This window comes from Halichoerus grypus, chromosome 5 (genome assembly GCF_964656455.1).
Source record: "Halichoerus grypus chromosome 5, mHalGry1.hap1.1, whole genome shotgun sequence".
Lineage (NCBI taxonomy): Eukaryota > Metazoa > Chordata > Mammalia > Carnivora > Phocidae > Halichoerus > Halichoerus grypus.
In genome coordinates, this window is record NC_135716.1 from 40,590,443 (window position 1) to 40,662,531 (window position 72,089).

The window sequence follows — 72,089 nt, forward strand, 5'->3', positions numbered from 1 at the left end:
CAGAGCAGAAGAATGGTGCTAGGAACATTTCTGAGTAAGTGTTAAGGTTCCCACATTATCCTCTTTGATTTCATAGAATTATAGTCTTCTGAAAATCATCAAGCACAATGTAGACATGTATCAACCGCAATATTTATTAAGTGCCCTCTGTGTGCAAAGGCCTCTGCTTTTTTTAAAGATTTATTTATTTATTTGGGGGGGGGGTCAAAGGGAGAGAGAATCCCAAGCAGACTCTGTGCTGAGCGTGCAGAACCCGATGTGGGGCTTGATCTCACAACCCTGAGATCACGACCTGAGCCGAAACCAAGAGTTGGATGATTAAACAACTGTGCCACCCAGGCACCCCAAGGCCTCTGCTTTTGTATGGAATTATAGTAGGTTGAATAGTGGTGCCCCCCAAATATGTTCAAGTCTTAACCCCACAACCTATGAACATGACCTTATTTTGAAAAAAGTTCCTTGCAGATATAATTACACTAAGGATCTCAAGATAGGATCATCCTGGACTCAGGGTGGCCCTACCTCCTACAAGAGATGTCCTTATAAGAGAAAGACAGAAGGAGATTTGAGGCACAGAGACACATGGGGCAAGGCCATGTGAAGACAGTGGCAAAGATTTGGACTTATGTTGCCACAAGCCAAGGAAAGCCTGGAGCTGCTAGAAATTAGAAGAAGTAAGGAAGGATTCTCTACTAGAATCTTCAGAGGGAGGACACAACCCTGCCAACACTTTCAGAGGGAGTTCAGACTTGGGGACTTCAGAATTGTGAGAGAATCCATCTCTCTCTGGTCATTTGTTATGGCAGCCACAGAAAATAATACAGCAACCTTCCCTATATTTCTCCATTATGCTGTAAGCCACTAAGAGGGTCCTGTTGGCTTATCACATTGCAGACAAAAGAGACATTGCCTTCCTGCTCCCTCCTATCCCTCCATGCTTCTGCTGGTGGTTCCTGTGTCAGCTTTCCTGTACTTGAAGGACTCATTAGTACACACTTCTCAGTGTAACTGCTTTCAATACAGACAGTGTACCCAACATGAAGATTAAAAATGTTTAGTAACTGGGATGGCCCAGGCCCTGCCCAGTCGGAACAGACGCTGGCTGCTGGGATGGAGCACAGTCCCGGAGGCCCCCGCCAGGCCAGGCATTACCCTTCCAGGGGCTGGATCATGGCTGCCAGATATTGGCAAGGGTCCTGATGGGAATTCTTACTGTGTTCTGGGAACTATGCTCAGTGGACCATCTCTTTGAAACCCCACCACCCACTAGATGGGTAGAGACTGAGGCCAAAGGAGGTTCAGTGATGTCCTTGAGGTGACAAGCAGGTGGGAGAGTGAGGGCCTGAGGCCAGGCAGGGTGGCTCTGAGCTCTGTTGCAGAGCACGTGAGGAAGTGCCTGGAGAGGGTCACTTCTCTCTGGAGTAGGGAATCCTTGGAAAGGAGTGTCATCCAGCCTGGGGCCCTCAGAAACACAAATTATTTATTTCAGAAAAATGGCATCATAGGGGATACTAGTTGACTCATCATTCAGTACCAGTTGGAGCCTCAGACCCAAGGAATGCATCAACCCCGAGGGAGAGCGGGCAGGGCTATGGGGTGCCCCTCCAGTGGCACCCCAGGTTGAGGGGAGTTCCAAGCTCATGATACAATCATGGCAGAGAGCTCAGAGTACATGGAGGCTGAGAGACTTCCAGGGGGTTGGGGATGACAGCCAGGACCCCAAAGGTGAGAATTTGGTAAGATTTCCTGAAGCCTGAGGTTTCCCCACACTTGCTTTTCTTTCCCGGCTGGCCTCCCTGAGCTGATCCGGTGAGGCCATGGTATGGAAAGTTCACACATGCTTCTGTGAGGGAGGGGCAGAGACTGGGTAAAACAAGCAAGCCTGTGTCTCTGGCCTTCAAGTGGAGAAGCGAATCCAGAGATAACAGGGGCGATGTTGCCTTGAAAGAGGGAAGAGCCCTCAGCAGCCTAGGGCCTGCAGAAGAGAAAAAGGAGAACCAGGGAGGCCTACCTCAGCCTCAGCCCTAGGCGTGGCCCCTGGGGCTTCACCACAGACAGGTGGAGGGGAAAGTGAGGGGGGCCTACTTAAAGCAAGAGTGTCTGGTACCATGGAATTTACCAGTGAATGACCTCCTGGCCTTTACTCCCTGACCCCACATATGCTAATAGCCATGTTTGGTGAAAGTCAGTGGCCTTTTCCAGTACTACACGTAGGTTTGCTTTACAGGAACTTTTAAATAAATCTAGTCCCAAGTGATTCATTATCCTATTACATTAGTTAGCTGTTGGCAGACCTGTCATATCATATACAAAAGCAGAGCTATTTTGGTGCTTGTACTTGTGAGTCATCTTGCCAACTTGCTGTATATATTTTCTATCTCTGTTCTATAATCACATTCTTTCATTCAGGGAATACAGGTGATAGTGATGTTTTTACCTTCTCCTACATTCTTTTTTTCTGAGATCAAAATAGCAACAACAACCCAAAAGGCAGATACGGTTTTCTTCAATACCCCATGGGGATTTCTAAAACTCACTTTGACACTGGTGCTTCCACTTAGATCTGAAATTGCAAATAAGCTACTATAAATGTTCTTCTGAAATTTGCAATAAGCGGAAATGTGTATCAAGAAAGCCTTGCATTTGCAGGGCCTATCAAATCGTGTGCTCATCTTACCAAATGACCAAGACTTCAAAAATCCCTTGTTAAGTTCCATAGATCTGCTTTGTCCATCATTGCTACTGAAGTCTAAAAAGTTCGTCTTGATACGTGTCAACCCCAAGCAGGCTGAAGGAGAGAGGGAAAAAGATATAGTAACTCAAGAAAAGATGGATTTGTATGGCCGAGAGGACCATAAATCACGTGTTTCATTTACTACACTCTTTCTGGAAGGTCTCCCTTGGCAACTTTTAAGTGTTCTGTCATCATTTTTTGGAGGCTTCTCTAGCTGTTCAGATGTGGTGAAAAGATGAGAGAATTATAATGTGAAGGTAAGGGAGGATCCAGCTCCTCTGATTGAAAAATGTTTCTCCATTTCCCCCTTTTATGTCGCCTTGCAACCCTCTCTCATTGACTCAGTCACACTGGCTTGAGCTGCTTTGCATATTCTCCAAGGGACACACACTTCCCCATTCATAGGACCACATCAGGAAGTTAGAAGCATAATTTTGACTCAACGGGAATTTTTCTGTCCGCATGTTTTCCATATACGAGCTGTCGGGCCTCGGATGAGGGTCTTTACGCTGCACCGAGTTTATTCTCAGGGGCATTCAACCCAATTGCTCAACAGATAGTTTGTTGTTGTTTGTTGTTTTTTAAGTAAACTCTACACCCAACATGGGACTCAAACTCCACCCCGAGATGGAGAGTTGCATGCTCTACCAACTGAGCCAGCCAGGTGCCCCTCAACAGATAGTTTTGAGAGAACCTTGGACCTCAGAGAGCTTCCCATGGTCATTTGTCAGGCAAATGCCCTAAAATTACTGATGTCTACAAGTCAACACTTAAGGAACGGCACGCCTCAACCGCTGATAATCTGGAATGTTCTCAATTTTTTAAATGTTTCCTAGAGGCTGCAGTTGGTAATTTGGTTCTTCAGCCATGACAACAGGGGCCCAGACCATGCTTTTTGTGGAGACTATTCTCAATACATCTTAGGCTCAGTTTAACCTTATTTTGAAGTGAAAATACATGTATTTTAGGGAACCAAAAGTGACTTAAGGTGGCTGGATCACAGTGTTGCTATTAATTAATAATAATTAGCCTTTTTGTTGAAATCAACTGAAAATCCAATTAGACTGATATAACAAAAGAAATTCATTGTCTCACCTAAAAGGCAAGCAGTTGTTCAGGCCAGAGATGATTCAGGCTATCTATAAGTCTTGATGGGTTAAGGGTCTCATTTCTTCCCTCTCTCTGTTTTGACCCCAACAGTGCTGGGGTCATAGGATTCTTTGTTCATGTCAGAAAGAAAGAGAACATCTTTTTCTTCAATTGTCAACTACAATTCCTGGGTTTACATTCCAGGAATGGGACCGATTACTGGGTCTGGGAGTATGGGGTAGCATGCTGGGCAAAAGCCAGCTCATCCTTGGAGCTGAGGGCGAGTTGATCCCACCTAAACTGTTTTGCTAAGAACAGGGTAGAAATGGTTATGCAAAAGAAAATTGAAATAATGTTTTACCAAAAGAAGAGTACATGGATACAAGGAGGGAAAAATAACCAACATCCTCTATTAAGTGTGTTGGGAGGAAAACTGTAAGCTATCCAGAAAGGGAGGCTGAGGAGTCATAGCGAAGGGCTGTTAAGGAGTCTGAACTTGACATCCTTTGAAGGGTTGTAATCAGCGATTATCACCCAACATCCACAGAAAGCTCTCCAGAGGTATTTAATATCTAACAACCTTTTTACAAATAAAGCTTTTTTTTGTGGAGTTCTAAGAGATTGATGTCTGGTTAGTGAGTAGATGGATGCCTATTATTTTCCCCTTTGTACTTTTTGTTAGGTTTAGAATATTTCACAATTAAAAAGTGAAAGTAATGTAAAGGCACAGTAGACATTACCAGTGCTTACCAATATATCCTTTTTTCTCCCTCCCATATACCCAAGAAACTACATTTCCTTGCTTGCCTTGTGCTGACCAATAGGCTGTAAGCAAAAATGATACCTGTCTCTTCTGGTCTGAGGCGGTGAAAAGTCCCATGCAAACACTGAGTTCTGCCTTCCCCTCTAGGGTGATAGTGATGGCCAGATGTTGAGATGGTAGAGCCACCAGAACAAAGAAGCCTGCATCCCTGAGTCACTGTAAGGATGTCAGCTGCCTTGGAAAGTGGTCACAGATTCCGGTTATTGATATCTGTGTGTCAAATCATTCCCAAACTTACTGGCTTAAAGCAACCATCTTCTATTATCTCTCATGGTTCTGTGTGTGCTAAGCGGGCTCAGTTAGGCAGTTCTCACTAGGGGTCTCTCATACTGTTGCAGACAGCTGTTGACTGCTGCTGCAGTCATCTGACCACTCACCTGAGCTGGGTGTCCAAAATGGCTAGAATTGAGGCTATCAACTGGGTACTCTGGCACTATCAAGCACAGCACCTGCATGTCTTGGGCTTCTTACTGCATGGCTCCTGGGTTCTGAGAAGAAGCATCCCAAGACCATGTGTTCCAAGAGACCCAGGAGGAATTAAAAGGCTTCTTACAACTTGTCCTTGGATGTCCCACACCATCATTGCTGCCATATTCTATTGGTCAAGGCAAGTCACCAAAGCCAGTCCAGGTTCAAAGCGAAGGAAATTAGATTCCTACACTTGATATAGGGAGTAGCATATGGTACAGGAAGGGGAAGTATTGATCGTGGCCATCTTTTATTATCTACTCTCTTTGACCTACAGTGGACTTTGGATGCACAAGAAATAATTTTATGTGATAAGCCATTGAAATTTTGGGGGTTGCTTGTTACCTTAGCATAGCCTCACTTAAGCTATCGAACAGAATGGGAATTACAGAAACTATGAAAAAGTCCAAAGAAAAATGACTATGATTATATATTTCATATATAAAATATATTTTCATATATTTCCTTTCACATATTTCCTTTTTTATGCATATTTTTATATAGTTATCATGCTATGTAGATAAGTTTAGTGTTTTTTCCCCACTTAGAATTATAATATAAATATATCCTTTTCCTATCCAGGAGTCTTAGTAAAGAGTTTAAATTACTGAATAATATTTCATTGACAAAGCACTCAACTGCTTCCAAATAGACATTTAGTCTTTTCCCACTTAAATTAATTCATATATAATACTGCCATAAATATCTTTGTGCATAAAGTGTTACATCTTTTTGATAGATTATATTCATTCATCTTTAGATCCCTGATTTTGAAAGGTTTTATCCTAATAAATTTCTTGAGATCATCCCTAACTGTGTCCTCTGTGGACAATGCCCCAATTTATATTTTCAGCCCAGATCTCTCCACTTACTCTAGACTTGACATCACTATTTGTGATCACTAATAGACATTTCAAACCAAATATGTCAAATTATTCTTGATTCTCCCCCCACTTCTCAAATCAGCTCCTTTCCCAGGCATTTTTCTCTCAGTAAATGAGGCCACGATCTGCTCAACTGCTCAAGCCTAAATGTGGGAGTCGCTCTTCATTCCTCCCATTCTTTTGCCTTCTTGCAGTCAGTTAGCAAGTCCTACCTGTTTTATCACCAAAGTATACCTATTTGTCCATTTCTTTCTTTCCAAAGCTGCCTACCTGGTCTAATCTATCATTGTCTTCCCCTGAGCTACTGCAATGTTTTGCTGAGAGGTCTTCCTGCTTCCATTTTTGTCTGCAATTCTGAGTTAAATTGTTAAAACTTTAGAGAGTGTCACTCTCCTGCCTCTAACGCTTCTGGTTCAGGCCAGAAGCCTCTGGCCTCTATCACACTTAGCTCTTAACACCTGCCCCTCCCCAACCACACTCATCTTTCTGGTCTGAGTTCACCAGACACTCTTTCTGCCTCAGGGCCTTTGCATATATTCCTTCTTATCCTAGAACACTTTTCCCTAACTCTTCCAGGAGTTGCCTCTTTCTCATTTTTCATTTCAATTGTCATCTTCTTAGAGAAGTTGTATGGACTATTCTATTTAAAATAGCCAGTCACTTTCCATTAAATACCCTGTGATAGCTCCAGAACTTTTATAGAAGAATAGTTTATAGGCAATAATCTGGTGGAGAGTGTGTGATGGTGGAAGGGGCTGGTGGGAACTTTCAGCTAGAACACTTGTCTTGAAGATGCATTTGCATAGCAACTTACATGAGACTGAGAGACTGTCAGTTGTCTTCTCAAAGACCAGTAATAGTGGTGGTGGGGTTGATGAATATTATGGGGATAAAATACCTCACACCCTAAACAGTCCTGGGTGATGTCACGGTACTTGCCATGTCTATTTCCTTTACTGCACTCATCACTGTCTGCAATTATCTTATCTGTGTTTTCTCCCCTTGCTAGAAGGTAGGCTCCTTGAAGACATACATACCCCATGCCACCCCCAACTCTAAGAACAATACCTAACTCAGAGCAGTCAATGGATATTTTTAAATAAGTTAATGAAATGCTTTATAAATAAATAGGACTGAGTCACTCTATCTTATGTTTCCATCCCAACTTTATCCCCAAGTAGATTTCCATGGATTATTTTGGTCTTCAAATCCATGATGTACATATTTATATTTCTATACATACACATGACACTCCATTTCTGGGAAAGTAGAAAGTGTCTCAGAACTCCTCATGCAGGAAGGCAGAGACTAGGAGAAAATAAAGTGAAGATATGCTAAAGATGATATGGAAGAAAAATGACGGGAAAAGGGTTCAGTACTTAGAGAACATGAGAAGAGGTATTATATGGCAGAAGAGGCCATTCGTACCTTTGCATTATCATTAAAAAGCTATTCCAGATCAAAATGTTCTTTCCAATGTTTAGGAGTTTTGACCCCAACTTTAGAAATAGTCCTCTGCCCCACGTCCTATAATCTCTGGCTGTGAGCCTACGTCTCTTGACTGTGTTCCCTATTTCTTGGCTGGTTTGCCTGCCTTGCCACTCAGTTTCATTTCCAAATTCGGGTTTCCTTATGTGTGAGTCATAGTGCAGTAAACAGTGATCATATGTGCTGAGACTCAAATGAGGTGGAACAGGACTACTGCTCTACAAAGAGTTTCTCCAGAGTGCTCTTGGTCCAGCCACCTGGCCCCTCTTCTAGAACCAGAGGCCCTGTTGTATCTGGCCATGCCTGCCTGGCTGGCACCCACCAGTTCCGGGAGCTGAGCTTGGGCTCAGAAGTGAAGAAACACGTGGGTGGGTTTGGGTGGAAGTCCTGGACTGAGATGGGTGTTGGGGGCTGCTCCATACAGAGCCAGAGGGACACTAGGTGAGGAGTGCGACTGGGTGGTTATAGCTAACGATGGCTTGTTTTCATGGGATTTGTTCTGCTTGTGAACATTCCCTGTTTGTTGTCAATCTAGAGTGTATAAAGGGTTACTAGAGAGATACAAATACGGAGGAAGGACCTTTGCAAGAACTGGCCAGAGATCTATAAATCAGGCATGTCAAGATTTAATAGGCTATTTCCTGCCTTTTCTCATAAGTGATAAAATTTATATTTTACTAATAATTTCAACAGCAACAACATTTACTACTACAACATGACCAGCACACCCACTGTTTATTGAATACCTACTATTTTCCAGGCACCTACTGTTTGCTATGAGCTTTGCTTATAGCAATCCTTATCATCCTAGGGCAGAGGGGATTCTTTTCCCGTTTTTACAGATTTTACTAATAAGAAAATTGAGCAGAGCAGAACAGTTAAGCCATTTACACGAGGTTATATAGCTAATTAAGTTGCAGAATCAGAATCTGAATGCAGCTCTATCTGGCTCCAAACTCTGAAAGTTTTTAGTTTTATTTGAAATGACTTTTTTAATGAAATCATGCTTCAATTTCTTCTCTTTACATATAAGTATGAATGACCTATTTATACTAGTACTCCTGAAAAGTATATTGCTTTTTAGAATAGATTCTCTTGATAATATTTGGATTTAAAGTTTCTGTTGAATTTTATTTAATCTGGCACCAAGTTTTAAAAATATGATACAGTATTCCAACTTTGCAGGTTCTGTACTTATTTTAAGGTAGTTTTATAGAAGGTGAACTTTTTCAATAACTGCTTGTGGAGGTTAATGTTTTGTCATTTACAGGGTTAATATCGAGGCATAAGGCATTTGTTGTATAATTCCACTCTACCGGCAGGGAAGGGAATGTGCAAATAATTTAGGAATTTTCTAGAGAAGAAAGCAACCATTGTACCTTTTTGTGTATGAGTACTTGAATATGATTTTTACTTCATTGAAAACTTACTGATGATTGTGCCTTCTGTTTTTTTAAATAAAACAATACATATTTATTATAGAAGATTGGTAAAACACAGAGAAGAAAAAGAATCATGCATAATCCTACCGAAGATAAAGAATTAATATTGTTGTATATTTCACATGTCTTTTTTATACAAAAGTTTACATGTAATTTACTACTCTACCTGGAATTTATTTCAGCACGGGGCGTTAAGCCTTATGTTTCTGGTAAGACAGAGATGAGCTTGAAACAAGTCCCTTGGTTTCCAAAATGACACATGGTGTCCCTGTTGGAAATACATAAACTTGGTTTGGAGTGAGGCAAATCCCTGATCAATTTATATCCACTGTTGGGAAAATTCACAAGATTCTTGATGTAGACTAGATTCATATGTTAAAACGCCCAAGATCAACATCAAATTTCTGCCCAGAAAATTTAATTTTTTTAAATATTAATAAGCTTCTTTGTTCAAATTTAAATGTCAGTTTTTGATTCTAAGGTAAGATAGCTTGACAGATGGTTAAAAGAGCAGTAGTCTGGGAAATACAATTTACAATAAATCTTTCAAGAAATGAATTAAAATTCCTTCCAGAAAGCTTCTCAACTCCCCAAGCTTAAATTCCAAACTTTCCAAGAGACATGTGCAATATTTTTTTTTCTTTTTGCATGGATTTTATTTTTTAGGGCAGTTTTAGGTTCAGAGCAAAAGTGGGGGGAAAGTACAGAGAGTTCCATAAAACTCCTACCCCCACACAAGCACACCCTCCCCCACTATCAGCATCCTGCACCAGAGTGGCACATTTATTACAGTCAATGAACCTACACTGACATGTCCTTATCACCCAAAGTCCACAGTATATGTTAAGGTTCAGTCCTGGTATGATACATTCTATGACTTTTGACAAATACACAGTGACTTGTATCCATCAGTATAGTATCGTACAGAAGAGTCATACACTAAAAATCCTATTTGTACCTCCCTTCCCCCTAAAGCCTGGCAACCACGGATCATTTTACCGTCTTGCAATATTTTTAAGAGAACTTTCGATGTCATTTAATCGGGAAACGTTTCTAAATGATCTTCTAAGAGCTGACTATAAGGCTCTCTGATAAAACAGCATAGAACTGTATTTCCAGGAGTCACAGGGCCTTCCTGCTTCAAAGCAAAAAGTGTGCAATGGTGCAATTTGGGGATGTGTAACTTGAATTATTCTCTTCACGTAATGAAGTTTTGTAAGGAATATAGTATCTGTTCCCATTTCATGCAGCCCAGGATCTGCAGTAGATGTGCTTGTGCCAAGCTGGTTGTAGGACACGGTGGCCAGGAAAGCTGCAAAGATCCCATATTTAAGTGTTTAGAAAGACCCCCTGTGTAGGAGAGATTATCCTCACATAGCCAGGGAGCATTTTGTCTCCTGCAGGAAGGATAAATTCACTTTTTGTTCCTTGGGGAATTAGGAAAAAAGGCATAAAATACGTTGTTTTTTAATCATGTGGCTGTCAGTCTGGACCTATTTTGAGACTGGATATTTAAGACACCTATCCTTGTTTGTTTTGAATTATTTAGTACAGTTTCTTTAGTGCTTTATTATATACATTTTTAAACTATTTTTTCTTGGGGGGGGGAATAATTTCAAACTTAGAGTTTGCACAAATAGAAATTATACCAAGAACACCCATATACGCTTTATCCAGATTCACTTACTAACATTTTACATCATTTGCCTTATCATATATATAGGTGGTTTCTTTCTTTCAGAGGTAATATTTCAATTATATGTTACATATGAAATGTTTTCTGAATCATTTGAGGGTATGTTATATACCTCATGGTCTTTCCCCCCCAAATACTTTTGTGTATATATCCTAAGAAGAGGAACATTCTCTTATATAACCAAGACAGTAAATTTAACTCTAATATAATACCTTTATCTACTTTTCAGTTCATATTCCAATTTTTTCAATTAGCCCAACAATGTCCTCTGCAGCGTTCTCCCTTTCCACTACAGAACCCGGTCTAGGGTCAGGTATTATATTTAGTTGTCATGTGTCTTTCTTTTGGGGTGGGTGGGGGGAAGGAGGGGCAGAGGGAGAGGGAAAGGGAGAACCTTAAGTAGCTTCCATCCCCAGCACAGAGCCTGACACGGGGCTCGATCCCACAACCCTGAGATCATGACCTGAGCCAAAATCAGGAGTCAGACACCCAACCAACTGAGCCACCCTGGTGTCCCCGTCGTGTCTCTTTTACCTCTTTTAGTCTGGAACATTTCCACTGCCCTTTTTAAGAATACAGACCTACCACCCCTTTTAAAAAACAGAATATTATGTTTTCAGGTTTGTCTGATATTTCCCCAGAAATCTAGGGAGACAGCCCTCTCTGATCTGAGCTGCCTGTTTGAAGCTCTACTGGAGAATAACAATTTCTCCTTTTCTTCTGCCTTTCGAATCTCAATAGGTGTCTCCACTGGCAGAATTTAACCAGGAACCATTCAGGGAAAAGTGTTCTGAAAATAGAATTCTGGGCTTTCTCCCACGGTGCAGAGGAGAATGTAGAGAGGGGTAGCAATGGTGCTAAGTTGACCACCGAAAAGCTGGGGAGAGAAGAGGACAATGAGCGCCCTGCCCTCATGGAGCTTACAGTCTCCGGGGAGATCTGTACGGGCCATGAGGGAAACACACAGGGCTGCGACCCAGAATAACAGGGGCACTCTCTCAGGGCACAGAGCCTGAAAGATGACGAGGAGCCAAGCTATGTGAAGGGTGGGGTGTGGTGGGCTTGACTGTCTAGGTAGAGAAGTGGCCAGGGCAGTGGGTCCCCTAGCAGAAGAGAGCTTGGTATATTTTAAAAACAACAGGAGGTCGACATGAATGGAATTCGGTGAAGAGGATGGCCGAGATTGGATTGTGCTGGGCTTTATAGGACCTGGTGATGAACTGGCATTTTGTTGTAAGTAAAATAGAAATGTTCCTACTCCGTGTGGCACCTTTGGGCAAATTAGAAAAAGGCATCCACTCCTTCAGGCATTTCTATCTTGCTGGAAAATTGTTGTAAAATAGTTTTAGTAGAACAAGGCACTTCTCTGAAATCCGCCAGAGGATATTTGTAATCAATACAAATTCACAATGCTCCAGTGCGAAAGGCACTCTCCCAAAGTTTTATTCTGCTACCACCTGCACAACGGTATATGGCAGCCTCTGTGGGGAGCCATGGAAGGCTTTCTGCAGGGGGAGTGGTACAATCCTGTGTTGTCCCTGTGTGGAGGCGACACGAGGAGAGGAGAGGATTTCAGATGAAGTGTTTTGGAGGTAGATCCTACGATTTTTTGGAAGCAAAGGGATTGGATGAAGGAACTAGGAAAGAGGATGAGACAGTGATGACTCACCAGGCTTGTGGGTGGGAGTGCAATTTCACTGAGACAGGCATAACCTGGAGAGGACCAGGGACTTCAGAAAGAAGAAATCGAGGAGTAAGTAAAATCCAGGTGTTTGCCAGCTCTCTTTGAATGCTCTGCTTTCAACTAAAAGTTCACCAAACTCTGTCTTTTCCAAAATAAATATCTTGAAAAACTTACCCATTAAAATCAAGGACAATAATAAGATCTTTGCCTTTCAGGTTTATCGAGTTGGGTTAAACTCAAATTTTGCCAATATTTTCAAGTTCCTCTAAGTTTTAGGCACTCTGCCACAGACTTTACACACCTTATCTTATTTCCTCTGCTCAGCAGTCCATGAGGTAGTTCCTATTTTTATCTTCATTTTACAGAGGAGATGGGAAGCTCAAAGAGAGATCTTATCACTCGATTTGAACATGGTGCCATGGTTACAGGTCTCAGGCAGGAGTTGATCCTATTGCCTTTGTCCCTTGTTTATTTCAGCTTTGTCAGTACTATCTAATAGTACTTTCTGCAACAATGGAAATATTTTATATCTGCACTGTGAGTAGTCATGTGGCTATTAAGTACTTGAAATGTGGTCAGTGTGACTGAGGAACTGAATTTTTAATAACTACATGTGGTTAGTGGCTACCATATTTGTTGGTACCGCTCTAAATTCAATGGAGTCCAAATTGGGTTGTGCACAGCCCAGGGAGGGGACAGAATATGCAGAGTAGAGAAAGAAAACCCACACAATGTTTTATTTTTATTTTTTAAAAGATTTTATTTATTTATTTGACAGAGAGAGAGAGACAGTGAGAGAGGGAACACAAGCAGGGGGAGTGGGAGAGGGAGAAGCAGGCCTCCCCCCCGAGCAGGGAGCCCAATGCGGGGCTCGATCCAGGACCCTGGGATCATGACCTGAGCCGAAGGCAGACGCTTAATGACTGAGCCACCCATGCGCCCCTCACACTGTTTTAAATAATTATTTCTGATTTTTTGTATGTTTTATAATGTACCTAATATATTAGTTATATAATAATAGATGTGTGTATATATATGCATACTATATATTATATATACTATTGTGTATGTAATTAATATATTTTATATACAATAATTTTTATCTAACCCTTACGTGGCACTTACCATGTACCAGGCACTATGCTTTACAAATATTAACTCATTTAATTTTCATAATGATACTGTGAGGTAGCTGCTTTCATTACAGTCCTTTTGGCTTCTAACTCCATGCATTTTAGGATAAGCTAAATAAGTATATTGGGAGGGGAGAGTGGACAAACATTTTTACTGATGGCTGAGTGACCAAAAATGTTTGGCGACAATTGCTGTAGACTAGTCATAGCAACTCCTAATCTCAAAATTTAAAGGGATTTTGGGTGATCAAACCCACCTTTTTTTTCCACTGACAAAATGTTGCTTTGCATGTAGAGAGGGAGGAGGCTGAATGAAGGTGCGGGTAGGGTGATGGTTGAAACCAGTGTCCTGGGGACATTTGTACTTGTCTACAGAGACAACTATAGCTAACACATGTGAAGATTTGTGCGATGGTGATACTGTAAGTTTCCCCATTTAAAAAAAGTTCATCCTTGCTAGTTTTGTTCTAGTTACTAATTTTTTTACAAAAAGATTTGTTTCTGAGACATTGAAATAGGGGAGGATGGGAGCCAAAGACCTGGAGGAGATAGAATTCCAGAGAGAAAGAATGCGGATCAGAAGCAAGACCTGCTCATGCTCCCTTGGTGGGTGCTCATTACGTGCAGCTTGGGTGCTGGCGGCTCTAATTCAAGAACTATCAAACAAAGGTTAAATATCCTTGAAATAATAGACCAATGGGAAAGATAAAATTTACCCAAATCTATTTTCCACTTACACACTTTTTGTGTGGAGTTTGCCATCCCCTTCCCCCATTCCTTGGCCATCTCCGACAACTTGCCATCTCTCCACGTACCCACCAGCGCGCTTACCCAACATTTGCGGTATGAAGAAGGGCAGGTTTAACCTTATATACTATTATTACCGTTTCCAAGTATGTGAACTAGGTAGATGAGGTTTTGCTGCGTCAGAGAAAAGTTCTGGTAAGACCAGAGTTCTAAGGCAGGCAATAAAGGCATGCACTTAAAGGGCTGTGCAGAGTCCGCAGGGTGTATGTGTTGCAACCGCAGCTCTTTCGGTTTCAAGAGGTAGGGGTTTCAGGGAAAGCGAATGAAAGGTGTGAGGGGCAGGAACGCTGCGCTAACTGGGAGTAGCAAACAGACGTCTGCCCGGACGCCTTTGGGCATCTAACATCCAAAAAGCCTTTCTTTCCCGTCCGCAGAAAGTTCTTGAGTTCCCTGGAGATGCCGGTTCGGTGGCAGGGGAAAGGCAACCCAACGTTCCTTCCACTCTTCCTAAAAACCTCGTACTGAGATGAACAATCCTTCCCAAAGGATTGCCAAGAGCCAGAAAACCAGGTAAGGCGGCCCACGTGCACCCAAGATTCCCGCGTGCGCGTCCGCACAGCGAGCGGAGAGACCAACCCTCCGTCCCGGCTGCCTAGGTGGGTGTGGCCTTCGCTGAGGCCCCTCCCCCTCGAGCACGTCGCGCGGGGCCGCCCGGGCGGGGCGAGGGAACGGGCAAGAAAGGGCGGGGAGTGAGCCTTGTGGGTGTGCTCGTGCCCGAGCGCTCGCGCCTGGCGTGTGGGCGGCGGCGCGCCCGTGCCCGCGCAGGGGAGAGGCCAACCCAGGCGGCCGTTGTGGGGTTCGACTGGAGGGGCGGGGGAGTCACCTGCGAGCGGCGGTGCCGCCCGCCCGCCCGCCCGCCGCGTCCGGATCGCGCCGGCTGCGCGGGGCCGCTGGCTGCACACGCCCCGGGAGGCTGGGGCGGTGGAGCGGGTAGAGTCCGCGCCCGGAGCCCGGGACGAGTAGGAGTCGGATCTTCGCCGCTGTCGCCGCCGCCCGCGCCCGGCTGGGTAGGTGAAGCCCGAGGTTGCTTGTCCGCCGTTCCCTGGCGGGCCGGGAGAGGAGAAGCGAAACTTTCCGGCGCTTCCCTCCGCTGTCCCCGGGCCGTCTGCGGCGCGGGGAGGTGTTGTCGTCGCGGGCGGCGGCCGACGCCATGTTGGGGTCTGTGAGAAACGGGGCGCTCCCGGCCGCTCCCCGCGCGCTGGGGCTGGCCCGCCGACGCCGGGGGCGAGTCGCGCCCGCCCGCAGGACACCGCCGCCTGCGCCCGTGGGCTCGGGGGCTGTCCCCAGGGTCCGCGGACCGGGGGACCGGGGACGGGCGGAGGCGCCAGGGGTGTCCCGAGGTCGGGCGAGAAGTTGCGAGGCGTGAGGATTGGGGTCCCGTTCGCGGCCAGTGCAGTCTCAGGGCCCCAACGTCTTTCTGTCCCAAAAGTTTGCGGGGTCTGGGCATTAGGGACGTTGTAAGTTGAACAGCATATTTTTATGTGACTTGGGGCAAAAAAAATGGCACCGCAGAGTTTGCTCTGATGGAAGCGTTGGCTCTAATACGTTTATTTAGAGTCTTTTAAAGTTGTATGGTCTTCGGCCGAATTTATTTTTCCTTTTTTAAAATTTTACCGAGGGCCGAGAGCTTGCTGCTCATGTTGCTTGAATTCCCTTGTGTGTTCCTGCATTATAGCAGTAACTCGTGAGTGTGCGGTGGAAATGGTAGTATTAAGGTTACAGATAACTAAGCCTTTTTGTAATTCAGACTCACAAAGTATGTAAGTTGATAAATACCTTCTTTGTTGTGTTTAGTACGTTACAGAAGAGACTTAATAAAGACAGACTTAGGAACTTTGATAGACTTAAAGGCATGTGTCTTAAGGTGAAGTAATCTGGACATTACGAAGTTTTTTTTCCTCCCTTTGGTGCGAGCCTGCCATGTTTGGAGCATTTACCTTTTTTCCTGTACTGTAGTAGCTCACGGGGTCCTCGGGTTAATTCAGTATTAACGAAGGCTTCTATTTTTAATCTCTTCGGGTCCTGACAGCACTGGAGGTGAATGGTATTAAGTTTCTCTACTTAACTGGAAAGCACATGCTATCGCCTCAAAAAATAAAACTGGTATACCAACCCAAGGCATCAAAAAGGATTCAGCCTCAATTACCCCAGTCAGTGAATGTAAATTGATGTGTTTTAATAAAGGCACCTTAGCTTTAAAATCCTGTTAAATGAACTGAAGGGGCTCTGAACCACAAATAGGATAAACCCTAAAACATGTCTTGGAGAATTTCTCTTCTTATCCTAGAGGTAAATAGAGCGTCTGCTCAGATTTGGCTGCTAATTTCCTTAGTTCTTAAATCCTTTTTGTTTTGTTTCATTGTCAAGTAAACACCATTATACACATTTGTTTTTCTGGATGAAGAGTTAACCTAGGAATGAGGTGACTTAACTAACTTCATAAATCTTGCAGCCAAACTGGTATTTAACTGAGGTCTTTATGATTCTGAAGCCTTCCTGTTTTTCCTATAGCATTAACTTCGTAGCATACGTAACACCTGTGGTGGAGCAATCTCTGTCCACCTTGTTTCCTCTGTCTTTGCTGCTCTTTCTGATTTTAGCTCCTCTGTGTACTTGTTTCCTAGAGAGCTGATTTACAAGGGTTTTTGTAGTGAAATTTTCACTTGAGCCTATACTTTAAAACCTTCTCTGTGCTGTTCTCCCTACCCCACCCCCTTTCTCTCCCCAAGAATAATTCACTTATCTCATTGCAGTCTAGTAAATACTACACTGATCTGTCATGGTACCTCCTTAACTACAGGCATTGCATGGAGTCTCATTTGCCGCTTCATCCCCAGTGTGCAGAGTACATAGCAGATGCTCAGGAAAGGTTTGAATGGATGAGGACACATCTGTTCCTTGTAAATATACTTCATGAATTTCTTATTAAATTGCCCTTTCCAGGGGCGCCTGGATGGCACAGTTGGTTAAGCATCCAACTCTTGGTTTTGGCTCAGGTCGTGATCTCAGGGTTGTGAGATGGAGTCCCATGTGGGGCTCGGCACTCAGAGCAGAGTGTGCTTGAGATTCCCTCCCCTTCGGCCCCTCCCTGCCCTGCTGGCTCAGGAGCTCTCGCACACGCTCTCTCTCTCTCTCAAATAAGATCTAGAAAATAAAATAAATTGCCCTTTCTGTGGGCATAGAAGTTAAATCTTCTCTAATACTTTTTTCTTTCTTTTTTTTGAGAATTTGTCTTGTAAACTCAAATTTTTTTTTTAAAGATTTTTTTTTTTAATTAATTTATTTGACAGAGAGAGACACAGCGAGAGAGGGGAACACAAGCAGGGGGAGTGGGAGAGGGAGAAGCAGGCTTCCCGCTGAGCAGGGAGCCCGATGTGGGGCTTGATCCCAGGACCCTGGGATCATGACCTGAGCTGAAGGCAGACGCTTAACGACTGAGCCACCCAGGCGCCCCTGTAAACTCAAATTTTGACCTGGGGATACAGAACTTGAATTTTTATGAAATTTCCAAGTAGATAATGGTATAATCAACAAAGAAACAGTGTGTCACCAAAAGAATAATAATCATAGTTTTAAAGTGTGATTGAATTTATTTGTACTAGATGGAAATAGAGGTAATTCCTTATGATAAATTTGAAGGTCATGTTTACACATTTAAGCTCTTTGATAGAGCAACTCTCATTTCTCTGTCAATTATTGTTTTGTCAGAATTATCTTAGGACTTTGGTTTAGAATGCCTTACTTAATGGAAAGCATATAAAAATTGCTTTTCTGTTGATAAGCTTATCTTTGAGAACAGCTTTGTGTGCCAGGTGCATGCTTAATAGCAGTGTTCTTGTTGGATTAATAAAGTATACTTCGCTGTGTCAGGTTGCAAACCTCTCTAGGTAAAGGTGTTTACTAATTCTGTAATGAAATTACTATAGAATTTGGAGTTAATTCCCTGCCCCCCCAAATAACTTTCCCTCCAATCCATAAATCACAAACTGGTGTGCCCTCATTACTGTAGAATTTGGGGTTAATTCCCTGCCCCCCCAAATAACTTTCCCTCCAATCCATAAATCACAAACTGGTGTGCCCAATTTGTGAGGTCCTAGGAAGGAAGAGAAGGCATTCAAGTAGCTGCTGTGCTAGAGAAAGCAGGTTGCAGTAGGGTGGACTGGAACAAACAAACCTGTATCCATAGCTCTGCTCGTTACTGGATTGTGACTCTAGAACAGATTGCTTCATTTCTCTAAGCTTCACAGGACTCATTTGTGAAATGGACACAAATATTTGCCTCAAAGTGTTGTGAGGATTTACTAAAATATGTTTGTGGAATTGCCTGGTGCATGATACTCAGTAAGTTATATTAGCAAATGAACGAAGTGGTTGTCATTTACATTGAATCATAGAATTTTAGAAGGAGACAACTTGGGCGTCCGGGTGGCTCAGTTGGTTAAGTGACTGCCTTCGGCTCATGTCATGATCCTGGAATCCCAGGATCGAGTCCCGCATCGAGCAGGGAGCCTGCTTCTCCCTCTGACCCTCCCCCCTCCTTGTGCTCTCCCTCTCTCTCATTCTCTCCCTCAAATTAAAAAAAAAAAAATCTTAAAAAAAAAGCAACTTTTAGAGGCACCTGGGTGGCACAGTTGGTTGAGCATTTGACTTTGGTTTTGGCTCAGGTCTGGTCTCCAGGTGGTGGGATTGAGCCCAAGTGGGGCTCCAAGCTCAGCATGGAGTCAGCTTGAGATTCTCTCTCCCTCTGCTCCTCCTGCTCATTTGTGCTCTCTTTCAAATAAATAAATCTTAAAAAAAAAAAAAAAAAAGGAAGTAGCTGTTAGAAATACGTAGTTTAGTTCTTAACCTTGGCCACACATTAGAATTCCCTGAGGAACTTCTTAAAAATACTGATGCCTGAATTCCACCCTAGAACCAAGTCAGAATTACTGGGTGTGGGGTCAAGGCATAGGTAGTTTTGTCTGTGTATGTGTGGGGTTTTTTTAAGCACCTATGATTTTAATGTGTAGTCAAGGTTGAGAATCATTGATATCCCATCTCCTTACTCTCTTAATTTTGTGGTTGAATAAAGTACAGAGAGAGGTTAAGTGCCCCCCAAATTCCTGTCAGACTACAAAGGATGTATCTGAGTCAGAGAAAAGTGAAGTATGTAGAGGTTAAAGTAACAGTTACATTCATTTCAGACCAGAAAGGTGGGCTACATTTGTAAATAACTACAATTGACTTACTCTAGTGACCTTTACTACCACTCTACATCAGCAACCTGCACGGATGACCAAGTTATTTAACCTTGTCATCATTTTGAACTACCTCAAGCCTTAAACTCACCAGAGGTGGTGATTCAAGAGCCCGTGTTTCTGTTTTCCATCATACCTGATGAACCAGCTTTTTGTCCTCATTGTCACCTCCCAGGCTGTTAATTTTCTACCTTCTTTCGGGTGCTGAACCTTGTAGTTCATATTCTGTGAACTCACTAGCACCTCATATTCCTCTCCTTGACCTTTGCTGTATATAACTGGTCAGTTCTCAACTTGTAAATACCGATTCCTTTTTCTGCCCAGCACTTCTGAAGAAAGTTACAGCTTTGGTGACTGTTGAATATTTGTTTTCCAGCTGCCTGTGTACTAGTTGCTTTCTAATCCTTTTCTCATCCCAAAGTTGACTCATTTTCTCTGTTGTGTTTTCAGTCTCAGATTGTTAACCCCAATTTTGAAACGCTTGATTCTTAGAGATGAACTTGCTTCCTTCTAAAATGATTAAGATTTTGTGATGTGAATTTTCTATTTTCTTCTTCGCATTAACTTTTTCATCTTTTTTTTTCTTTCCATTTTTGTAAGTGGAACTATACTTAATTCTTTATGCTTGTTTCATTTAAACAATAGTTGGGGGAATTTTTTAAAAACTTAGTTTTTTCATATTTTTATCAATTGTAATTTTGCATTTGTTTTTTACACTTATATTTTTCTACACGTTCTTTTTTACATCTTGTTACTTAAGCAGTAAGTGTTCTTTGTCTATGAGAGAATATGTGTTGGCGCCTGGGTGGCTGAGTCCATTAAGGTTAAGCATTTGCCTTTGGTTCAGGTCATGATCCCAGAGTCCTGGGATCGAGTCCACATCGGGCTCCCTGCTCAGCAGGGAGTCTGCTTCTCCCTCTGATCCTCTTCCCCCCCCCCCCCCCCGCCTTGTGCTCTCTTTCTCTCTCACTCTCCTTCTCTCTGAAATAAATAAATAAAATCTTAAAAAAGAATATGTGTTCATTATAAAATCATTAGGCAATGCAAAAATATTTTACCCTAGTACTTAGAGACAACCAGTACAAATTTTTGGTGTGTATCTTTCCAGACTTTAAAAAAAAAAAAAAAAGTTTATATTTGCTGTTTAGAAACCTTTATTTAATAAACTGCCTTAACAGTTTTCCACATTAAATATTAATCTCTGTTCTTTCTGTTGAAAAATCCATTATATGGATATGCCATAATTAACTAGTCTCCTATTGTTATTTCTGGCTTTTCAACATTATTAAGACAGAGCTACAGTGAACTTCTATATGTGAATAATTTTGTACAATGGTCTAAGTTTTTTTGCATATGTTCTTGGAAATAGAATTTTTGTGTAAACTTTCTAAAGTGCGTCTGTTGCCAAAAATGGCATTTAGAAAAGTTGTTCCAGTGTATTCTGTCAAGAATATGAGTGCCCATTTTCCCCACATTTTAGCGAGGTGAATAATACATCATTTTCATTTTTATTTCTTTTATTGGCACTGAGAACCAACATTATTTCATTTACTGGTCATTTTTATTTGTTGTTTTGGAAATTGCTGTTTGTATCTTACCCATTTTTCTTTGGGGATATTTTCCTTTTTTCTTTTGATTTAATTACATGGGCCCTTTTATATATTAAAAATGTTGACCCTTTGTCATATGTTACAAATATTTTTCTTTAACTTTAATGCTTTTTCCCTTCAATGTTGAAGTTTTAAAATTTTATGTGGTAAAATATCTTTTAAGACATTTGGCTTTTTCATGGTATATATAATCATTCCTCTCTATGGCTAGAAATTTACATTCTGTTTTTCACTACTAAAGTTAATGCCAGAGGGAAAACTTTATGCACAGCATATGTGCCCCCTCCCCCTGACCCCCACAAGAGTTTCTTTCTCAGGATAAATTTCTGTGGTTAAAAATTCCAGGGTCAAAGGGCAGTGCTTTCTGAAGCATTTTATTATTATACATTATCATTAGTCCTCAGTTTTTCCACATGTTTCACTGGTATTGTGACTTGTTGGCACAATAAGGTTTTTTAGTCTCTGAGACTTGTGAGACATGTGAAAGCATGTTGAAAAGGTGCTTTGTGCTCTGTTTTCTCCGCCTCTCTCCTCTCTTGCTTGTCTCTTGCTTTCTAAACGAGGTGTTCCCCAAAGTTCAGTCCTTTGACCTCTTCTGTCTTCAACAGCATCAACCAGCACCTCTACATGTGAATGACTACTCAATCTTTTTCAGTCCTGGAGCTCCCTGCTCATCCTAGCATTTGTGTTTGTCTGACAGATGTTTGTCTTGTGGATACCCTGAAGGTACTTCAAGATGAGTATGTCCTAAACTGATGTCTTCTCCCTCCTGAAGCAAACCTAGCATCTGCCAATGGCTTATGCTTAGACCTTTGAAGTCATCCTGCACTCACTTTTCACCCATATATTCAGTTGGTTTCTAGATCCTATCCTCTATACCTCAGTCTCTCTCTCTTCCCCCTTTTTATTTCTGCTGTCAGTTATTGTGACTCAGGCTTTTGTTACCCTCTGGGTTTTTGTTTTGTTTTGTTTGCCTTCGATCTAACTTCAGTAGTCTCTCCAGTCCATCCTGTGTACTGTTTTTGTGTACTGATTAATATTTTCCTATCTGAAAGCCTCAGTCTTCCTGTTGCCTATATAATAATAAAGTCTAAACTCTTTAGTCTGATGCTTACTTTCCTTTGCAATTTGGCTCTTGTCTGTCTTAACCAGATTTCTATTCTACCACTGTACTTTGTCCTGGCCCTACCTCCTCCAGCCTCACCTATTCTCTGAGCAATGTGTTTGTACACCATCACCCCTCCTTGCCTCCCCCCCCAAATAGTTTGACCTACTACTTTTGCTTTAATTTCCAGCTTGAATTTCTAGTCGTTTTAGAGTTGTTTCTAGATGTTCCCCCTGGCCATAATTACCTGCCAACTAAACACTTTGGCCCTGGGCTTCACTCTTTTATTTTTTTTTAAATGTTTTTGGTTTGTTTCTCCTCTGCTCCTTAAACTGAGTGCACAGATTTAAATTAATCATATTCTTTAGTTCATAGCATACTACATGGGTACCAAACTCTTCTCCTGTCTTTTGTTTTCTTCTTTATCATTTATTCCCATCATTCTCTTTCCTATAGACACACCCCCTAATGTATAACACATGAATTACATAGTTTTATAGTATATAAACTTGATTTATAGCTGTCTTTCTCCTTCACAAAGATTGTTAGTTTTGAGTATTTCTGCCTTTTATTACTACTTGTACAGAGTAAGTGGTCCATAAATGTTTGCTACTACAAATTTATGGAAAATTAATATTGGTTTTACCAGCTTCCCTATTGCTTAGACCAAAAACCTGTGGATTTATTTGAACTTTATTCTTCCACTTCTAGTTAGTCATAGCAATCCTGAACTTGATCGCTATTCTTTCTTTTCCTATTGCAAACTTCACTCTTATCAACTCATCAGAGCACTCCTTCCAAAAGCTTCAGAATAAACTCTCAGGAACCAACAAGATCTGGTCATATTTTTTTTCTCCCCTGTTTCTCTACTAAATGACTCCCTCTAGCCTCTGCTACATCTGTACATGTGACTTTTTTTTTTTTTACACATATTTTCTTGCAGAGCTTTGTGCCTTTACCATTGTTTTGCCTTTTGAGGTTCCACTTATTGTTCACACCTGTTTCAAGTGTTCAAATGCTACATTCTTCAAGCCATACCTTTGCTCTTCCGTTTTTGCTTCCTACCGCTTTGTTACAATTTTTATCACAGTACTTAACTCATTGTGCTTTTTTATTAAAACTTTGTGGTACAGGGGCGCCTGGGTGGCTCAGTCGTTAAGCGTCTGCTTTCGGCTCAGGTCATGATCCCGGGATCCTGGGATCGAGCCCCGCACTGGGCTCACTGCTCGGCGGGAAGCCTGCTTCTCCCTCTCCCACTCCCCCTGCTTGTGTTCCCTCTCTTGCTGTGTCTCTGTCAAATAAATTAAAAAAAAAAAAAAAAACCTTTGTGGTACATGTCTTAAATCCCAGTGTCTCGTTCATTCTTTTTTCCCGTTGACACAACGCATAAAGCCTTGAAATGTGGTGAGCAGATTGCAACTGCTTTGAAAAATACTAAAGAAAATTTGTTAGGGATGTGATGGAATAACCAACTCCAGAGTAGCATTTATTTGAGCTTTACTAGCTTTACTTTTCAATATTATACAGTGGTTTCTTTACAGCAGTCAGCACTATACAGCTGCCCCTGTATAAAAACTTTTTGAAATGATGCACTTTTTTATCTGAATTTTGTTGGTGGTGAAAACATGCACACATCATCATTTTTTATTTGCTAACTAAACAGCTGTGCTTCTTGGCAAGAGAAGAAATCGTTTTTGTATATTATCATGAGATTGAGATTTTTTTTAAACAGGATCTGCCATGCTCAATACTTAGAATTCATAATTAGATACTAGTTAAATGGACCCAGATATTTGCTTGTAAATTTAAAATCTATAGGTCTAGTGAAGCAATTGATGTGTAGGGTGTGGTTCCTGTTTTCTGTGAACACTAGTACAGATGTCAAAATGAAGTCTTTGATTTTTGTCAAACTCTAGGTTGAAAAGCTGCTGCCACTTTTAACTGCTGGTCATACTAAGCTCAGTACAGATTGATGGCACACATATACAATCGTTATTGTAGGTGCTTTGAGGAATACAGTTTTAGGAAAAGATATTCTTGTTTCTAGGAACCTCCAGTCTTTTGGGGGGGGAAGCAGGTATACACATCTTTATAAAACCTAGTAGAACGTAAGTACCATAAGGTGGTACAGATAAAATGGTTTGTGGATTTAAAGATGAAACCATTATCTGGCTGTAAAGCTACTGAACTGACTGCATCATGAGGAATTGGTAAAATTTCAGAATAGCAGGGGAGGGGGCCATATACTGGGCTCAGAGGTAGGCGAGGAAGCTCAGCATATTCCAGGAATAGCATGTAATCTGCTTTGACTGTTAACAAAGAGAACATATAGAAAGAGGTAAAACTGGAAAGATAGACTGGGACAGGCTGGGGTTTGACTGTGAAGGGCTTTGAATGCCAGATTAAGGATTTTAGATTTAATTTGGTCAGCCAGGGAACCTTTGGTTTTTGAATAAGGATTACCTGATTACAGTGTAGTTAAAGAATATTAATCTTGGGGCATCCGGGTGGCTCAGTTGGTTGGACATCCAACTCTTGATTTCGATTTTTTTTTTTTTAAGATTTATTTATTTGACAGAGACAGCGAGAGAGGGAACACAAGCAGGGGGAGTGGGAGAGGGAGCGGAGCAGGGAGCCTGATGTGAGGCTCAATCCCAGGACCCTGGGATCATGACCTGAGCCGAAGACAGACGATTAACAACTGAGCCACCCAGGTGCCCCTCTTGATTTCGATTTGGGTCATGATCTTCGGGTCGTGAGATTGAGCCTTACATCGAGCTCCGCACTGGGCATGGAGCCTGCTTGAGATACTCTCTCTCCCTCTGCCACTTCCTCCCCTACCCCATGTGTGGGTGTGTGCGCATGTTCTCTCTCTCTCTCTCAAAAAAAAAAAAAAAAATTAATCTTGCCTTGTGTTGTATGCCTTAAATGCTAGTTTAAGTCTGGAAGTCCTGCTTAAAACTTGAGGTCTATATCTTCCTCTATCTCCTGCCTCTCTAAAAACCTTTTGTAACTCCCAGTGTCTCTATTCTGATTTTCCAAATTCTCTAAAATCCTTAACTGTGGCTTAGTTTTTATACACCATGGTAAATTTCTGCAGCAAGCCTAACCTATTTGAAATTGCCTTTACTGACACCCTATATCAGTGATAGCTTTACTTTCCACTTCCTTTTAGTATTTGTATGATCACTTTCAGCATTTTTATACTTATTACCATGTTTCAGTTTTTTCTTCTTATCAGTGGCTTTCTCCACATATATAATATGGTTCACATAAGTGAAATATTTCTGTAATATTTCTGAAGGTAGCAAAGTATAATAGAAAAACATGCATTTTTATAAAAACTAGCTGTGAGACAATGAGATAATTGTTTAACTATACATGACTTAATTTACTCTTTTGTAAAATGTATGTAATTACCACTTAACAAAATTTGGATCATTAAAATAGTAAAATGTGGAAGTGCCTAGCATATGTACAGGTGTTGAATAAATGTTAGTTTTTTCTTTTTTCCTTTTCTGGCTAAGCCTGTAGAATAATGCATTTGAGTTCACTCTTCAGTAATAGGCAGATTTGGTGTCTAGGAGAGACTTTTTTAAAAATTACTAGGGCTTCTCTCTAAATGTTCAAAATTTTGTTCAGTTCTCTCAATCCAGCTTTATATGAGTTTAAATTTAAAATATAAATGCTTGGCCCTTTTTTTTTTTTATCTAAAACAGGAACTTTTTTTTTTTTAAATCACTACTAATTTCTACAATATATGTTGTGGAAGGGGTGTTGAAGATGATGGTATAGGAACTCCCCTCCTCCCATGGACACACTGAATCTACAGCTACCTATGGAACAATTTCCTCTGAATAAGACCCGAAAACTAGCCGAATTCCTTCACAACAAACAGTAAAAGGGCCACGCTGAGACAGGTAGGAGAGGCAGAGCTGCAGTCTTGCCAAAAACCCCACCCATTGTGGCAATGCACAGTTGGGATGGATCTCACAAATGGAGCTACTCCTTTAGGAGCTAGGGGTCTCTGCCCTGATAAAGTAGTGGTCATAAAGATGCTCACTGAACTTAGGAAAAGAATGAACACAGTGAGAACTTCAACAGAGATAGGAAAATAAAGTACCCAACAAACTCACAGAGCTGAAGAATACAGTAACTGAACTGAGTAATACACCAGAGGCATTCAACAGCAGACTAGATGAAGCAAAAGAAAGGACCAGTAATCTAGAAGTCAGGGCAGTGTAACTCACCCAAATAGCAGCAAAAAGAAAAAAGAATTTTAAAAAATGAAGACAGCTTAAGGGACCTATGGGACAACATCAAGCAGAATAACATTTGCATTATAGGGGTCCCAGAAGGAGAAGAGAGAAAAAGGGGCAGAAAACTTATTTGAAGACAAATGGCTGAAAACTTTCCTAACTTGGAAAGGAAACAGACATCCAGATCCAGGAAGCCCATAGAGTTCTAAATAAGATGAACCCCAAAGATCCACACCAAGACAAGATGAACCCCCAAAGATCCACACCAAGACATTATAATTAAAATGTCAAAAGTTAAAGAGAGCATCTTAAAAGCAGCAAGAGAAAAAACCAATGGTAACAAGATATGGCATATTTTTTTTTTTTTTTTAAGATTTTATTTATTTATTTGACAGAGAGAGACACAGCGAGAGAGGGAACACAAGCAGGGGGAGTGGGAGAGGGAGAAGCAGACTCCCCGCCGAGCAGGGAGCCCGATGCGGGGCTCTATCCCAGGACTCCGGGATCATGACCTGAGCCGAAGGCAGACGCCCAACAACTGAGCCACCCAGGCGCCCCAAGATATGGCATATTTTTCAGCAGAAACTTTGCAGGCCTTGCGGCACCTGGGTAACTCAGTCAGTTAAGCGTCTGCCTTTGGCTCAGGTCATGATCCCAGGGTCCTGGGATCAAGCCCCACATCGGGCTCCCTCCTCAGTGGGGAGTCTGCTTCTCCCTCTGCCTGCCGCTCCCCCTACTTGTGTGCTCTCTCTGTCAGATAAATAAATAAAATCTTAAAAAAAAAATAACTTTGCAGGCCAGAAGGAAATGTGGCACAATGTATTCCAAGTGCCGAAAGGTAGTAACTTCCAACTAAGAATATTTTACGTGGCAAGGTTATCATTCAGAATTGAAGAAGAGGTAAAGAGTTTTCCCAGACAAAAGCTGAAGGAATTGGTCACCAGTAAACCAGTTTTACAGAAATGTTTAAGGGACTTCTTTAAGCTGAAAATAAAGGGCATTAATTAATAACAAGATAACATTGGAAAATATAAATCTCACTGGTAAAGGTAAATATATAGTAAAGATAGTGGATAAATTATTTATAAAGCTAATATGAAGGTTAAAAGATAAAAGTAATTTTAAGAAAACCTGTAACTACAATAATCAGTTAAGGGATACACAAAATAAAAAGTGACATCAAAAACAAAACATGGGGGTGTAAAAGTATAGAGTTTTAAGAATACATTTAAACTTACATTGATACCAAGTCAAAATAGACTGTTTTTTTATATATAGGATGTTAAATGTAAGCCTCATGGTAATGACAAAGCAAAAACCTCTTGTAGATATGCAAAACATAGTAAGAAAGAAATCTAAGCATAACTCTGAAGAAAGTGTTAACCACAAGGAAGAGAGCAAGAGAAGAAAGGAACAGAGAAGAACAACAAACAGCCAGAAATCAATAATTACTTTAAATGTAAAAGGACTAAATTCTCCAATCAAGAGACAGAGTGGTTGAATAAACAACCACCCAAAAACCACCAGAAAAGACCCATCTATACGTTACCTACAAGAGACTCACCTCAGATGTAAAGACACACACAGACAGAAAGTGAAGAGATGTGAAAAGATGTTTCGTGCAAATAGAACCCAAAAGAAAGCTGGGGTAGCTGTACCTGTCAGACAAACTAGACTTTTAAAAAAGACTGTAGTAAAAGACAAAGATAGGCATAGGCATTATATAATAAGGGGGTCAATCCAACGAGGATTATAACGTTTGCACGTATTTATGCACCCAACATAGGAGCACCTAAATAGTGTTTGCTTTACATAACAGACCTAAAGGGAGAAATTGACAGCAGTATGGTAATAGTAAGGGACTTTAATGCCCCACTTACATCACCCAAATAGGAAATCAATAAGGAAACATTAGACTAGATGGACTTAATAGATACATACAGAACATTCCATCCAAAAGCAGCAGAATACATATTCTTCTCAAATGCACATGGATCCATTCTCCAAGATAGATCATATGTTACCCCACAAAACAAGTCTCAACAAACTTAAGAAAATTGAAACCAGGGGCACCTGGGTGGCTCATTCAGAATTGAAGGAGAGGTAAAGTGTTTTCCCAGACAGACAAAAGCTGAAGGAGTTGGTCACCAGTAAACCAGTCTTACAGAAATGTTTAAGGGACTTCTTTAAGCTGAAAATAAAGGGCATTAATAACAAGATAACATTGGAAGATATAAATGAGGAGACAGAGGAACACATCGCAAATGGAAGAATAGGACAAAATCGCAGCAAGAGGCCTAACTGAAATGGAGATAAGTAATATGCCTGATGGAGAATGTAAAGTACTGATCAGGGGCGCCTGGGTGGCTCAGTCAGTTAAGCACCCAGCTCTTGATCTCAGTTCAGGTCTTGATCTCAGGGTTGTGAGTTCAAGCCCAACGCTGGGCTCCACACTGGGTGTGGAACGTACTTAAATAAATTTTTTAAAAAAGATTTTTTGAAAATACTTTGGGACAAATGAAAATGGAAATACAATTTGCCAAAGTCTATGGGAGGCAGCAAAAACAGTTCTAGGAGGGAAATTCATAGCATTGTAGGCCTACCTTAAGAAACAAGAAAGATCTCAAATAATCTGACTTTACACCTAAAAGAAAGAAAAAGAACAAAGCCAAAGTTAGCTTAGTTATAGCTATATATATATACATATATATAGCTATATATAATATAGCTAATATGTTATATGTCAATTATACCTCAATTAACAGAAGAATACATGTTGTGTAGTTGGTTTGTTGCAGTGGCAGAAATCCTATTGGAAAGGGGAGGACAAAACTTTGTCTCTTCTTATTGATGGAATAAGTAAAATTTACTGAAATTACAAATTTAATTTGACAAATTTCAGAGTATTTCTTTGCTTTATCATCCTAATATTTTATTGAAAATCTTACCTAGAATTTCCTGATTATTGTTATTATGCTTACTAAACTATAGAACTTTTGAAAATGAGAATGGTCCTGTCCTTTGCATATGTGGTAGGCACACAATTGTTCATTTGACTTACCTGTATTAGGGACGAGAAGTTTGCTTTAATACTTTCACATTTGTCCAGGGAGGATGTATCTCTCATAGTTTGTTGCTATTTTTTTTCCTCTTCTTTCATCACTTTTGTCTCTGCCTTTTACGTTTTCTGTGGTCTCAATTCAGCAGTAACAACAGATTTTAAAATCTTGATTGATATTAAAGACATAGTCAAAATTTTGATTAAAAATTAATTTGTAGGCAAGTCAGCCTTGCAGTAAACCAGAAACATGGCCCAACTACAGTCAGAGTTTATTATTTTAACGACAGAAGGTGCTTTAGAGATTACTTTATTTAAGGGGGAGGCTGCTGCCGCCGCCGCCCCCCCCCCCCTCCGCCCACAGCAGTTAGGTAATTTGTATGAAATCTCTTATTTCAGTGCCTGAGCTGAGATTAGAATCCAGGTCTTTTGGTTCATAGTTCATTGATTTTTCCAACTATAATGCATAGTTGAATACTGATGTTCACTGATACCAGATGTCATGGGTACATGTAAGAAATTCATTAGATGATTTTTTTGTTTTAAACTCAACTGCAAAGATAAGTTTTGATTTTCAGTAAGAACTGGGCCATAGTATTCTGTGACAGTTGGGCTCTCTTCTCCATTGTAAATAGTATTCTGTCTCTTCTTTAGAAGAGTTTTTGCCTCTTCTAGTGTTACATTTTTAACAGGTGGTAGACACTCCACTGAAGAACATATTCAGAAAAAAGATGTTACCAAAAGACTAGGGTGGAGCTCAGACAATTCAAATGCAGTTCTTGTCTACAGTTGTGAAGGAGGTAACTTGAAACTTTGGATTGTTTAATTTTTTTAATTGGTATACAAATCTGGCTTTATAAAAGTTTGTTGTTTTTTTTTTTAATTCTTTTGCCATGGATTCTTACATTTTTAGCTACGAAATAGCACTGCCAAACACTATTTGCTGGAAAAGAAGACAAAGGAGAAGTCATTTGGAAAATAGGGAATTTATAGAGTTCTGTGAAATGGCCAGACATGGGGAGAAACGACAGAAATATTAGTAGTTTTCTTATTAATACTAGTAACTAATTAGAAAATATAATGGGGAAAGATTAGATTCAGAATAGCAACAAAAAGTATGAAATACCTGGGAAGCTACTAAAGAAATGTTTAGGGGTGCCTGGGTGGCTCAGTTGGTTAAGCATCCGACTCTTGATTTCAGCTCATATCATAACCTCAGGGTTGTGAGATCGAGCCCCATGTCAGGCTAGATTCTCTTTCTCATCCTCTCCCCCACTCCTCCCTAAAAAAAAAAAAAAAAAGAAATGTGTACTAATCTTGTGAGAAGAAACCTACAAAATTATTGGGCCACAAGATCTGAAATCTGGAAAGAGATACTATCAACCTAAGAACAATAAAAACTTAAGAAGATGTTGGGGCACCTGTCTGGCTCGGTCAGTGGAGCATGGAACTCTTGATCTTGGGGTTTTGAGTTTGAGCCTCATATTGAGTGTAGAGATTGCTTAAAAATAAAATCTTTAAAAAAAAAAAAAACTTAGGAAGATGTTAATTCTCAATTAATGTATGGGTGTAGTATGAGTTCCATAAAAATTTTAGTGGATTTTGTTCTTTATTTATTGTAATTGAAAAATAGTTCTAAACATTAGCTGCATATTAGAATTACTTGGGGAGCTTTAAAATATTCCAGTGTCCAGGGGCACCTGGGTGGCTCAGTCGGTTAAGCGTCCAGCTCTTGGTTTTGGCTCAGGTCTTGATCTCAGAGTCCTGAGATCAAACCCCATGTTGGGCTCCCTGCTTCCCTCTGCCCCTCCCCCCCACTGATGTTCTCTCTCTTTCCCTTTCTCTCTCTCTCTAAAATAAATATATCTTTTAAAAATTAAAAATTAAAAAATAAATATTCCAGTTTCCAGCCATACCTTCCATTCCCCAGACTAATAAAATCAGAGTATTTTATTTTGGGGGAGGGACCTAGGGATCAGTATTTCTGTAACCCTTTATGTTTATCATCAGAGTCCATTGGCTTCCATTTTGGTTTTTGAGTTTCTATTTTAAGCAGTTCAAATTATTTGTAATAATTGATATTTTGTTAACTTACTATTTGTTAGAGATCTGTAAAACAAAAAGGAAAATTACTAAAAAATAGAATAAAATTCATTCTAGTTACCTCTGGCTTCGTAGGGTGTATATAAGTCTACAATACCAGATCTTAATGACCTTGCTTTTCTATATTTTGAAGCAGTTCACTATTTCAATGTCCTAAGAATTATTTAACCAAAAAGAAAAAAATGGAAGAGTAATGCAATTGCCTAGAAGGATGATACAAGGATGAAATAAATCATCACTATTGCACCATCTGAAATAAATCCATCACTATTGCACCATCTTTCAGTTTTATTATGGCATTGCCCAAAGTACTGCATCATCTTTCAAAAAGATACAAAAACTGTTTGTTGTTTTAAGCCTTCATTTAACATATTTGAGAATTTAGATTTTTTTTATTCTACATTTTCCATCTTTAGCTGCAAAGAAAAAAATCAGAAAAGGTAGACTTTTTTTTTTTTTTTTAAGATTTTATTTATTTATTCATGAGAGACAGAGGCAGAGGGAGAAGCAGGCTCCCCGCGGAGCAGAGAGTCCAATGCGGGACTCGATCCCAGGACTCTGGGATCATGACCTGAGCCGAAGGCAGACGCTTAACCGACCAAGCCACCCAGGTGTCCCAAAAGGTAGACATTTCAGAACTACCAGACAAGTCAGAAGATGAGTATAAAGAAACAGCAACACTTAAACCAATAATTTTGGTGAGTCATTATAAGTGAAATCTCAGACTGAGTGTTCAGATGATATTCTAGATGAGTTTTCTCAAACTCAGAATCATTAAACAGTAGTCCTAAAGATGGAAATGAATATATTACAGATTCATGCATGATAGCTTATAAGCAATGTTGCATTCAAAGGATGCTGTTTTTTTGGATATATACCTTCAATAATAGAGAAATGTGGAATAAGAAATTTACTGTTTAATTTTTTATAAAGATCATTCTTAAAATCATTTTTAAACTATTCCTTTATTTCTATAAATTAGTCATAAAATGGCTTAAAATATTAAAAATAAAAGAAGTATTTTGGACTCAGTAAATTGGGATGGCTATTTTTTCTGGTATACTGAAAGTTAAAGCTCTCCTGTGGTTCCAATGTACAGCTAAGGTTGAGAACCACTGTTCTAAGTAGACTTCATCTGGACAAATAGAGATTAAGTAAGACTTTTTTAAAAGGTTAAGTAATGGGGATAGCCTAGACTAGTCCTACGAGTGGTACTCACATAAGAATTAGAAAACAGGTTAATAGATTTGACCGAACAGCCCAGAAGCAGGTATCAGAATATATAAAAGTTTAATATAAAGAGAGTGTTGTAAATCTGTAGATTAGATTAATACCATTAATAAGTGCTATCACTTATTTACTACTTGCTGAACGTTTTTATATGCATTATCATTTAATCCTCTTCCTGACATCACTGTTGCTATTATTATTCACATTTACGAGGAAAACTGAGGTCACACAGTATTTGGTGATTCTGAAGCAGTTGGTTAGCTCTTTTAGAATGCAGATATTTAAAAAGAAAAAAAAAAGAATTTTTACCTATGTCAATAAATTTCAGGTGGATAAAAGAATTAAATGTAAAGTTCATATCCTAAATATAGACAATAAATACAGGTATACCCTACCCCACTTTTTGAACTTTGCATTACACAACTCACTTTTATGAAAGACCTACATTAGTACCTGTTTTCGCTAGCTGAAAGAAACCCAAAGAACATTTTTTACTTTTATGGAAAAAGGTGAAATAAGTGAAGATAGTTGGCTGTTTTGGGGCGCCTGGGTGGCTCAGTCAGTAGAGCATGCGACTCTTGATCTTGGGGTTGTGAGTTCGAGCCCCACCTTGGGTGTAGAGATTACTTATATATAAAAAAAAGAAAACTGTGTGTGTTTTGCAGCGAGCCATTATAGAGGCAGTACATACCCTGCGCAGCAAGAGTGGCACCACCGAGCTCCTTTCCTGGAACTCGGCATCTCCACATCAAGCCGCCATAGTTTTGAACTGTGTCTTTGATAAATCGTCTGTGTTTTATCTTGATTTATTTTTGTATATCTGTTAACAGGATGTGTCCTAAGGAATCAGAAAAGCCTAAAGTGGGGGGTTTTTCGATATGGGAACACTCAAAAATTTTTCCATGTAAATTAGTGGGAATTGCTTTTTTGCTTTAAGCCTTTTCGGCTTACAAAAGGTTTCCTAGGAATGCTCTACTTTGAGATAGCTGAGGAAACCTGTAGGTGTATCTGATATCTGGATAAGGAGAGCTTAGGAGTAATGGAAGAAAAATCACAAAGGAATGTATCGGTAAGTTTAACTACTTAAGAGATAAAACTGCCCCTGTGTCAAACTCCATAAAATTACCGCTTAATATACTAGGAAAAGCAAAGAAATAAACAGTTTTTAGCCTTTATGTGTAAAACACTGTCATACAAATTAATAACCCCTAAATATACAAGCTTAGAAATACAGGTGGTTAATAAGCACATTAGAAAGTGGTGGCCTTGGGGCGCCTGGGTGGCTCAGTTGTTAAGCGTCTGCCTTCAGCTCAGGTCATGATCCCAGGGTCCTGGGATCGGGCCCCGCGTCGAGCTCCCTGCTTGACAGGAAGCCTGCTTCTCCCTCTCCCACTCCCCCTGCTTGTGTTCCTGCTCGCTGTGTCTCTGTCAAATAAATAAATAAAATCTTCAATAAATAAATAAATAAATAAAAGTGGTGGCCTTCAGTAGGTAGCTATGAAATAAAAAATTTAATTAAACTAAAAGTACTGTATTGTCTTTGCTGTCTTAAGACCTTTGTCTGTAATATTAGTTCTTTTGTATGGCTGACTCCCCATCCTTTAAGACTCGGTGTATAGCACCATCTCAGTGAGGCCTTTTTGAACTACTCAGTAAATGAGTTTTTCCCTGTATCTTGACACCCTGCGGATTTCCTTCATTGCACTTCACCTTTCAGAATCACCTATTTGTTTACTTATCTTCTTTCTCCTTCAGTAGACTCTATGCTCTAAGAGGAAAAGAATGTGAATGCCATCTAAAAAGCATTCAATAAATGTTGGATAAATAAAGTAAATGAATAAAATGAGATACCATTTTTGAAATCTTACCTTGTTCCTGACATTTTTAAAGAAAAATATGTGAGACAAAATGGGATGGGTACAGTCATTGTGCTGCTTGGTAAATTGGTGTTACCTTTCAGAATGGAAATTTTGTAAAAGGTAGCAGGAGTCTTAAACATTCATGTCTTTTGACCCAGTAATTTTACTTCTTGGAAACTGTTCTAAAGAAGTCATCTCGGGGCGCCTGGGTGGCTCAGTCTTTAGGCGTCTGCCTTCAGCTCAGGTCATGATCCCAGGATCCTGGGATCGAGCCCCGCATCGGGCTCCTGCTTGTCGGGAAGCCTGCTTCTCCCTCTCCCACTCCCCCTGCTTGTGTTCCCTCTCTCGCTGTGTCTCTGTCAAATAAATAAATAAAATCTTAAAAAAAAAAAAAAAGTCATCTCTGCCAGTAGATGCAGAAGCTTTCTTCCTAGCTCTTCCTATAGTCACTGGTATTCCTTCCTAAGAAAAGTAGACAGAAATTTAATTGGGCCTTGTCTTACAGTTGTCTTCTGCTTCCTCTTTCTGTGCCCTTTAATGAGTAATTATGCAAAGGACTCCTTGGCTAGGCTGAGTAATCTTTAATATTCTCACAAAAGTCTTTAAGAGTTCTTACTGCTTGGGGCACCTCAGTGTGCTGGTGGTAAATTTGGATTTGGGCTTTGGGGGAAGGCAGAGGCCCTGTTGAGGTCCTGAGCCAAAGTGTAGTACCCTAATCCAGTTTACCAAAGAACCTGGCTTTGGGGTATCTAGCAGTAATCCAGCTAGAAGTGGTACTTTGATTTCCCTTTTGGTAATTTCCCCCCATTCTCCCATTCTCTGTGCTGTTCCTGCTGGACACCCAGCTATATCGGGCGCACACGCATGCGTGTGTGTATAAGGCGTTTGTGTATTCCTGGGTTTTTTTAGCTCAGTGCTTTCCTTCTTCATGTCAGACACATACAGAAAATATTTTAGGACCAACAGGGATAATGGAAAGGTCTTAAGTTCTTCATGCTCATTGTTTTTCCAGTAGAGGTCACAATCCATTAGTGAAAGCAATCAAGTGGGCTGCGACTATCATTAAAATAAATGAAGATAATAGAATACATTATTTATAGTTGAAAGAATTATATGAGTATGTATTTATAACCTTGCAGTACTTTTTATGTGGGTCACTGTCAAACTTTGAAAGCTATTTTGTTCTATCCAAATACCAATTAATGATGCCTAAGCTTCTCTTTTGTTGCATCATTCTTAAGTGGGGCAAGATTTATGAAAAGAGATTCAGGCTTAGTATATTGCAAAATTTGAAGAATGAAACATTGAAGAGACTGGCTAAATAAATCATGATGACCTGTCATTTCAGGTTAGTTGCTCAAGTTAGTATTCTCTTTCTTTTTTCTTCTTTGTAGGTTTTGCAGTGAAGGTCCAAAGGTTAGCAATAGTTTTCTCAGTTCTTGTAGAGTCAGTGGAGCCGTAAGATAAGGAATGTGCCATAATATACCGGGAACAGCACCGAGGAATCAGATTGGAGCCTCAGTTCTGTGACAGCCTTGGGCAGAGTACTTAACTTCTTTTTATCTGTTTACTCATCTATAAAATGGAGCTAATAGTGCGTATCTATTTAAGGTTGCTGTGAATAGAATATACTGTATTGCATTCAGAGTGCTCAGCTGGTTGCTGGACTCCCAATGAGTAGAATTACTTCCAGGCTGTTTTGCCTTGAACATTATTGAATCTCTTTCTTTGTGCCTTAGTTTCTCCTTCAGCTCACGTTTCAGCTAATATTATTAGATGCTGCTTTGGAATATGTAAAAACTAATTACTTCACAGGAATTTGAGACCGTTAAAATCAGAAGATACTGTGAAAAGTATGCACAAATTTAGATGGTATTAATTCCAGTAGTAGCAGTCATAGGAAACTGTTTGCATTGTATATAACTGTATGTCCAAAGCAGTAGAATCTGCAGTTAATTTAGATGGGAATAAATAGGTACTTTCAGTGCTCTAAAAGTGCCAACCTCTTTCTGCCTTAGGACCTTTGCACTTACTCCTTTTGCTTGAAATATACCTCTCTGTCTCCACACCTCATGTCTGTCTGTCTGGTTCCTCCTTATCAGCTGAAATCATACCACTTTAGAAAGGCCTTCCTTGACCATCCAGTCTGAATAACTTCCTGGTTGGTTTTTTAAAAATCACTTTAATCATAACATTGATTTACAAGCTGGTTCTCAATTTTGTTTTCTGTTTCACTCCTCACCAACTAGGATGTAAGCCTTAAGGAGCAGGGACTTTGTGTTGTATATTTTTTTTTTCTCCTGCACTTAGATCAGTGCCTAACAAAATAAATATTCGTTGAATGTTTAAAGATAGTGTAAAGTATGAAAAATTATCCATAATTGTACTTCTTAGAGATAAATAACAATTATTGATAATTACGGTATATAGTTTTCTAATATTATTTTCTGTGTGTGTGCTTACATATTTACAAGTGTCTATGATTATACGTTTATACCTTTCATTGAGTCTACAGATGAACATGTTTTACTATATTTTATGTCTCTGAAATTGGGATGTCATATAATCAGGGGTATGCCATGATGTATTTGGCAGCATTTTTCATTTTCAGTGGCACATAAAATGAAGATGTGTCTTAAAATCTGTAGCATCTTAAATTTGATGAAACGCAGTATATATTTGAAACAAATGAGATCGTGTTCAGCTCTTTCCCCACCTAAATATCTTGAACATTTTCCAATATCACTGTGTTTAGATCTATCACATTATTAACAGATATCTAGCATATTATTATGGGTGTATCATAAATTGTTCAACCAGTTCCTCTTGGTGGACATTTGGAGCTTTTCCAATTTTGTGTGTATGTTACGAACAGTGCTGTGTTGGATATCCTTGCACATATCTTTACGCACTCTGGAATTTCTTTTGATAAAATCCCTAGATCAGTGAATACATATATTTTCTATAGTGTATGAGGGTGCCTGTTTCCCTATATCCTCAGTAGTACTGCATCTTAGGAAATTTTTAAAATTTTTATTAATCTGATAAGTGAAAAAATACCCTAATGTTGTATCAGCATTTCTTTAATTATGCATGAGATTGAGCCTCTTTTCATGTTTATGAGCTGTTTTTTTTCCTCTTCTGTGATGCGCTGTGAATGGGACAATAAACCTTTAATTGGCTGGCACATTTGCTGTAATTAGAAAAGAAGTCATCACAGTTTGGAACCATGCATTATATAATTTCTTGGGAACAACTTTCAGGGCAGAGCCTACCCTTGTGGAGAGCAAGAGGGCTTTTATAAGGACCCAAGACTAGAGGAGACAAATTCAGGAATAATCAGAACCTTTACAGTGGAGGCCAAGAAGGGGTACAGTATCATCAGTTTATGAGCCGAATACTGGAATTTAGACTATGCTGTTAGACTTTAAATGTTCCTCTTCTCTTTACTATGACTTGGTTGTGGTAGTATTAGGTTAGTAGATCTGAAATAGGGCACAACTCAAGGACTTGAGTGAAGTCACTATTGGATCTAGAGATTAAATCTATGATCATTTAAGAGTAGATTAATCGAGTTTTTTGCACAATACCAAAATGTTCTCGTCAACATTTTTGATCACCTTTGCTGTGCCGGAGGGTGTCAGTTTCAAAGATAGGTATCAGATGGTCTCTGTCTTTTAGGTTCCATTGCAGCGTTTAAAGAACACAGATTTCAGGGGCACCTGGGTGGCTCAGTCTTTAAGCGTCTGCCTTCGGCTCAGGTCATGATCCCAGGGTCCTGGGATCGAGCCCCGCATCAGGCTCCCTGCTCCTCGGGAAGCCTGCTTCTCCCTGTCCCACTCCCCCTGCTTGTGTTCCCTCTCTCGCTGTGTCTCTCTCTGTCAAATAAATAAATAAAATCTTCAAAAAAAAAAAAAAAAACACAGATTTCAATCCTTTGGTAAGAATGAAGCCAGAAGGTACATGGAATGTAAAGAGCACAGAGAAAGGTATTTAGTCTAAAAGAGTTTGAGGGAGACTTCTGGCTTCAATATGATAACCTAAACTGAGTCCTGAAGGATCAGACAGAGTTAGCTCTGAGTAGTAAGTAGTAAAGGATACAACAGCATGAGAGAAGGCATGCATGGATGAAATGGACTATAAGTAGTAGAGTTTTCTTAGAACATAAAGTTTGAGGTAAAGAGTGACTAATGAGTCTGCGAAGGTAAGCAAGAACCAGATCATGGGGGCGCCTGGGTGGTTCACTCCCCTTCAGCTCAGGTCATGATCCAAGTGTCCTAGGATCTAGTTCCGCATCTGGCTCTCTGTTCAGCAGGGAGCCTGTTTCTCCCTCTGCTTGTGCACGCAGCTCCCCCTCACTCTATCTCCCTCTCTCATTCTGTGTTAAGTAAATAAATAAAATCTTTAAAAAAAACAAAGAACCAGATAATAAACAGCCTTGTATGCCATGCTAAAAATTCTGCATTTTGTAGATCAAGGGGAGTTCTTCTGAATAATGACATGGTGAGATTTGCATTTGAAAAATCACTGCCTGAAGATTGATTTAGGGGGTAAGACCAAAGGCAAGGAGACAGTTCTGGTAATCCAGGTGAGAGGATTAAGGCTTTAGCTCAATGGGAATAGCTTACCAGGAAAATCATTAACTTCTCTTGGTCTTTACGGAATTTCACCCTCTTCTTTAGAATCCCTCTGAGGTTAAATTTCCTGGAACTGAGATTATTATTTTGCAGAGGGGACTTATATTCAGTGTCCAGTTGTTTATTCCTTTATGTCTGTAAGAAGTTTATACTTTCATAGATACCTACTTAACGAGTATAGTTCTGTATGGAGATGGTTAATAAGTGTTTTTGGTGATTACAAAAAGTAGGAGATGTTAACCCTTTTGGTATGCTTGGTGATTGTCTTGGAGGGAAACAATTTTAGAGCATTTTGCTTTTGAGTAAAAGTAAGGATTTATTAGATTAAATTTAGGTTATATAATTTTTAATTTATGAATTTATAATTTCTATGTGCTAATTTCTTTCTTTTTTTTTTTTAAGGCTACTAGCAAAAGATGGTGGATCGCTTGGCAAACAGTGAAGCAAATACTAGACGTATAAATATAGTAGAAAATTGTTTTGGAGCAGCTGGTCAACCCTTAACTATACCTGGAAGGGTTCTTATTGGAGAAGGAGTATTGACTAAGTTGTGCAGAAAGAAGCCCAAAGCAAGGCAGTTTTTCTTATTTAATGATATTCTTGTATATGGCAATATTGTCATCCAGAAGAAGAAATATAACAAACAGCATATCATTCCCCTGGAAAATGTGACTATTGATTCCATCAAAGATGAGGGAGACTTGAGAAATGGATGGCTTATCAAGACACCAACTAAATCATTTGCAGTTTATGCTGCCACTGCCACTGAGAAATCTGAATGGATGAATCACATAAATAAATGTGTTACTGATTTACTCTCCAAAAGTGGGAAGACACCCAGTAATGAACATGCTGCTGTCTGGGTTCCTGACTCTGAGGCAACTGTATGTATGCGTTGCCAGAAAGCAAAATTCACACCTGTTAATCGTCGTCACCATTGCCGCAAATGTGGTTTTGTTGTCTGTGGGCCCTGCTCTGAAAAGAGATTTCTTCTTCCAAGCCAGTCCTCTAAGCCTGTGCGGATTTGTGACTTCTGCTATGACCTGCTTTCTACGGGGGACCTGGCCACGTGCCAGCCTACTAGATCGGACTCTTACAGTCAGTCATTGAAGTCTCCTTTAAATGATGTATCTGATGATGATGATGATGATAGCAGTGACTAAGGACATATTTTGAAATATTTAATTGGGTGTGACTACCTGAGAAATCAGCCCTGGGGGGAATGTAAAATTCTGAACTTTCTCTCAGTTTTGCTCTAGCCGTGAATTTGCCTGAGAAACTTAACCTATGTGCCTCAATATATCCTATAGAAAATAGGTCCTGTCATTGTGTCCTCACCCCCATCCCCACCCAACTCCCCACTCTTCTACAGGGATAGATTATTGGCAAGTATATCAGATAAATGTTGGTTTCTTATTCTTGTTTAATTTTAGATTATTTTGTTGGAAGGTTGGGAAAAGATGTTTATTTAACAGATCATGTACTACATTGTTGTTTACTATATGTTCTGTTATATGGAAAAACTAAAAGCAAAAAATGATGGGAAAAGGAGTATAATGCGGTTAGCTAATATTATTAGCTTGTTCCTAACCATCCTATCTAATAGTTAAGACACCAGTAACAAAACATGATTTGAAAATATTTTGTTCGGCTGTTTCATATACCAAGTGGTGCCTTATCATAGTAGCACTGTTAGGTGAAATTAGCCCCTACCTTCTCACTTTTAGTTTATTTTGAAAATACACTGGTGCTCTATGAGGTGGTAAAATGAGCATTTATGAATGGGTGTAATTTAAAAATATTTCTCATCTGCCAGCTACAAATAACTAAATTTAGAGCTTCTTCATTCTATAGGAATAAATATTTTTCCATAAAATAGTTGTGATTATATTTTTGTGTTTTATAGGTACCAAATTATAATTGTCAAATATATATTTTAAATCTGTAGGTAGGTTTTCATTCTTAAGAATTTGGTTTGAAATTTATCAAATACAGAATTGTCACATTGCATTAGTTTCTACTTACAGTAAAACGTATTTGTAGGTATAAATTCATCTGCTTTAACATTACTTCTAGAATGAAAAATCTTATAAAACCTTTTAAATTAAACAATCTCTTTAAAAAAATCCCATGATAGAGCACAGATCTACTTAGGCTGAAGACTTGGAAGAAATAATGTGTAAGAATGGTCAAGACCAGTTAAGTTTGAGTAGACTTTATATCGGTGGAAGTATTGTCTATTTCAGTGTGAAACTATCTTGAATTTGCAAATACAGTGTTATATTTTATAAAGTTTTGTAAAGTCCCAAACAATATTTCTATTTTTGTAAAACAATTGTATGTTTAATCTGTTTCTGAAATCCTTTTGCAATCTATAGAAATAGAGTAGCAATTGATCTTTCTAAATTGTGAACTTTACTGAGTCAGTCTAGATTGCTTTTGAGAATTGGTAATTTTTCACTCTTTGCTTTTGAGGCAGCCATTTAGGGTGAAAGTGTATTTATCATATAAAACTTGATGCATTTTGCACTATTCTCTCCATTTGTATGCTGCAAATAACTACAGTCTTTCAAATATGAAAAAATCAGCCTAAAGTTTGTTTTAAATTCCAAACTTTTTTGTTTTTAAACATTTAAATCTGGATGTATTGCGAATGTCATGAGTTTGATTCAATAATGTGATGGAGAATTTTGGGGTTTGGTTAAGGCACTAATTTTACTGTTAAATTGTGAAGGTATCTGAGCTATATAGATTTCCCTGTAGGAAATGTGAAACAAAGACACAACAGTTTTTTTGTTTGTTTTAATATCAGATGGACATTTGTTTCCAAGCAATATATACATATAATTAATCAACATATCTCAAAATGACCATGAAACCTGAGAAGTGCTAATGGAGACTTGCTGGTACATAGGAACCTAGTAAATTCAAGAACCAAGGGGAAATGTTCTGGGATGACATTTGCATTGTCAACGTCTGTTGACTTTGTTTTTACAATAAAAAGTATTTTACAACTTAACTCTGTGCATATTGTGACTTGAAGATTTTTTTTCCCCCTTTTTAAGGTAATGGAGGTATTATGCATAGTTTGCTTCTTTCAGTAGCTGTGAGGTGCCTTTTATGTGCCAGGCATTGTTCTAAGCACTGAGGGGCAGGCAGTGGACAAAATTCCCTTCCTCTTCATGGAATTTATATGCAGATAGATTCCAAGATGTGTTTTCTTCCAGAATGTGTTCTGTAATTTTAAAAGCTTTTCTAAATCTTAGTTATATGTAAACCTGAAATGATTTTGGCACCTATTTTTCATGCCATTCCTCTTGAGTGAAATGTACTTGGACTATACTGGACCTGCAGTACATTAACCAAATTGGTAACTATTGATGTAAAGGAAGCAAGATTCTATAGATACCAAGAGAAAATATTAAATTGAATACACCTTAATACAGGAATTCATACCTTTGGGTCAAGTGCATAAAATGTCCATAGTTAATATAAAGTCATTTGTTTATATATGTCACCTTTATGCTGAAATTCTTATAAATAGGTAGCATTCAATTGTATACCTAATGATTTTTGAAAGGTCCCAGGACCTTAGCCACACTCTTTTCTCTCAGATATGCTAATTTTGTTCTCAAATACAGGTTGTAGCTTTAAAGAGTATAGTAGTGATTATTTACATATCCACATGTATTAGATTGCTATACATTTTACAAAGACAAAATTTCATAGTCTAGGATTAAAATACATGGAATTATATTTATTGATAGTAATTGTAAGGCTTTCTTTTAAAACTAAGTTATTTTAGATCACTCAGCATTTATCAACTATAGTGTCAGGATCTATAGATTTGATGTTGGGTGTTCTAAACTTTTTAAAGGTACATATCTGTAAAGGTTATTATCAGTGGCATTCTCTTAAATATCAAATCAAAATTTCTTAAAAATTACTTTGTACTCGGGGCTCCTGGGTAGCTCAGTTGGTTAAGCATCCAACTCTTGGTTTCAGCTCACATCGAGCAGGGAGTCTGCTTGAAGATTCCCTCTCTCTGCCCCCCTCTCGCTTACTTGCTCTAAAATAAATAAATCTTTAAAAAGAATTACCTTGTACTTGGCATCTACACTAATTGAAATATTTTTCTTACAACAGTATACTCATGCGAAATTTTGCCCCTAGAAAGCAGAATTTTAAGCCGTAAAACCCAGAGTATTTCTCTCTGCCCCCACTGGCAATGTAGTGTGGACAAAAACAAACTGCCACTGGTACCATGGCTTGGCATGCGAACCCTATCGTTTTATCAAGAACGGAAAAGTAGAGGAAGTTGGTTGTTAACACTATCTTGTCTTCACCATCCAAACCGTTGTTACATTATTCGTACTAGTTAAAATGCAGTAAAGCTTTGATGGTATTATCAAATAGTTTATCAAGAAAAAAGTAACAGTAAGTACCACTTTACTCTGAATTTGCATACTGCTATCATTTTAATACTTAGAAGAAATACATGCTTTACTATTCTTTATTTTTAGCAGTTTTGAGCCATAATTCACATACCACACAACTCAATTCAAGGTACAAAATCCAATGGTTTTTGGTATATTGGCTAAAAGCATGCCACTATTTCCAGAACATTTTCATCACTGCAAAAAGAAATGCACTGTTAGCAGTCTTTCCCCTTTGATTCCCCAATCCCCTAGCCCTAAGCAGGCACTAATCCACTTTCTCTCTATGGATGTGCCTTATCTGGACATTTCACAAATGAAATCGTGTATTATGTGGTCTTTGGTGACTGGTTTCTTTCACTTAGTATGTTTTTAAGAATCATTCATGTTGTATCAAGTAAGAGTACTTACTCCTTTTTATTGCGAAATATTCTATGATATGGATGTCCCATATTTATATTCATCAGTAGACATTTGGGCTGTTAACACTTTGGGGCTATTACGAATAATGTTGCTGTGAACATTTGTGTTCAAGCTTTTGTGTAGACATGTTTTCCTTCCTCTTGGGTATATACCTCGAAGTGGAACTGCTGGGTTATGTTGTTCCTCTATCTTTAACGTTTGGACATTTTTTCCAAAGGCTGCGCCATTTTACTTTCCCATCAGCAATATAGGAGGGTTCCAATTTCTCCCCATCTTCCCCAACACCTGCTATCTCTGATTATAGCATGTGAAATATCTCTGTTTTTCATTTGCATTTCCCTAATGGCTAATGATGTTAAGGATCTTTGCGTGTGATTATTGGCCATTTGCGTATCTTCTTAGGAGAAGTGTCTATTCTGATCCTTTGCTCTAGGTGGTTTTTTATGATTGAGCTGTAGGAGTGTTATTTATATAATCTGAATAGAAGACCCTAACCAGTGCAGGATTTGCAAATGTTTTCTCCAATTCTGTGACTTGCCTTTTCGCTTTCTTGATGGTACTGTTTGAAGCACAAAAGTTTTATTTTAATGAAGTCCAATTTATCAATTTTTTCTTTTGTCGATGATGCTCTTGGTGTCCTTGCCTCACTCAAGATCGTGAAGATTGACGCCGGTGTTTTCTTCCACCTCTTGAGTCTGATGAGGACTCTTGGTTATTGATACACAGAACATAGTCTTAATGTCACCCCCAGAATTAAGAGTTGGAAACTATTTCTCTGACAGTGAAAGACTGGGTCGTATTTGCTTTAGTATATTTAAATTATTTGATCAGTCTCCCTGTTTGTAACCTATCTCGTCACCACTGCTACCTCTCTCTCACATGGATACTTCTAACCCTACTCGGGCTCTGATGCTTCATACCAGGCTGTTCCCATCATAGATGCCCCCCTTATCCCACTTAGGTTCCAACACCCCATGCTGGGCCTCCCCCACTCCCACCCCCTGTGAACATCTTCACCCTCTGTTTTCTAAAGCCTCGCTCTGGGCTGCCCTCACCTATGGATACTCTCCACACTTGGGTTCCAGTCCTCATCAGTGGACCCCCTCTCTCTGGGGACACTCTCCTCACCCTGCCCAGCTCTGAGCCACCTACACACAGAGACACTTTACTCTGCTTGGTCTCTGACTCCCCTCCTTCACATGCCTGAGCCCCCTCTTCATCCTGCTTGAGCTTTGACATCAGGCCCCCAGCCTTCCCCCTGCGTGACTGCCTTTTTCGCCATGCTTGGGATACAGAACTATGCGCCCAGCTGCCCCCATGGAAGGATACCCTCTCTCCTCACTGGGCTCAAGCTCCAGCCACCATGCCAAGCCGCTCCCCACTCGTGGACACCTTGCCCTCTTTGGGCTCTGACTCCTTGCACCAGGCTATCGAGCCTCCCACACCCTTCACACCCCGTCTGCGCACTCTCCTCTAGTCTCTGACACTTCACACCAGCTGCCCCTCTGCACAGACCCCTGCCTCGCTCTGGCCCACCTAATGGCATTAGGACAGAATCATTCGTGCAGAAGAAGGGAAGCGCTGCACATTCCATACCTCCTAGAAAAAGAAAGGCAGGAGGTGGCGCAGAGAAAAAAGAGAAAGCAAGCAAGCAAAACAAACTCAGTGGTAGCATATACAAGTCAGACAGATAAAACCAGAGGTGTGAGCTACTCTGGCTGAAGGGAGCGTTGGAGAACCAGGAACCAGGCCCACCCCTCACTTGTCCTAACTCCACCCCTGCTAAGACCCCAGGGGTTTGAAACCCGCTGCTTTACACCGAGTCAGTGGACATCTGTCACAGCACCCGAGAACTAGCTTTCCCAAGATAAGCCAGGTGGTTTCCAGTTGTTCTTACTTCATGATGATGATTAAAAAGTAAAGGCGTAAAGTTATTTTCAGGGCTTCACTTTAACTTCTAAGTAAATCACAAATCAACTGGTTTTAACAGTCATATAAACCTGACAGAGAGTAAGCTTGAGGGAGAAGACTTAGGACCTCACATTGGATGAGGAATTCATGAATGAAATCTATTAAATTTTGAGAGGGTTTTAGTGAAAAGCCTTGAAGTGGGTTTGAAGCACACAGTTCTCCAGAAATTACTTGAAAATGTATTTCTGCAATAGGAAAAATAAGTGGCCACTATTCTATACAATTCTATATCTGTGTTTGAGCCAGTATGACACATCATGGTATATTTCAGGAAAATAAAATATGTAAACAGAAACACTGGTATTCACACGTACAAAGGGAATGTTGCTAATTAAATGAAAATAATTATACAGCGTGATGTGTCAGGAAATAGAAAAAGCAGAGCAAACCACTAGAGCAAGGACAATAAGGTTAAAAGAGATTATATTTTTGAATACCCAGCTTTTTTTGAAACCAGTTTACTTTTAACTTGATATAATAAGGCATATTTGGGAGCGTAATGACTCCCAATTTTATAAGCTTCTGTCTTTTAAAAGCATTTCTCAGGGCAATTTTATCTAAGTCTGTCAGTATAGAAGCTAAAACCTGTGTTAATGAAAGTCAGGTTTTTCCCTGTTGCTTTCCTTGCCTGAATAAAAGAGTGAAAAGCATGTCTGATGTATAAACATAGATGACTTATAAAACTGTTAATGATTTCCTAAAATTTATATTCCATAATAGGGAGGTATCAATGGTAACATCAAGTTTACAGCAATAGTTCGACATTTTACATCTGGTGGTTTAGAAATAGCTTTTGTGACTCAGAATATTTCGTAGTAGCTTTTAGGGTATTAAAAACAGAATCAATGACAAAATATTAAAAGCGGCTTTCACTTGGCCAGTTGCTAAGATGCCAGATTATCTTAATTCCAACCAAAGCAAGTTTTAGAGTCTGACTAGAAAGTGTAAATTAATATACAGTTGGCCCTTTAACAATGCAGAGGAAGGGGTGCTGACCCCCATATGTTGGAACGTCCACTATAACTTTTGACTCCCCACAAACGTCGCTGATAGACCAGAAGACATAAAGTCAATCAACAAACATTTTGTATAAGTATTAGATACTGTATTCTTACAGCAAAGTAAGCTGGAGAAAAGGAAATTATTAAGAAAAGCATGAGGAAGAGAACATCCATCTACAGTACTGTACTGTATTTATGGATATGCTAAGTTGATATCACCTGTTTCCAGGTTGGATCATCTGTCATTAGCTACATCAATATTGTCTTATAAGATATAAACACTGTAGCTGTTACATGTATTATTCACACTAGACATCAAAAATGAAAAGATAATGTGAAAAAGAAATTCTTATTGACAAAGATAACAATTCATGCGTTGATAGTGAAGAAGCAGCAATACAATTACTTTATGGCAGCCTACTGTAATCAATAGTATTGCTTCACGGTAGCCTAGCCTATGCACTAATGAGTGGTTATAAAATTTTTATGGCATACCATATTACAGTCATATTTATAATACAATATTTTTTTGGTTTTTTTTTATTTTATGTTATGTTAATCACCATACATTACATCATTAGTTTTTGATGTAGTGTTCCATGATTCATTGTTTGCATATAATACCCAGTGCTCCATGCAGAACGTGCCCTCCTTAATACCCATCACCGGGCTAACCCATTCCCCCACCCCCCTCCCCTCTAGAACCCTCAGTTTGTTTCTCAGAGTCCATAGTCTCTCATGGTTTGTCTCCCCCTCCGACTTCACCCCCTTCATTTTTCCCTTCCTACTATCTTCTTTTTTTTTTTTAATATATACTGTATTATTTGTTTCAGAGGTACAGGTCTGTGATTCAACAGTCCTACACAATTCACAGCGCTTACCATAGCACATACCCTCCCCAATGTCTATCACCCAGCCACCCCATCCCTCCCACCCCCCACCACTCCAGCAACCCTCAATTTGTTTCCTGAGATTAAGAATTCCTCATATCAGTGAGATCATATGAATGAAAGAGGACAGATCACAACCAACACCAAAGAAATACAAACAATTATAAGAACATATTATGAGCAACTATATGCCAGCAGATTAGACAATCTGGAAGAAATGGATGCATTCCTAGGGATGTATAAACTACCAAAACTGAACCAGGAAGAAATAGAAAACCTGAACAGACCTATAACCACTAAGGAAATTGAAGCAGTCATCAAAAATCTCCCAACAAACAAAAGCCCAGGGCCAGATGGCTTCCCAGGGGAATTCTACCAAACATTTCAAGAAGAATTAATACCTATTCTTCTGAAACTGTTCCAAAAAATAGAAATGGAAGGAAAACTTCCAAACTCGTCTTATGAGGCCACCATTACCTTGATCCCAAAACCAGACAAAGACCCCATCAAAAAGGAGAATTACAGACCAATATCCTTGATGAACATGGATGCAAAAATTTCTCACCAAAATACTAGCCAATAGGATCCAACAGTACATTAAAAGGATTATCCACCACTACCAGGTGGGATTTATACCTGGGCTGCAAGTTTGGTTCAACATCTGTAAATCAATCAATGTGATACAATACATTAATAAAAGAAAGAACAAGAACCATATGATCCTCTCAAAAGGTGCAGAAAAAGCATTTGACAAAGTACAGCATTCTTTCTTGATCAAAACTCTTCAGAGTATAGGGATAGAGGGGACATACCTCAATATCATAAAAGCCATCTATGAAAAACCCACAGCAAATATCATTCTCAATGGGGAAAAACTGAGAGCTTTCCCCCTAAGGTCGAGAACACGGCAGGGATGTCCACTATCACCACTGCTATTCAACATAGTACTAGAAGTCCTCGCCACAGTAATCAGACAACAAAAAGAAATAAAAGGCATCTGAATCGGCAAAGAAGAATCAAACTCTCACTCTTTGCAGATGATATGATACTTTATATGGAAAACCCAAAGGAATCCACCCCAAAACTGCTAGAACTCACACAGGAATTCAGTAAAGTGGCAGGATATAAAATCAATGCACAGAAATCAGTGGCATTCCTATACACCAACAACAAGACAGAAGAAAGAGAAATTAAGGAGTCGATCCCATTTACAACTGCACCCAAAACCATAAGATACCTAGGAATAAATCTAACCAAAGAGGCAAAGAATCTGTACTCAGAAAACTATAAAATACTCATGAAAGAAATTGAGGAAGACACAAAGAAATGGAAAAACATTCCATGCTCATGGATTGGAAGAACAAATATTGTGAAGATGTCAATGCTACCTAGAGCAATCTACACATTTAAGGCACTCCCTATCAAAATACCATCAACTTTTTTCAAAGAAATGGAACAAATAATCTTAAAATTTGTATGGAACCAGAAAAGACCCCGAATGGCCAGAGGAATGTTGAGAAAGAAAAGCAAAGCTGGTGGCATCACAATTCCGGACTTCAAGCTCTATTACAAAGCTGTCATCAGGGGCACCTGGGTGGCTCAGTCATTAAGCGTCTGCCTTCGGCTCAGGTCATGATCCCAGGGTCCTGGGATCGAGCCCCACATCAGGCTCCCTGCTCCGCAGGAAGCCTGCTTCTCTCTCTCCCGCTCCCCCTGCTTGTGCTTCCTCTCTCGCTGTGTCTCTCCCTGTCAAATAAATAAATAAAATCTTAAAAAAAAAAAAAAACAAAAAAAAACAAAGCTGTCATCATCAAGACAGTATGGTACTGGCACAAAAACAGACACATAGATCAATGGAACAGAATAGAGAGCCCAGAAATGGACCCTCAACTCTATGATCAACTAATCTTTGACAAAGCAGGAAAGAATGTCCAATGGAAAAAAGACAGTCTCTTCAACAAATGGTGTTGGGAAAATTGGACAGCCACATGCAGAAGAATGAAACTGGACCATTTCCTTACACCACACACAAAAATAGACTCAAAATGGATGAAAGACCTAAATGTCAGACAGGAGTCCATCAAAATCCTAAAGGAGAACACAGGCAGCAACCTCTTCGACCTCAGCCGCAGCAACTTCTTCCTAGAAACATCGCCAAAGGCAAGGGAAGCAAGGGCAAAAATGAACTGTTGGGACTTCATCAAGATAAAAAGCTTTTGCACAGCAAAAGAAATAGTCCACAAAACCAAAAGACAACCGACAGAATGGGAGAAGATATTTGCAAATGACATATCAGATAAAGGGCTAGTATCCAAAATCTATAAGAACTTATCAAACTCAACACCCAAAGAACAAATGATCCAATCAAGAAATGGGCAGAAGACATGAACAAAAAGACATTTTTCCAAAGAAGACATCCAAATGGCCAACAGACACATGAAAAAGTGCTCAACATCACTCGGCATCAGGGAAATCCAAATCAAAACCTCAATGAGATACCACCTCACACCAGTCAGAATGGCTAAAATTAACAACTCAGGAAACGACAGATGTTGGTGGGGATGCGGAGAAAGGGGAACCCTCCTACACTGTTGGTGGGAATGCAAGCTGGTGCAGCCACTCTGGAAAACAGTATGGAGGTTCCTCAAAAAGTTGAAAATAGAGCTACCCTACGACCAAGCAATTGCACAACTGGGTATTTACCCCAAAAATACAAATGTAGGGATCCAAAGGGGTACATGCACCTCGATGTTTATAGCAGCAATGTCCACATAGCCAAACTATGGAAAGAGCCAAGATGTCCATCGACAGATGAATGGATAAAGAAGCTTTGGTATATATATACAATGGAATATTATGCAGCCATCAAAAGGAATGAGATCTTGCCATTTGCAACAACGTGGATGGAACTGGCGGGTATTATGCTGAGCAAAATAAGTCAATCAGAGAAAGACATGTATCATATGATCTCACTGATACGAGGAATTCTTAATCTCAGGATATAATACAGTATTAGAAATATGGTTACATTTTTAAAAACCACTTGCCTATGATGATAGGCTGATGTGTAGTTTCTCCAATTATGAGAGGCATACTATATGGTAATGTAATGCTTTTGAAAGTAAGGTTATAAAACAGTAGGATAAGTAACACATGAATTTTATATTAAATATCACTCACTTGGAGCACCTGGGTGCCTCAATCTATTAAATGTCCAACTCTGATTTTGGTTCAGGTCGTGATTTCGGGGTCGTGAGATCGAGTCCTGCATCCGTGCTGTGTGTAGAGCCTGCTTGGGATTCTCTCTTTCCCTCTCCCTCTGCCCCTCCCTACCCCCCAACTCCTGTTCACTCTCTTTCTCTCTCTCTAAAAAAAGAAAGAAAGAAAGAAAGAAAGAAAGAAAGAAAGAAAGAAAGAAAGAAGAAAGAAAGAAAGAAAGAAAGAAAGAAGAAAGAAAGAAAGAAAGAAAGAAAGAAAGAAAGAAAGAAAGAAGAAAGAAAGAAAGAAAGAAAGAAAGAAAGAAAGAAAGGAGAAAGAAAAAGAAAGAAAGAAAGAAAGAAAGAAAGAAAGAAAGAAAGAAAGAAAGAAAGAAAGAAAGAAAGAAAGAAAGAAAGAAAATCACTTTATGCCTATAAGGATAGGCTATCTACTTTTGAGTGAGTCTTGCACACGACGGTCTACAGGATGACTACTTAGGCAGTGATAATGATGTTGATGACACAAAATGTCTCATACAGTTCTTGCTGTACAGTTTTAGGTTTTCACACGAAGACACACACATAAACGACAGAGAAGTTTTTTAACTATACAGCATGATGATTATTTACTATTCATTAAGTGGAAGCGGATCATCATAAAGGTCTTGCTCTCTCCAGGGTGGCAGGGATGCAGGAGGTGGGGGAGGTGGAAGACGAGGCAGGCACACTTAGTGGAACTTTATGGAAATACATCATAATTTCTGTTGGACTTTCTTGCTTTTTATTTCTCTAAAAATATTTCTATAGGGTACCAATCCTTCTTCCACCATTTGCTTTAGTTTCGATGTCCGTATCATAGAAGGGTCCATGTCATAACAGAAGTCAGAAGCAGTCTTCAATAACAAGAACCCTTCTGCCCGATTGTCTAATGTCAATTTGTTTTCTGGCACGGCTCCTTCTATGTCTTCTTCCTCGTCATCTGGCACTGGTTTGGAATCACTCGTCTCCATTGGGTCATCTTCTGTTAATTCCTCTGGTGTGGTGTCTCTTAGCTCTTGAATTTCTCCAAGATCCATATCTTGAAACCCTTCACCCCACCCCAACCCCACCCCTTTTTTGTCATATCCACAATCTCTCTCATGATTTCCTTGACTGGCTCTGTTGTAAATCCTGGGAAGTCATGCACATCTAGACCCAGTCTTCTCCAGCAGGAATTTATTGTTTCAGGCTTAATGGCTTTCATAGCTTTTTCTGTTAATGACAATATCTTCAGTGGTATAACCCTGCCAAACTTTCATGCTTTTCTTTCTTTCTTTTTTTTTTTTTTTTTAAGATTTTATTCATTTATTTGACAGAGAGAGAGGTAGCAAGAGCAGGAACACAAGCAGGGGGAGTGGGAGAGGGAGAAGCAGGCTTCCCGCTGAGCAGGGAGCCCGATGCGGGGCTGGATCCCAGGACGCTGGGATCATGACCTGAGCCGAAGGCAGATGCGTAACGACTGAGCCACCCAGGCACCCCCATGCTTTTCTTTCTGTTGGGGTTCTCCTCCCTAGTGTTGACAATCTTCTCCATACAGTACCATGTGTAATGAGCTTGAAAGGTCCTTATGACTCCCTGATCTAGAGGCTGAACTAGAAATGTTATATTTGGGGACAAGTAGATTACTTTGACTCCTTCACTTTTGAACTCATGGGGTCTGGGTGGCCTGGGGCATTTGTCCAATATCAAAAGAACTTTAAAAGGCAGTCCCTTACTGGAAAGGTACTCCTGAGTTCAGGGACAAAGCATGGATGGAAAAAATCTAGAAAAGTGTTTCTCATTGTCCAGGCCTTCTTGTACAACCAAAAGCCTGACAGCTGGTGTTTATCTCTTCCCTTCCAGGCTAGGGCATTAGCAACTTTATAAGTAAGGGCAGTCCTGATCATAAACCCAACTGCATTTGCACAAAACAGTAAAGCAACCTATCCCTTCCTGCCTTAAATCCTGGTTCTCACTTCTCTTCTTTACTAATAAATGTCCTTTGTGGCATTTTTTTTTCCAGAATAGGACACTTACACCTGCATTAAAAATTTTTCAGGTAGGGGCGCCTGGCAGGCATGGCACTTTTGATCTTGGGGTCGTGAGTTTGAGCCCCACGTTGGGCGTAGAGCTCACTTAAAAAAAAAAAAAGAAGAAAGAAAAAAATCTTTTCAGGTAGATATCCTTTCTCCTCAATGATTTTTTTTCTTTTTAAATTGAATTATAGTTGACACACAATGTTACATTAGTTTCAGTGCACAACATAGTAATTCAACAACCCTTACATTATGCTACAGTCACCACAAGGATAGCTACCATCTGTCACCATACAATGCTATTACATTATTGACTCTATTCCCTATGCTGTGCCTGCAACCCCATGACTTATTCATTCCATAACTGGAAGCCTGTATCTCCCACACCCCTTCACCCATTTTGCCCATCCCCCACCCATCTCCCCTCTGGCATCCATCAGTTTGTTCTCTGTATTTACAGGTCTGTTTCTGCTTTTTAAAATGTTTGTTTGTTTTGGTTTTTAGATTCTACATATAAGTGAAATTATATGGCATTTGTCTTTATCTGACTTATTTCACTTAGCATAATACCCTCTAGGTACATCCATGTTGTCGAAACGGCAAGATCTCATTCTTTTTTATGACCAAGTTATTTTCTATGACTATGTGTGTATATTTCTATATATACACATATATATAAATGGCACATCTCCTTATCCACTCATCTATCAGTAAGCCCTTGGGTTACTTCCATATCTTGACTATTGTAAATAATGCTGCAATAAACATAGGGATGCATGTATCCTTTTGAGTTAGTGTTTTTATTTTCTTTGGATAAATATCCAGTAGTGGAATTGTTGGATCATATGGTAGCTCTATTTTTAACTTTTTGAGGAACCTCCATACTGTTTTCCACAGTGGCTGCACCAGCTTGCATTCCCACCAATGGTGCACGATGGTTCCTTCTCCACATTCTCACCATCATTTGTTATTTCTTATCTTTTTGACACTAGGCATTCTGACAGGTGTGAGGTGATATCTCATTGTGGTTTTAATTTACATTTCCCTGATGATTAGTGATGTTGAGCATCTTTTCATGGTCCTCAGTGATTATCTTATCGGTGTCTGGGATCTCGTCTGTTGCCACTCGGACAGCAGAAGCTGCTTCTCCTTTTGACATTTTTTAACCAAACCTCTTTCTAAAATTATCAGACCAGGATGCCTGGGTGGCTCAGTTGGTTAGCGTCTGCCTTCGGCTCAGGTCATGATCCCAGGGTCCTGGGATCGAGCCCCGCATCGGGCTCCCTGCTCAGTGAGGAGCCCGCTTCCCCCTCTCCTCCCTGCTCGTACTCTCTCACGCTATCTCATAGCTATCTCTCTCTCAAATAAATAAATAAAAATCTTTAAAAAATAAAATTATCAGACCATTCTTTGCTGGCATTAAATTCTCCAGCTTGAGATCTTTCACCTTCCTTTTGCTTTCAGTTGTTGTATAATGACTTCACTTTTTCTCAAATCATATTAGCGTCCATAGGTGTATGCCTTTCTTTTAGCAATCCTACACCCATACAAAGGCTGCATTTTTAATATGAGACAAAAAGGTATTTTGCAAAGAGTGCAAGGTTTTTGCAACCTGCTGGCGTAGCTGCAGCATAGCTTCACGAATTTTGTTCCTTTTTTTTTTTTTTTACAATGATCCTTACACTGGATTCATTTATCTTGAAAGGGTGGGCCACTGCAGGTGCAGACCTCAATCTGTGGATGTATCAAGCAATTCAACCTTTTCTTGTAATGTTACAATTGTACTGTCACTGGTGGCTCGTCATGTGGGTCTCATGATGTTATTCAAGGTTTAAGGTACTGCACTAAACACGATGAAAAATATGTGGGAACAGCGAGATCAGTTTTTACAGGGATACACGATTTGCTGCAGAGACAAAGGCTTCAGGCAGATAATTAGCATCACGTGACGTTTCAAGCGGCTACTCACACCACTTGAGCTCAGTGCAGTAGCAACAGGAGGTGGCCGTGAAATTATTACAGTACTACAGTAATTTTATGCAGTTATGATTTAATACTGCATCTTTCCATTTGTTTACATTTTCCTCCACGCGAATAACACCATGTACAGTCTGTATGCGCTTGTGTGCATAAATTTTGATACATTTTAACTTTTTATAATAGATTCATGTGTTTAATGGTAGTAAATGACAAAATAGTCTAGAATCTCTATATATTTTATACATTCATGACATACTTAATTTTTTAAATATTTCTAGGCTACGCCGTTTGTAACTTTCTTCAAATTACCACAAATCTCCAAAAATCTTTCCAATATATTTATCGAAAAAAAATCTGCATATAAGTAGACCTGTGCAGTTCAAACCTGGGTTGTTCAAGAGTCAGTTGTATTTTGGATACTATTTCTATGGGTAAGGATGGATATAGGAGAGTTTATTATTTACTTTAAGAGGCTTTGTGAACCTAATAAAAGGTGCTGACCAAGTTTGGGGGTCTAGCCTGGGGATGATTAGTATGGAATCAAATTACGTCAAAGGGGAACTTGAGGTTAACCACATGGTAGATAATTCCATTGAGAGACAGTGGAAGACACCCAGGTGTGATTCAAAACTCTTGAGTGCAAGGTGACGTTGGGAACACTGGTCTAGCTATAAGTGACAAAGCGTAAATGTGGAAGATGAACAACATCAGCTGTTTATGGTTAGCATACAGCTAGGCAAATTGCCCAAGAGCGTGACAAAATTAGAAGGAGTGGGCAGAGCTGGGCTTGCTTGAAGGGCATACGAAAGAAAGGGGAAGAGGAACAAATGAGTTATTTTCATTTGTCTGAAAGAATGAAGGGAAGAATGGGGGCGGGAGGAGATATGTCAAAGGATAGAAGTATTTCTGGAAAAGCTTCCAGGAGAAAATAAAGAAGACAGATCTCAGCTTGGGGTGGGTGTTTGGAGAATGGGACAGATGATTTTCATAACCGTAAGCAATAAGCAAGAGTAGCAGCAAGAAAGAGTGGGAGAAGATAGCTGTTGAGAGGAAATGAGAGGACCGTGACTCAATTTTGTCTTAAGCCTGAAAAGGGGGGGAGGGGAGACAACCAAGGAGAATTAATAAGGGAAAGATGAGGAAGGATTATGAGGTTTATTGTCGGAATCTCAAGTCTCCAAGGAAAGTAGATGTTGAAGCATAGAGCTGGAGACACCAGTAGAACATGAAATAAAGCAGAACAGGAGGAGAAGGATATTAACATTATGACACTTGAGTAGCAGGTGGGACCATGCTTCTTAAGTGGCCTGGGAATGGAAAATTCTAGAGATGGGGCCTCTACAAGGAAAACTCTAATGTGACACAGAGAGGGCCACTTCCTGTGCACAGAGACCGCCGAGGGGGTTCTCCCCACCACAATGGATTATTTGGGGAAGGGGGCCCATTGGGTAGACTCCGGTGTGATCCGAAATATAGAACAAGGAGAAGTTCCCACAGCAGTCAGGAGGTGACCTCTGCTGAGGCACAAGTCTGGACCCTCACACTGTGCCGGGACACAGGAGGTAGGGGAAGATGTCCCAGAGGAAAGGGCTGGGAAGAGCCCAAGGTAGGGGGACTCTCAAGATGGCAGATATTTACCCAACCAGTAGGAAAGTCCAGTAAAACTGCACAATTGTGTCATAAGTGGGGGCCAATATTTAAACACAGGCCCCGCTATTGTGAAGTTATGAAGGATAATGTTTTTCAAAATATTTTCACAAAAAGCACACGTGATGGAGAAGCTGATTCTGAGCCCCACTGACGCCACACTGAACTGCCCAAGCACAGATGATCGCAAGGCAGTGAACTAACCTCACCCCCGCCCCCAAGGGAGGACCTTCGGCCAGCGAGGAAGAGAGGTGCCAATTACCAACGGTGGCACATGCCACATCCCCTATGAAGGGGATTGCTGGGTTTTGAGGGAGTGAGCCGTGTGCTGTAACTTCCTGAGAATGACCGCTTCCCCCCACACTAAATGCACAGAAGCTCTGAGGTTTAAGAGGATGGTTGGAGAAGTAAATTGTAGGGGGGAAATTCTGTTAGGAAATGTGAAAAGTAAGAATATTGACAACTCCCCTTCCCTTTTTCTCCTCAGCAGTTTATAACGTATATACACTTCTTCTACATAAAGTGACACTGGAAGGGAATTTCAGAGGAATCTTTAGGAAAGTGATTCAGCTGAAAATCCCCTAAAGCCGCTTTCTGAAGCCAGAGCCTTAGGTCGCTCTGTGAGTAACAGAGCCAGCATCTGCAGCTTAGTAGGAAAAAGGGAAGTCGGCGGCCAGGAGTTGCCCTGCAGACCCATCCTGGCGCTGAGACGGCCGGCCGGGTGGGTGTGTTCTGCGGGCGGGTAGAAAGGAGCAGAATCCAACCAGACAGTGTAAATAGAATAGCCACCTCTTGCACAACTTGGGGACAGTAACGACCTTGATCCTTCCACTTCTACTTTCTGGAAGGAATCTAGAAAGACCTAGAATGGGCAAGGGGAGGTGCCTCACGTTGGGACGCCATCTAATGGGCATGCCTGTCCCGCTCCAGTCCTGCCAGGGCTCTAAGTGTCCAAGATGGGCGAGTCGGCCGCAGGGGTGAGAGAGCGGTCTCGGCCGGTAGAGGCCGACAAGCCAGGCGGGCGCCCTGGCCTCTGAGGTCGCTGCGGCGGGGAGGGCTGCAGAGGGCGCTGCAGGCGGCGGGGGGGGGGGGGGGGGCGGGCCCGTGCGGGAAGCCCCCCGGGGATGCGGAGCTGCTCGGCGCTGCGGGGAGGGCTGCCGGGCGAGGCCGGGCTTCCCACGGTTAGCTAGCTAGGGGAGGGGGGTCCTGAGAAAGCGAGTGTTGTTGTAAGCGGGCGCGTGCCACTCCGCGGCCCGGAACCGAATGTGCAAGCGAGACTGCAGGTTGGGAAATGCACGTCGGAAGACGCCGCCTCGCTGCGGGTCTTGTGGTTGAGAGTGGAAGCGGGGCCTCCGAGGCCGGGGTACCAAGCCCTCAGCGACTGTGCGGTACAGAGAAACGCCAAGTAAAATAAAAGGACAAGGGAAGGATATTGGGATCTCTTTTCAAGGAAGCACAGAATGGTGAGAAATGTTTTTAAAATGTTGTAAAATACAAACACGTAAGGAAAGGAGAAAGCCAAAGCAAGGTTTTTAAACCACAAGCAGGTATCTGGCCGCCTGGCAGTTTAAATGAAACGCATAGGTCAAGGCGAGAAAGGTGGAGAAATGACACAGCAGCCAGAGAAATGCAAGGAACCGTTGTGGTAGACAAGTCATAGCATAGGGAGGCAAAGGTCCAGGGGACTTTAGGGACATGTGAAAGGGAACAGAGTGTCTTACTCCCAGAAAGAAAAAAAGTACCAAGCACCAGATAAGGGGATGAAGAATCTGGAGAGCAGAAATGTGGGCGCCTATAAATGTCTAAGAGGCAGCCAGAACTAGGAAAAAAAAACATCATCAAAAGGCGAAAGTGTAAGCATGAAATGGTTTGGGGTTTTTTTTTTACCCCCCGGATTTTATTTATTTATTTGAGAGAGAGAAGGCGGGAGGGGTAGAGGGGGAAGCAGGCTCCCCGCTGAGCAGGGAGCCCCCATGTGGGACTGGGTCCCAGCACCCTGGGATCATGACCTGAGCCAAAGGCAGACGCTTAACCGACTGAGCCACCCAGGTGCCCAGCATGAAGTGTTTATTTGGTCCCTGGTAACCCATAAACTGCCACCAGCCCTCAGCGAGGATAGCAAACACCTGCGTCGGGTAATGGTGGCCACCACCTCACAGCCGTGGACTTGGTGTGGGGACACGAGGTTGTACTGACCTGACTGCAGGGAGGGAGGGAGGGCACTCCCAGAGGACCAGAGAAAGGAGGGAAGCATCTTCTGTCAGGATTCCGAGGAGGGTGTGCAGGAAAGGGCTGTTTCTGGATTCATTGCTGTTTCTCAGGCAGCATTCGGAGAACCAGGGGTTAACTGAGAATCGAGTGCTGTTCGGGGCTGAGCAAGGGGCTCTCCACAGTGATAAATGTAAATAGCAAGGTAGGTCTGGGGGTGTCATTGATACGAATCAATAATCACTCGAAGAGAGGGATATTATGACATTTTACAGTCTTGAGGGAAAGAAAAATGTTTTCCGTTTATTTTGCAGCTGGCCTTATCTGTCTGTCCTCCCAGCATGGTTAAAGGTAGGACTGCGTCCTTTTTTCTGTCTCAATTTGAGTTGGTTTTTACTCGTAAGTATCAGTCAGGTTTTTCTTTCAGTCCCATTTTGGCCAAGAGCAGACAGCATCAGCCCGTAGGACACTTTTCTGTGAAATCCAGATCTTCACCGTAATCTGGGTCGATCTAAAAGCAGTTCAGAGAACTTAGCCTATAGTCAGATGAAAGGAAGCTTCTCATTCTTTCTGTTGCCAGATAAACTGCGGCTCATCTGATAGGACAATGGCTATGCATTAGCATTTGGACTCTGGAGGTCACACATTTGATTACAACAACACAGACAAATACTAGCAGAATAGATCATGATCAGGGCGTGTCGTCCATTTCTAAACCAAGAGCCAATTTACTCAAAATTATGCCAAGAGAACCAGTCCCATCCCCAATCTGCAGAGCCCGTAGAACCAGGGACAGGGGTATTAGCTAAATTGCCCAGTCTCCTGATTTCCACGTTTGTTTCTCAGATCTTTTTAATAATGTTTAAGATCCTAAAGAGGTCTATAGGAATGCAGGTGCAACACTCCTCTAAGATGACCTATGTTCTACCTTAGGAAGCCTCTATGGTATCTAGAGGGTTCTATTCTCTACCACCACCTGTCTGATTTTATGAACCTCCTGGATGAGGTTTTCCATCACCTTAGTGACAGTATCTAGCTCTCTTGCTATTCTCTGAGCCAAAGTTCATACGATTTTTCTCATTCTTCAGGCCTTTTGTAAAGAATGGAATGAAAAGAAATGGAATGGGGAAAGATAGCCCCAGATTCCTTTTGAGCGGTGAAAGTTTTTGAACTCAGATCAAAATCCAGTTTTTCTCATTCTCAGACTCACATAATCTAAGGGAATTTTGTGGGTCAGGTGGATGATCCTAGATGATCCTGAAGGCAAGCATTAGTTTACGACAATGGCAGATCTCTGTCCGATTTACAAGGTGACAGCCAATAGGCTTTTGTGCTGCAAATCTGACCCCAGTTATTAGCGTCCATCAGAGATCTTTGACCAAAACACCACGAAGGAGTTGTCAGATGGTATTATAGTGTTTTTGCACATTTACCAAGTATGGTTCAAGGCCAAGCAATTTAGTTTTTAGTATAGAGATCATCAAGTAGATTGAAACCGAAATTACTTAAGATAAGATCTATAAAAGTAAGGCAGCCTCTAAATATATTCCTTCTGCTCCCCAATACTTGCTCAAGTTCTATTTCTGTGAAAGTTCAGGTATAAAACCTCACTCCCATGATAGGCACCCAAGTGTTGTTTTGGTGCAATAGGGAACCTCCCTTTCCGGGTCTGATGTGAGAGGGGGTGTTAGATTTCTAATTGTCTCACCTACTGTGGAGTTTGCCATCTAAAGTCTCTAGGTGTTTGAGTCCAATTACCTAGAAAGCCAGCTGAATTGGTATCAAGTCAAGGTAATGGTACCAGAGGAAGTTGAATGGCACCTAATGGGATATGAGTACAAATCCACTAGTTTGAGTAGATGTTTTAGCCAAATCACACCCCAACCTAGCGAGGTGTTGGACTCAAATCAAGGAGAGACTAAGGACATCAAGAACAATATGAAGGGTAATATTGGGGTTTCTCTGTATCCTAATTTAAACAAACCGTTACTTTTTTTTTTAATTATGAGACAATCGAAAAAACTTAAACAGACTGGATGTTAAGAGATTGTTGTTGTTGTTTTTTTAATGTAGTAGTGGTTTTTTTTTTTTAAAGTGTCTTTATCTTTTAGAGGTATATACTAAATATTTACTGCTGAAATGACAGGATGTCTGAAATTTTATTCAAAGTAATCTATTCTACATGATACTATAATGGTGAATGCATGCTACTATGCATTTGTCAAAACCTGCAAAGCTTTTCAGCACAAAGAATGAACTGTAATGTATGCAAATTTTTAACCCATCATTTAGGAGGTTGGGGGAATCCCAGGATGGAATGTAGAATGTGAGCAAAGCATCTGACTACTTTATAAATGTGTGAAACAACCTCACTGGAGAGGGTAGGAGTAAAGGTGCTGACCTAATTAATTTTGGAAATGATTAGAGTCTGTAAAGCTAAACGCAAAAGTAACCACATCAGCACTGTGCTCTAGTTGATATAGTTGTTTCTCACGGGGGTGCAAGTTAGTTCTGAAACCACTATACATGTGTACAGGAATTCAAGGATTAAGTAAACGATGGTGGATAGTAGGAGCCCGAATTCCCTCCGTTTGAGTGGGAGGTTACAGACATATTATGATTAGATTGGGACACATAGTATGAACTCATGTTTAGCTTAAAAACTCATGTTTTTAAGGGGACATGTAGAAATATTTACATATACATACATAATATATATACATGGCTTAATATACACACATTTTCCCTTGCTCTGTCAGCCGAGGGGATCTAGAATCAATATTCCAGTAGCCATGAGTACATGTAGCACCCAGATTTTGGTTTCTTTTTTTTTTTTTTTTTAACTCTTTTGAGGCCACATTGCCTTTTATTTTTTTTTAATTTTTTATTGTTATGTTAATCCCCATACATTACATCATTAGTTTTAGATGTAGTGTTCCATGATTCATTGTTTGTGCATAACACCCAGTGCTCCATGCAGAACGTGCCCTCCTCAATACCCATCCCCAGGCTAACCCATCCTCCCACCCCTCTCCCCTCTAGAACCCTCAGTTTGTTTTTCAGAGTCCATCGTCTCTCATGGTTCTTCTCCCCCTCCGATTTCCCCCCCTTCGTTCTTCCCCTCCTGTTACATTCTTCTTCTTCTTTTTTTCTTTCTTAACATATATTGCATTATTTGTTTCAGAGGTACAGATCTGAGATTCAACAGTCTTGCACAATTCACAGTGCTTACCAGAGCACATACCCTCCCCAGTGTCCATCACCCAGTCACCCCATCCCTCCCACCCCACCCCCCTAGATTTTGGTTTCTAAGATCATTCTCCAATAAAAGAAACCAGGGTTCTTAGGCAAAATGGCCAATTCTAGGCCTGGAGCCAAAAATATACAAGATGAGCCTGGAGCGTCTTGTAGTTCCAGAATGTAAGGATGTGCTCCAGAAAGAAAGAAAAAGGAGGAAGAAGGGAGGGAGAGGAAAGAAAGAAAACACACCTGCACACACAGTGAAGGGACACAGGAGCTAACTAAAAGATTCCCAATGGCCAAAGCTAGGCCAATTTGAGCAACCAAATAAAGTGCTGTTGAATAACAACTCCAAGTATCAAATAAATATATAGGAGTCTGTGCTGATATAAATAAAAGATTGAATAAATAAGAAAAGCAGGGAGGGCGGGTAGACAAAAAGCCTGTGCAGAAGGATTCCAAATCATTCATGGAGATACTTGGCCCTCAAGGAGATGGAGCATAATTCCCACTCCTGAAATGTGAGCTGCGCATTCCAACTTCTGCTGCAGAGAATCCAGTGGGAGACAGTGGGGGTGGGGAAAGTAGCTTTACAGGAGAAACACCTGACAGATGTGACCTCAGCAAAGGCGATCAAGGCCAACATCAACAGTAGTAAGTCATGTTGATGTCCCCTTGACATGATGTGATGAGAATGGTACTTTACTCCTGTGGTCTTCCTCCCCAAAACCATAACCCTAAGCTAAATTATTAGCTAACCCTAAGCTAATAATTAACACTAATTCAGTGTTTTTTAAGAGGCTTTCTACCCCTCTCCTCCAAAGAAAGGGGAGAGGCCTGAAGCCTGCTGCTCTGTTGCATTTCCATGAGCACTTTTGAGGACAGTTTTCTCTTGATTGACTTCAACTTAGAACATTTCATGATGAAACTGTCAAAGCTTTGCATTGTCCTTAGTTAAAAACGAAGTGCTGCATTTCCAAAAGTTGGTCCCTCTGCCCCCATTGGTCAGTTAATAACTTTAATCATAATGTATTCCATTCTCTTGGGAAAGGGTCCACAGTGGAGTTTGGGGACTTTTGGGGTTGAGGGGTGGGTGTGTTTGCCTGAGTGCTGGTTATGTAGCATTCATCTGACTTTTCCTTCAGGTCACTTGTTAGATGTGTGACTTATCTTCCCGTCTGCGCATGATCGGTATCTATCAGTCCTTCCCGCAATGAATATGTCCTGAGCACCTACTGAATACCAGGCACTATGCTAAGTCCTGGGGATACAAAGTGCAAAAGTGGACTTTGTCTCCCTCCACCCCACCTCACAGCTTATGATCTACAACAATTAACTAATTACTAATAATTAATCAAATTATCCAATAAACAAAAGCAAAATAGTCCCAGTTGAGACACACAAAGGTCCAAGGGAAGCTACGTGCTGCCCCAGGTCTGGGAAGATGGCCCAGGGAGAAGTGATGCTCCGGAGAGATCCAGAGGAGGGCCTGCCGGGCTGCGGGAAGGCACAGGAAGGGGCAGGTAGGGGATGGGGAGTCAGACGGCCTGGCCACTGCCTCTTCTTTCCGAACATATCGTGCTAGTTCCTCCAATGTGCTCAATCCGGAAGGACTTGAAAAGGGACGTGTGTCTCAGAGGTCATTAGCCAACCCTGATGTCCTCTCCAAAATGAAGACGCATTGAAGGCTCTGCAGCTGCAGCAGAACCAGCCTCAGGGGACCGGCTCCCAGCAGAAGCCCCACTGCCCCGGTGGCTCCCGCCTCCATTTCTGGTTCCCTCCACGGGCTCCTTCTGCCAGCCGGACTGCTTACTCGAACTTCTTCGCCTCCTGAAGTTTGTTTTATGAGTGGCCATTGTGCTCTCATTCTTTCAGTAGCTCTGGGCTCCGTCCCCGCTGCTGGCTCCCCCCTGCTACGGGAGATGGGCTTGGTCAGCTGACCACTCCCAAAGCCCCTCTCCCCGGGTCGGGCACGCACCTGACACTGCCTTACGGACCCACAGCCTGGCCGCCTGGGGCGGAGGTAGGAAGGTGAAATACGCAGCAAGGACCCTGGCCCTGGGCTCCTTGGTGGGGCAGGCCCTTCTCAGGAGCTTTACAACCCAGAGTAACTCCCCCTGGGAAACTTCCCGAACACTCTGCCTCCTCTCCAACAGTTGGGGTAGATGCTCCCTCCTGCCATAGTGCTTGCAAGTCTCTATTGTACTTGCTGCTTTGCTCACTTGTCTCTCCCTAGATCGTAAGCCCTCCTGTGTTAGTTTGCTAAGGCAACAAAGCACCAGGGACTGTGGAAAGGAAGTGAGCGTAACCAGTGCGAAGGCATGCAGAGAAGAGCACCATCAGTGTAAGATGTTTGTTTTGTTGAGCTGTGGGAAACGAAGTTGAAGGTCAAGCCCAATTCTGGAAGTCCTGACTGCCCAGCTGAGGCATTTGGAAATTACCCTGCAAGTGACCCAGCTGCCCTAGAGGTCATGAGCAGAGGAAGAACTTGAGGGAACTAGCATTTGAGTGTTAGTGGAAAATCTAGCACTGGAGAACTTCTGCCTAGGATAAGCAGTTTTTATTAAGAATTTGAGAAAGTTGTGAAGAGTGGGCGGGACCTACCTCTTTCCTGTCAAAGTTTGATTTTTCTCATGATGTAACATTAGGTAACAGGATCACTGAGTCCTCATTTTAAAATCGACTCCTTTTATGACGTAATCAGGTCATTTTCTAGGAGAGATAAGTCACTATCCTTGTTTAAAGCTTTTAAAGAGTTGGGGTCATTCCACTGGCCTTCTGGGAAACCCAGCAAGTGGTTCTCCTCTTTTTTGTTTTGATTTCATGGGGTTACCTTGCCCTGCTCACACTAGCACTGGTCTGTGTTTGTCGAAGATTCTCTTGTGGTAAGTGATGAAAACCCCTAGAGCTAGTTAGGCAAAAAGCTTTCTACACCCGAGTAACTAGAGGACTAGGGGTGCAGCTGGCCTTGGTCATGCCTAGAACCAGGAACTCCAGTCCTTCATTCTTTCTGGCTGACTGGCTGGCTGGTTACATAAGACTCACATCCTGAACGGCTACATCCTTAATTTCCTCCAAAGAGGAAAGAGGAGGCTTCCTTACTAGAACCAACAAAGAGTTATGGGGAAATACTGATTAGTTCATTTATCTACCCTTGCCCCGAGAGATGCTTATGATTGACCTGGGAAGGAGAAAATCCCTCCTCAAAAAAGGGGGTGCTAACCTAGGCTGATAAAATAATAAATGTCTGTTTTGGGGCCTCAAAGAAATCATTTTTATTTTCAAGCATTTTGTGGCTGGCTGTTCCTGGTGACCTCATAGCCTGAATTTTCCTGAATGGCTCCAGTTTCATTTAATATAATTTTTCCTCAGTAAAGATGATTTTTTTTAAAGATTTTACTTATTTATTTGTCAGAGAGAGAGAGCACACAAGCAGGGGGAGTGGCAGAGGGAGAGGGAGAAGCAGACTCCCCGCTGAGCAGGGAGCCCGATGCGGGGCTCGATCCCAGGACCCCGGGATCATGACCTGAGCCGAAGGCAGATGCTTAACGACTGAGCCACCCAGGCGTCCCGGTAAAGATAATTTTTAAGTGTACACCTAAGTATGATTTTTTTTTTGGTACAACTTCATATGAATGAATGAGCAGATCTGAAAGTGATTTGTCAAATCTTCTGTCCTCGGTTTAGAAGACCTGATGTGTTATTGCTCTCCTGTAGGGCATGCTAGAGAAATTAGCAGATATCTCTGGATCTTCCTCCTCCTGTCATTTGAGTTTTCATTTATCTGTTGACCCACTTGAATGGGATCCTTGTGACCTTGGATTCTACTTGTTAATCATCCAGATGTGGGGTGTTGTGGACCTATCAACAATTGGTGAAGGATGTATTGAGAAGTAATGTTTTACACGTTAGACTCTGTTGGAGGTGTGGTGCCCTTTTTGTTGGCTGCCTGATAAATTATCATTCCAAGTTCGAGATTGTCAGGGTACAAATTCGGGGTTTGCGATGCCTACGTCATGACTCCCCGTCTTCTGGCTTCAGACTAAATATGAGGCTCTTGATCTCATGGCACTCTCTAATGGTTGGGGGCGGGGGGGACGGCTGGAAGCATGGCAGTAAGGGCAGGGAACGGCACACAGGACAGAGGCCACGCCTGGGATTGGAGGATAGCTGTAAGGGTGGAAAGGAAGAGGTGAGTCTGAGAACCACTGTGAAAGAAGAATCCACAGAACCTGCTGAGTACGTGGATGTAGGGAGAGAAGAGCCGGCGGTTGAAGAGGGCTCAGCGGGGTGGCTCTAGTCTGTGACAGCGGCAGAGGAAGTACTCAGATGGGGGATTCAGAGCGAGAGCAGGAGCTATGTGGTTTCAGACATACTGGGACTGGAGGAGCTAGAAACCTGCCTTTCAGGTCGTTGGAAACCCAGGACCACTTTTCGTGAATGTTCAGGAAGGGAAGTGCAGTGGGTTAGAAACTCCAGTCCCGGGTCAAAGATCACCCCGGGCAGGGGTCAGAGGGCACGCGAAGAGCCACAGGCTCGGCAACCCCAAGTCCTGTCCGGTTGTCTTCATATACTTGTATGTAGCCCCGGAGACCAGTCAGCTGGAATATACCCTTTTCTTTCCCCTTTTCTTTTTTTTAACTTCTTATTATAGAGAACTTAAAAAATAAGCCAAGGTAGAAAGAACATAACGAACACGCATGTTCCCATCATGCAGCCTCGGGAACGATCACATCATGGTCCATCTTGTTTTCTCCAGCCTGCACCCACCTCTCCCTGCATTGGGATTTTGAAGCAAATTCCAGACATCACGTCTTTCATTATAAATATTTCAGTATGAATTTCAAAAGATAAAGACTCTTTTTTAAAAAAAAAAATAAGCACAATACCATTATTATGCCTTAAAATTGAATGATATATTATTCATATCAAGTCAGGTTCACATTTCCATTTAAAAAAAAAAACTAGTTTATTTGAATCAGAATTCAAATTAGACCACAGGTTGGGATTGGTTGATAAGCTTTTAAGTCTCTTCTACTCTGTGGATTCTCTCTCTCTCTCCCCCACTTTGGGGCCTCACTCTACTTCAGAGTACCCCCTACCCATTGTCCTCACTGCTGTGCACCACTGTTTGGAGTCAGCCCTGGCCTGGGCCTTCAGGGAAGGACACTCCCATCCTGCACACAGGCCGGACTAAGCAGCGGGTTGCACCACGGTGCAAACACACCTGGTCTCAGGTGGGTAGATCAAGCCATCCTGGTCACCTGTGTCCCAGTAATGCCCATTTGGCTGCCTTGCTCTGCCTTGCTGCAGAGCCAGGAGCAGTTAAGTCCTTCTTTGCCTTGGAAAATTCTGGAAAGAGGCTGGGCTCATCACAAAGGTCTCTCTCGAGAAGGAAATGCCGGGCAGGGCTGCTGGGCAGGGCTTCTGAGTCCTGATAAGAAACCTGTGAGCTGAGAAGCAACGTCAGTTCAGCTCCCCTTCTCCAACTACCCAGACACCCCCAAATCTCAGCATCAGCCACAGCTTTCCTTCGGCACCTGAGGCCTCTGGCACAAGGTTAACTCGGTACTAACAGATACCCAGTGCCACTCAAAATGTACTATAAAATGTAGATGAGTATAAAGGATACGGTGGCTTCAACAATGAAGATGAAGATGTGTAGGGAATGGGACAAAGGGGAGTTTGGTTCTGATGGGGGTTGAGCAGGCTCTAGCAGGGGTCCAGGTGGGCCTGCACAGTGGGGCAGCCCAACGTGAAGGCCCTGGGTCTTAGTAAGTGGCCAGGAGGGGAAAGACAGCAGATAGGCCAGGAAAGGAAACTATCAGGAAGCCAGTGTGTGCAGAATGAAAGAAGACTTGAAAGAAGTGGATGTGAAGAGCAAGAAACCCCCCGTGCCTGGCCCTGAATTCTCTGCCAGTGTAGCTCATTTCTCACCAAAAGCCTCATAAAGGGGTCTCCGCCTCCGACAAGGCTCAGGCATAGGGCTGGCCCTGGAGGCACAGCTGGTTCCAGGGTGCCCTGGGGCATTGCTGGAGCTGAGCCCCGGGCCAGGAATGCTTTCCGATCATGGCCCGCGACATTCCCAGCGGCCACGCCAGCCACCAACTCCGAAAGTAGGAGGAACGCGTCTCTACCGCCACCCAAACTCATGTCTGCAGGAATTCTGCCAGGAACTACTTCGAGCCAAATGGGGCCAGGCTGGCTATTTTCCAGCCCATGAGCCATTTTCCCTGTGCCCTCTGAACAGGATGCAGGACCCTCACGGAGAAGCTGCAGAGGCCACTGAGTCTGCCCTGGGGAATGGCCAACCTCTGCGACCCATCTGCAGGCCCTGAGCCCCAGGACAGCCCGCATGGGCACGCGAGGCAGTGAAGCTGACTGCGTAAGGGGATACTGTGCTGCTGAAGTCTGCCTTAGACTTTCACAGAACCCTACGGTACCAACAGAAGCAAAGTGAGTTGGTTTTCCTGGGCACGGAAATTCCGCTGCTAAGTGATCTGGATTATCACCAATCTTGATTCCCTGTAATAGAAAAAAAATTTTTTTTTTTTTTTTACTGCTTGTTGCTTTTCTAAAATTATTTTCTTCCTCTGACTTAGAGAAATAATATAGGGAAAGTGATTAGAGGGGGGAAAAATCATGGGTGATGTGCTTCCAAATTACAAAGCTGAGAAAAGGAGACATGTGCGAGAGGCTTTTTCTGTTTTATCATCGCGGGTGAATTATACGGCAAAGTGCTATAGAAGCAAATTATGACACCAAAAATTCTCTGCCCGGCTTCTAGTTGTTTATACATTTTAATCTTTATGTGTGACATTAACAGTTTTAGTGTATATTAATTACCTGCCATCTGGCCCATTTATTTTAAATATAGCTTCTGAACTAATGGATTTTTATGTGCTTTGTGTATATGTGTATATATATATGTGTATATGTATATATATACATATATCTTTTTTTTTTCCATAATCTAAAGTAGGGAGAAACCCAACACTTATTTTTAGAAGCTCATTCTCTGAGGCTGAAAGACATAAAAATGTATTTCCTCTCTTAAAGTTATTTGTTTGATAACCTGAAGTCATTAAAGCATCCAAGATGTTAAAGTCCGAGATTCAAACCTTAATGTCAGTAAGATTCCAACAGATAAAATAGAGTGACCCAGTTTTCTCTGAACGGGAAATAGGTATGTATATGGATAGATTAAAGGAGCAAACACATGCAGTACTTACTAAGTGCCAGGTACTATATAGGTATTTAGTCATTTAATCTTCATGACAGTTCTAGGGAGTAGACACCCATTTTATGGATGAAAAAATAGAGGCACCAAGAGGTTAAATAACTTGCTAAGGGTCAAACACTAGGAAGTGAAGGAACTAGCACATAAATCCAAGCTGCCTGGTCCCAGAGCCACATTCTTGCTCTATATGCAGTGTTTCTTTAAAAAAAAAAAAAAGAGGAAGAGGAAAAAGATGTCCTCTTCTCCTTAGGAGACAGAGGACCCTCAAGACACCTGCCGTGAGTTGAGTCCTTGTGTGGGGATGAGGTTCACGAGTTAAGGCGTTCCTGGTGACAAGAATACAAGAATAGGGGCGCCTGGGTGGCTCAGTCGTTAAGCGTCTGTCTTCGGCTCAGGTCATGATCCCAGGATCCTGGGATCAAGCCCTGCATCGGGCTCCCTCCTCAGCGGGAAGCCTGCTTCTCCCTCTCCTGCTCCCCCTGCTTGTGTTCCCTCTCTCGCTGTCTTTCTCTGTCAAATAAATAAATAAAATCTTTAAAAAAAAAAAAGAATACAAGAATAATGTTCTTGTTCAGAGAGGTTAAGTCTGCCTCTGATCGTGTGGCTGGTGTGTGGCTGGACAGGTTTCAAAGTCACTGTGTCACAGGGGCACCTGGGTGGCTCAGTCATTGAGCGTCTGCCTTCGGCTCATGTCATGATCCCAGGGTCCTGGGATCGAGCCCTGCGTCGGGCTCCCTGCTCCGCGGGAAGCCTGCTTCTCCCTCTCCCACTCCCCCTGCTTGTGTTCCCTCTCTCGCTGTGTCTCTCTCTGTCAAATAAATGAATAAAATCTTAAAAAAAACAAAACAAAACAAAGTCATTGTGTCACATCAAGAACACATTAAACTGCTTTGAGGTATTTGTAAATAAAGGTCTTAGAAAAAAATTAATATTTAATAATTCAAAGGATTTTTAAAATCACCATCTGTGTGAAAGCCCATCTTTCAAGCAAACCATAATGCAAATAAATATAAGGTGGTAGCATTAGTCTTATGGAAATAACACAGTTCTTACCTTCAGTAATTTTAGAATCTAATAGATCATTGAGATTATGCACACCAAAGTTTACAAGTTTGATTAATATTGTTGAAATGTCATATGGCTCCATAACTAACTGACTGGTTGCTGTTTCTTACTCTCTGTGTCTTCTACCTAGAATATAAGTTCCATGAGAAAAGCCACCTTGTTTCCCTTGTTTCCTGCTGTAGTACAGTGCCTGGTACACAGCAGGTGTCCAATAAATGAACGCTGAACGAGTGAATGAGATGAGTGAGTGAGTATATTGCCAGCCTTGTTGAGGCCATGGGCTTAGGGAAGCGATTTGAGGATGAGACTGCCATTCAAAGGATGGGACCGAAAGAGTAGACAGCACGCAGCAGGAGAAGATAAGGGCAACCCCAGAAAGTGGAGGACCATGAAAGCCAAGACTAGGGGTGCAGTTTGGGAAGTGGTGAGCAGCATTGGGAAGCACAGAAAGATTTAGAAAGGTGAGAATGGGAAGACGCTGTTGCATTTGGTCTTGGGGCTGAAAAGAAGGGCAATTGCGGGAGAGAAACTGCAGTGGGACCCCATTTTCACGGGACTTAAGGAGTAATTGGGACGCTAGACAGGACGTTTGGCAGTGAATGGAAGGAAAGAGAGATGACAGCATTGGACATTTTCTTGCAAATGCAAGAAAGAAGAGTCTTGTTGTCTCTTTGGACATTTTCTTGCAAATTCAGTAGAGAAGAGTCTTGTTGTCACTTTGTTACTGTCTCAAGTGGAGGCTCCGTCTCACTTGTCCTTTGTCCTAAGAGAACAAAAGGGGCCTTGAATTTCATAAGTGCCCCAGTGATGCTTCTGAGAGCTTGGGCTTTGAAATCAGAATGCCCTGGTTCAAATCCCAGTCCTTCCTATTACTAGCTATGAGACCAAAGGGAGATGACTTAATTCCCTAAGTTTTCTCATCAGTAAAGTGGGGATTCAGTCACTGAATATTGGTCACTGAATATTATTAAGTTCCTACCATGTGCCAGACTGTTCTGGTGGGGAGGTTAGCATACTGTAGGAAATAGGTCTCTGTACAATTCCAAAAACATGAAGCCAACTAATATTTTAAAATTATATCTTGGTTTCCACTTCAAGGAAGATGGAGTTAGATGTGCTTTTTCCTATTGCTCCCATTAAGTACAGCTAAAAAGCCTGGACATCACATGTAAAACATGAGAAGACTGAAAGGTAGAGAGAGAGAAGGGACAGACTAGGGCCTGTGGGATCCAAAGCACAGCCTGGTGATGAGTTGTCTGCATTTTTTCTTAGCTTCATATATACCAGGATTATAGCTGAAGAAGCCAGCAAACTAGAAATGCCAACTGGAGCAAACAAATTAAAAAATCCCCAACAAAAGCCTGTTCTCTCAAAGTCCAGGAAAGGGGCAG

General features: G+C 41.1%; 1 protein-coding gene across 1 annotated transcript; it reads left to right on the forward strand.

The window, feature by feature from the left end:
• The first annotated feature begins 15,029 nt into the window (after positions 1–15,029).
• Positions 15,030–42,365, forward strand: PLEKHF2 (pleckstrin homology and FYVE domain containing 2). Its single transcript, XM_036085176.2, has 2 exons — positions 15,030–15,255; positions 39,749–42,365. Exon 2 carries the CDS (start codon positions 39,763–39,765, stop codon positions 40,507–40,509), a length of 747 nt encoding a protein of 248 aa, XP_035941069.2. The 5' UTR covers positions 15,030–15,255; positions 39,749–39,762; the 3' UTR covers positions 40,510–42,365.
• The last annotated feature ends 29,724 nt before the right edge of the window (positions 42,366–72,089 follow it).

Excerpts from the sequence above, each read along its gene's own strand:
- PLEKHF2 (XM_036085176.2), top strand. The coding sequence starts at position 39,763 with ATGGTGGATCGCTTGGCAAACAGTGAAGCAAATACTAGACGTATAAAT.